Genomic DNA, 72089 nt, shown 5'->3' with positions numbered 1-72089 from the left:
ATCCTGTTAGTATTTGGAGTGCACGTTTTGTTCGCGACTGATAAAAAAGCTTGCTCCATCTGACACACATATGCAACACGTAGAGTGGTCAGAGCAAAGTCAGCTTGGGAGTTTGCAATTTTTTTTCAGTTCCATTAACCGTGCAACGTGTAAAGTATGGTTAAACAGAGGCCGTAACCGCTTTAAAGTATGAACGTTCTAGTTCAGCATTTGGTCGTACAATTGTAAAAGTTACAGAGGTTAATCTGTAAAAGAAATGACATCGTAAACTTAAGAAGTTGTATGTTAGCTATTGCTGGCAAAATGTTATTTACACTGTTTAATTTTATTTATATTTATTTTGACTAATTCAACATTTAGAAATATTTTAAAACTATTGCATTTATTTATTGATATTTATAACGTAGACCATAAGAGTATTGTCTTTATTTTTGAAGTATCAGAACCTTTGATTTGGATATATTTAATAAACTATAAATATGAAGAGATTTCAAGTTAAGTTTCATTCTGGCTGTTATTATTTTGAAAGATATGTACAGACAGCAAATGTTTCCAGAGATACAGTGAATTTGCTAGAATTTGCAAAAGTAACGCGGAGTGCTTTCTGTGAATCAGGAAGTGATCCCCACAGGACTTCTGTACCACGGAGAGCGTTCTAACTGGCATCGCCAACCGGTAATGCGGGGGATGGGGGATTGGTGCTGCAGAGAGTTGTAAACTTAGTCAGTTTCATCCTGGGCACCAGCCTCCGATGTATCCAGGACATCTTCAAGGAGCAATGCCTGAAAAAGATGGCCCCATCGCCCCAGGACATGCCCTGCTGTCATCGCTACCATCGGAGAGGAGATACAGGAGCCCGTACGCGCACACTCAATGATTCAGGAATAGCTCTTCCCCTCTGCCATCTGACTTCTGACTGGAAATTGAACCCATGAACACTATCTCACCACTGTTTTTAATTTTATTTCTGCACTGCTTATTTAATTTAACAATTTAATATATTTACTCCCTGTAATTCACAATTTTCTTTCTCTATTATTATGCATTTCATTGTACTGCTGATGCAAGGACAATAAATTTCACAGGATATGTTGCTGATATTAAATCTGATTCTGAAATGTTATGTTCACAAGCCACTAGATGGGGTGTGATCAGAGATCATATATACACCCAGAGGCCACTTTATTAGGTGCCTCCTGTAACGACAACATGCAGTGAGTGGCTGTTCTGTGGGTGAAAACGCCTTGTTAATGAGAGAAGTCAGAGGGGAATGGTCAGACTTGTTCAAACTGACAGGAAGGTGTCAGTAACTCCAGTGACCATGCATCACAACAGTGGTGTACAGAACAGCAGCCCTGAATGTACAACACATCAAGCCTAGAAATGGACGGGCTACAGCAGCAGAAGACAATGAACGTACCTTATTAGTGGTCACTTTATTAGGCACAGGAGGCAGCTAACAAAATAGGCACTGAGTGTAACTGAGTATTCCTTTCCTAGCCTCTCTAATGCCCCTGTCTATCCTGATTACTAGACCTGGTCTTACTGACTCCTGCTTTCTCCCATAACTGCTCAGACAAAACTCCCCCCCCCCAGAAATCTTGGTCAGACCTCCACCCTTCTAGCACTAGTGAATTTTGCTACAGGTTGGTAACCAGAGACCCAGAACAGATAGTGGGGAGACTGTGGAGACGGGATTTGTTAAGACATCAGACAAAGTCTGGAATCAAAAGATTGAGCATTGTGGAACAAATGTCCTGAGCTTTGTATAATTTCAGTGCAAGTATTGTAGGAAAGGCAGATGAGCTCACAACATGGATCAACACTTGGAATTATGATCTTGTAGCCAATAGTGAGACTGGTGCAGGAGGGGCAAGTTTGGCAGCTCAGTGTTCTGGGGTTCCGTTGTTATTGAGGTGACAGGTCCAGAGGGATTAAAGGAGGATGGGTGGTGTTCCTAGCCAACGGAAATATCACAGCTGTGCTCTGCCAGGACAGACTGGGGAACTTGTCCAGTGAGGCTGAGAAATAAGAGAATATGCAGACACTGGAAATCCAAGCAACAGACACAAACTGTGGGCAGAACTCAGCAGACAAGGCAGCATCTGTGGGAAAGAATAAACAGTGACGTTTCAGGCCAAGACTCTTCATCAGAACTGAAAAAAAAAATGGGAAGTCCATCTCATCCAATAAGTCCAATAAGAAAGGTATGACCACGTTAATGGGGCTATATCGTAGACCACAAAACAGCCCACGGGATTTAGAACAACATATTTGCAGAGAAAACTTTTCACATATTGACTGAGTGTTGGGGTCCGGTCCGGAGCCCGCCTTCCGGGTCTTGCTCCGGTCCGCGGAAGCCGGACTCCGGGCCTTGCAGCCAGCCCTCCTGCCACCCGGAGCCATTGGATCATCTTGGCTTAAGGAGGTACATCTGTCGCCTATTAGGGGGCAGGTGTTTATAAGGTGCTCGGGGACTGAGCCTAGTTTGGGGGTCGTCCAGCTCTGAAGCTGGTTTAACCCGCTCTGTATCCTGCTTCGCCTTGTTTTCCTGCTTCTCGTGTGCGCTGGTCCCGCTGTTCCGCCGTATTCGCCTTGCCCGCGCTGTCGCGCTATCTGCTTGATTCTCCCTATTTACCGGTGTAACCCTGCTACTCACCCTGGACCTAACTCCCTTTTGTTCCTTTGCTTCCGTTGTGTAAACCAGGCCGTCGCCGTTACCCCTCGGGTGGCTCTGTCCCTTCCTGTCCCTTTCCTCCATCGGGGAAGCCCGTATATGGTTTCAATTTCGGAAATTTTTTGGGTTGAATCAATTTGTTTTAACCATTCCTATTGTATCCAATTTCTTTTTTCATCCTTCTATTATAGACCAAACTTATTCAGCTTGGAAGACTAAAGGATTACTACGATTTTCCGATTTATTTTTGGATAATTGTTCAAAAGACATAAAACAATTATCTAATAAATATAATTTGCCTAGATTTCATTTTTTTAAAGATATTTACAGATTAGGAATTTCTTAAACACTGTACTTCCTACCTTTCCAAATCTTGAGTCTTTGGGTATTTTGGAGAATTTGTTAGAACTAAATCCTTCTCAGAAAGGTGTAATATCAAATCTCTACAATATACATATGAAAATACGTTCAGAGCCCTTCAATAAGATTAAAAATGATTGGGAAAGAGAACTTAACCTTACTATCCCTATTGAGAATTGGGATAAAATTCTTCAATTAGTCAATTTATCATCTATATGTGCTAAACATTTATTAATACCGTTTAAAGTTGTGCACAGGGCTCATATGTCCAAGGGATATTAAATCCAATCAAATGTAAGAGAATTTTATCCAAAATGAAAAAAGAACAAGCCCATGTAGTATATTTACAGAAAACTCATTTAAGTGATAATGAGCATAAAAAACGAAAGAGAATGGGCTTCACTAATCTGTTTTTCTCCTCATATAAATCAGGGCATAGGAGAGGAGCTGCTATTCTTATCTCAAGTAAGCTAAATTTTGAAACAATATTCGAAATGAGAGATGAAAAAGGCAGATATATTCTGGTTAGGGGGAATATAGACGGACATTCAGTTACTCTATTGAATATATATGCACCCCCGGGAAGTGATATTGGTTTCTTTCAGAAAATTACTGATATTATGGTAATGGGAACAGAAGGTCTCCTGATATGTGGGGGAGACTTAAATTTACAATTACAACCAAACTTAGACTCTTCCAATAGAAAAACCTATGAAACAAAATCTTTACACAAGAAAGTTAATACACTTTTTGAGGATGTTGGTTTAATTGATATATGGAGGGACCTTTTCCCTGACAGAAGGGAATACACTCATTATTCTGCTCCACATTCTGTATATACAAGAATAGACTATTTCATAACATTTGGAAAAGACAAAGACAGAATAAACACCTGTGGAACTAGGACAATAGATGTAAGTGACCATGCACCTATATATTTATCTGTTGATTTTGACCTACAACCAAAGAATACTATTTGGAAACTAAATTCAAATCTACTCAATGATCCATACTTTAAGGAACAAATTAAAAAAGAAATTGGTCTCTACTTCGAATTTAATGATAATGGAGAGGTTTCACCTCCCATTTTATGGGATACTCTGAAGGCGATCTTTAGAGGGAAAACTATAGCGATATCTTCATATAAGAAAAAAATAAGGAATAAAACATTAGAGGAATTACAAAATAGTCTGAAGGAATTAGAGAAAAAACATAAATTGAATTTGGCACAGGATACATTAGAGGAAATTAAAAGAATTAGGAATGAAATAAATAATTTGGCTATGCAAGAAATCAGGAAAAACTTAATGTTTCTGACACAGAGACATTATGAAAGTGGATCGAAATCTATGAAAATACTGGCATGGAAACTGAAAAAAAAAGATAGCAGAAAATACAATTCATAGAATTAGGGATGCAAGAACAAAAATGATAAAAAATGAGCTAAGTGAAATTCAAGAAGCTTTTGAAGTGTTTTACAAAACGCTACATTCCAAAGTTCCAGGGGGAAGCATAACCCAAATTGACACCACCTTGAATTCTCTCGAGTTACCCACTTTAAGCGAAGAACAAAATAGAAGGATGACTGCTGACATAACTGACGTTGAATTAAAAGCTGCGATTATTAGGCTTAAATTAAGCAAGTCACCAGGATCAGATGGGCATATGGCAGGGTGGTACAAAGAATTTAAAAATGAGTTAATTCCTGTTTTACTCCCCACACTGAATTGGGCTCTAAAAAAGGCACAAATGCCACCCAGTTGGAAGGAAGCGATAATCTCAGCTATACCGAAAGAAGGCCAGGATAAAATGGAATGCGGGTCATTTAGACCAATATCCGTTCTTAATGTAGATTATAGGTTATTTACCTCCATCATGGCCAAACAATTAGAGGAGTTTCTACCCGTACTGATATGTAATGATCAGACAGGTTTTATACGACAACGCTAGACTCAAGACAATATACGAAGGACACTTCACATTATGGATCATATACAAAAAAATAAAATCAAAGCAATAGTGATAAGCTTGGTGCTGAAAAAGCATTTGATTCAGTTAATTGGAATTTTCTTTGCAGAGTTTTACATAGATTTGGCTTCCTAGACACAATTATTAAAACTATGCAGACACTATATGACAATCCTACTGCTAGGATTAAAATCAATGGATATTTATCAAATAGTCTTACCCTAGAAACGGGCACGAGACAGGGCTGTGCATGGTCACCACTACTCCACGCGTTATATCTGGAACCATTAGCTCAATGCATCAGACAAAATGAAGATATCAGGGGAATTACTATTAAAGGGACAGAGCATAAATTGGCTTGTTATGCGGATGACATTTTGATCTATCTAGGGCAACCAACGTACTCTTTACCTAAATTGATGCAATCCTTTGAACAATATGGTCAATTATCAGGATACAAGATCAACATAGATAAAACCGAATTACTTTCATATTACTATAGCCCACCAAGAGAAATTGAAAGTCAATAGCCCCAGGCATGGCACACAGAGTCTTTCAAATATTTGGGCATCATTACACCAAAAGATTTAGCAAAATTATCAGAATGTAATTATCAGCCTTTATATAAATAAATTAAGGAAGATGTGGCCAGATGGAGCCAGATTCCTTTTTTCAGTCTCAGTTCAAGGATTGAGTCTATTAAAATGAATATACTGCCCAGACTGTTATATCTCTTTCAGACCCTACCAATAGAGATTAATCAAAATCAATTCAATGAATGGAACAAGATGCTATCAAGGTATATTTGGCAGGATAAAAGGCCTAGAGTTCGTCTCAAAACTTTGCAATTAGCAAAGGAAAAGGGGAGATGGTGCTTGCCTTCTCTTAGAGATTATTATTTTTCAGCACAGTTGAGAGCTGTGATATGTTGGTGCAACCCATCATATGATGCTCAATGGAAAAACATTGAGGAGCGGGTACTTCCCACCCCCATACAAGCAATTTTGGCTGATAACAACCTGCAAAGGTACATAAATACAATTGATAGCCCATGGGTGAAATTGACTCTTAAAATATGGAAAACTACTATAAAAGAATATAAACTAGAGGGAGATATTGCAATTCTTAAATGGTGTGCATATGGCTCTGATTTTACACCAAATAAATTGGATGCTAGATTTAAGGACTGGACAGCTAAAGGAATAACAGTTCTTTGCAACATAATGAAAGAAGGAACACTGTTCAATTTTGAAATGCTTAAAGAGAAACACTTATTAGAAAAACAAGATTTTTATCGGTATTTACAGATGCGACAATATGTTAATAAGATGCTTAAAAATGTAACCAAGGCAAATACATGCTTGATAGAGCTCTTTAGAAAAGCATATAATTCAGATAATGGTAGTAGAATCATTTCAAGCATGTATAAGATGTTGTCAAATCTTAAAACACATTCGACTTCATACATTAGAACAAAATTGGAGAAGGAAGGAGGGATAATTATATCAGAGGAAGAATGGACAACAATATGGAGATATCAATGGAAGTGTACCAATTCGCAGAAATGGAGGGAGTTTGGATGGAAAAACTTGATAAGATATTTTATTACACCCTCTCAGAAATCCCATTAAGATAGTAACCTCCCTTTTTGCTGGAGAAATTGTGGAAATTAAAATGCAAATCATTATCATATTTTTTGGGACTGCCCTGTTATCAAAAACTATTGGAGGGGGATACACAATGCCCTATGAGACATCTTTAAATGTGAAATATTCTTGGAGAGCAAGACAATATATTTTGGATATATACCTCAAGAATGGTTGAAAAGAGATAAATATTTAATGAATATACTGTTGGTGGCTGGTGAAAAGACTCTTACTAGGAAATGGTTATCACAGGAGAGCCCAACTTTAAATACATGGATGGAAATTACAATGGACATTTACAAAATGGAGAAGATAACAGCATCTGTTAATCATAAGCTGGAACAATTTGATTCATACTGGGGAAATGGTTTAACTACATAATGCCTCATAGGCCTGATTTTATTCTCACAAATCAATGAATATATTGTACAAAAAAAATCACTCCCTACTTGTACATAGTTCTTTCCTTTTGCTTGTTTTTTCTTTCCACTCTTTTCTATAAGTGTATACCCCAGATAAATAGTTTGTGGAGATTTGTGATATATATGATTATATGATGCATATGTACAATGTCTGAAATACATCTTATGGAAATGTTTGTTTGATGAACTTCAATAAAAAAATTTTTTTTAAAAAAGGAATGAGACAGGGCAGGTTACAGAAGTGTCATCACGAGAGTCGGAATATCTGCTATATGCGTGGAGGCCTAGGAGCTTTGTGATCTTTAGGCACAGAAATAAAAAAAACCAATGTAACGGACATAATCTAACATAATAAACCAATGAGTTGTTTGTTATGCATCTCCGCCACTGGGAAAATGGAGACAGACTGTGGAATGTCGAATACCAGCTGAAACACGAAGTCTTTGGCGTAACTGCAAGTATGTGTGTCAGGTCATTTGTTTTAATACATTTTTTTAAAACAGCAAGCACAGTAGAGTAGGAAATGACTAAAACTGAATAATAAATAATGGTTTGGGGTGAGGACTAGGTAAATGCGTAAGCGTGAGAGGTTGCGAAGAGCTGAGTCACAACACTTCCTTCCGTGCAATGGTGGAAATGTCAACACAGCTTTCAAAAGCTGAGTGCTCCACTTTAAATTGAATTAACGTATGTTTAACACAAATAGAAGAAGAGTTAACCAATTGAAAAATTTTCTCCCATTTCTCTATAGGTAAAGAAATTTGAAGTTCCTTCTCCCATTCATTTTTAATTTTATCAGATATACCTGACTGTAAATTTTAGGCTTAAACAGTTATCAAAAGGGCTTAATGGCAAACATTTATGAAATAATTATGAAAATACAGTGAGATATATCTGAGCGCTCCAAACGCTGAGTATCGGTCTCTATGGAGAGCGGGCTGGGAAAATCAGGACTATGAAAGATGAAGGAGTGGTTAGAAATATTGTGTTGCGGTGCAGACAAGCAGTCAGGGCACCAGATGGGCTTGGGGGAGGATGAGTTTGGTAAATCGAGGGAGTGGGAAAAGAAGCTTTCAGTTATTTAATATCACCAATGGTGTTTGACAGAATTGACGAGAAGCACACAACCGTTTCGGTAATGTCAGAAACTGGTGATCTCAATAGGTTTCAGTAGGTACATTTAATGTCAGAGAAATGTATACAATATACATCCTGAAATTTTTTTCTTCACAAACATCCACGAAAACAGAGGGGTGCCCCAAAGAATGAATGATAGTTCAACGTTAGAATCCCAAACCTTCCCCCGCCCCCAGCTTCCCCTCCCATGCACAAGCATATCTCCTGGAATTTTCAAAGAAAACAACCTAGATTTTACAGAGAATGGTGTTTAAAACAAAAAAATGTATTCAGTGAGCGGCAGTTCTGTGGGTGAAAACACCTTGTTAATGAGAGATCAGAGGAAAATAGCCAGGCTGGTTCAAACTGTCAGGAAGGTGACAGTAATTTAAATGGTGGCATCCGTTAGCCTCGCGAGACCATGAATCTGCACCTGAAATGGATTCCAGGGTACAGGTAAGGTTTATGGAAGACTAGGGCAACGTTGTATGGAAGACCGGCAGTTGCCCATGCAGCAAGTCTCCCCTCTCCACGCCACTGATGTTGTCCAAGGGAAGGGCAAGGGCAGATACAGCTTGGCACCAGTCACGTCCCAGGAGCTGCCAGAGCGAGGTTGAAGGTCACGTCGAACTGCCTTAGGGACTCCAGCTCCCGATTTGTCCTCAGGGTTTACTCCCGAAGCATTTCTCATGAGTGGGTATGGCCGCAAGGCAGCAGAGTTTGAAATCAAAGTTTTCCCTTTCTTAGATGGACTGCCTTCCCAGGCTGACAAGCTTCATGTACCCAAATTCAAATAACCACGTGTTAAAACAGTGGTTTGCAGAAGAACATGTCAAACCTGGAACCTGGAAGTGGGTGGGTGACAGCAGTGGAAGACTACAAACATACATGGAGTGGCCACTTTATTAGGTACCTCCTGTACATCTGCATATCATGTCACTCCTCAGCCTCCAATGCTTTGGAGAAAACAAGCCAAATTTGTGCAACTTCTACTTATAGGGAATGCCCTCTAACCCAGCCAAGTTACTTTTGAATCCAAGCTGGCGAGTATCCACAGATCCCATCTGCCATAATCTTCTGAACCAAATTACTATGAGGTACTTTGTTCAACACTTTACTGAAGTCTGTCTAAAGTTTAGTTTCACTGACCTGTCTGCATCAATCATCTTTGTTAACTCCTTAAAAAAAAATAAGTTTAAGACCTGACCTCCCCCGTACAATGCCATGCTGGGCATTTCTAAAAAGTCTATGCTCTTCCAGATACATAATTCTTGTCCTTAATAATCTTTGGTGATAATTTCCCTATCAATAGAGGGTTCAGAAGTGGAAAGAATGAACAATTTCAAGTTCTTGGTTATCAATATCTCTGAGGATATCTGGCACGCAACAGATTGATGCAGCTATAAAAACGGCAAAACAGTGACTATATTTCATTAGGACTTTGAGGAGATTAGGTTTGTCAAACAAAACACTCAGCAATTTCTGTAAATGTACCATGGAGAGCATTCTGATTGGCTGATTGAAATAAGTTACAGAAACTTGTAAAAGTAGTCAGCACTACCATGGGTATCAGCCTCTGTCGTATCCAAGACATCTTTAAGGAACGATGCCTTAGGAAGCCAGCATCCATCATTAAGGACCCCCAACACCCAGGACATACCCTCTTCACATTGTTACCATCAGGAAGGATGTACAGAAGCCTGTTAGCACACACTCAGTGATTCAGGAACAGCTTCGTCCTCTCTGCCACCCGATTGCTAAATGGACATTAAACCCACGAACAATGCCTCACTATTTTTTATTTCTGATTATTTGCACTACTAACTATTTTATATATAAAGGTATATATATATTTAATGCAACTCAGTTTTTTCTCTATATTTATCATGTATTTCATTGTACTGCTGTTGTAAAGTTAACAATTTTTACAACAAATGCTAGTGATATTAAATCTGATTCCAATTCAATGTTGTAAGGTGTCCCAATCAGTAATTTCACAGTTTATCGATATTGCCCTTCATAAACAAAGAAACAGTAATCTCTAGTCCTCTGGGACCTCCTGTGCGGCTAATGAGAATGCAAATGTTTCTGCCAAGGCCCTAGTTATCTCCTCTCTTCCACCTCTCTACAACCTAGGATAAATCCCTTCAGGCACTGCAGACTTCATCCAACTTGATGTTTTGGGATAACTCTACACCTCATCCTCAATCTCCAAATATATCAGACCACTTCTTGACCTTGCTACCTCTACGTCATTAGAGAATACTGATGTGAAGTGTTCATTTAGTACCTTGCCCACTTTCTCTGGTTCTGGATATAAATTTCCTGTTTTGTGCTTGAGTAGACGTAACCTCTCTAATTGCTCTTTGCTTTTTAATGAATGTTATAAAATGGCTGGGAATTCTCTTTAATCCTATAGACCAGAAATATTTCAAGGCCCCTTTTATCCCTCTGCTACCCTATTGATCATTTCTCCGGCTTCCTTGACATTTGTCGAAGGCCCGACTGATGTTACGATTCTAAACATTACATACACTTTTTTCGCTTTTGGACTAAGTTTTCAACATCTCTCGTCATCCAGGTTTTCTGAGAATTGCCATCTTTGTCTTTCTATGATATATAATAAATACATAAAAATATTAAAATAAATAAAATAAGAAGTAATTATTAATGATTACACTGGGTATATTTGCTCATGGCTCAGGTAATAATCCAGAGATTGTTAACTTCATGATTCTACTTTTTTAATGTTACTCTGGCCCTTTCTAGTTCCTCTGAAGCTCAAAGTAGATACCCCTTACTCTGGCACCAAGTAGGCAAGATGGCTCATGCTTCAGAACAGTGTCTATCCCTCTAACCCCACTGTCTCCTACTACAATTATCTTCCTTTTTATTCTCCCAACCAGCATGTCTTCCATTACCCCCGTCAGTCTGCTTGGTGTCTCTGCAGTTATACCCAAGGACTGCAACATCAATTGGACAATTGCAGGATCGATGCCTTTGGATCCCTGTAATTCCCTCATTCCGTGTCTCATCATCTTGCTTCCATGTGTCAATTCCAAAGTGTTTAATAGTTTATGGAGTGGCTGCTTCCTGGGGCTAATGGCCAGGTAACCTTTACTCTCCCTTCTGTCACACAGCGTCTGCAGCTCAGACTGAGCTGAAGCTTCTTGAGTTGCAGACATTTGCTACAAATGGAGTCACTTGGAGAATAATGTCCATAATCTCCCACGTGCCACAGCACCAACACATCTCTTGTTCTACTACAGATAAATATAGACTTATGTAATTGGATTAGGTGATCAAATTATTTGCCTCATTTGATTTACTGCATTATTTAAATTAAAACCATGAAACTTGGAACAGAATTAGGCCATTCAGTCCATCGAGTCTGCTCTGTTATTTGATCATGGCTGATCCATTTCTCCATCAACTCCATTCTCTGGCCTTCTCTCCATAACCTTTAATGCCCTGACTTATCAAGAATTGTCAACCTCTGTCTTAAATACACTGAATGACCTGGCCTCCACAGCTGCCTGTGGCAACAAATTTCACAGATTCATCATTCCCTTGCTAAAGAATTTCCTCTTTTATCTCCATTGTAAATGAACATTCATCTATTTTGAAGTTCTGCCCTCTGGTCCCAGATCCCACACCCTCATCACTGTAAACAACTCCACATTTACTCTATTTATCCCTTTCAACACTCAATAGGTTTCTCTGAGATACCTCCTCATTCTTCTAATTTACAGCGAGTACAGACCCAGAGTCATCACATTGTCCTCATATGATAAGCTTTTCAATCCCAGAATCATTATTGTGAACCTCCTTTGAACTCTTTCCAATGTCAGCACAACCTCTTTTAGAAAAGGGGCCCAAATCTGCTCACAATAGTCCCAGTGAGAACTCATCAGTATCTTATAAAGCCTCAGCATTGCTTCCTTGTTTTGTATTCTAGTCCTCCCAAAATGAATGCTAACATTACTTTTGCCTTCCTCATCACTGAATCAACTAATGAGTTAACCTTTAGGGAATTTTGCACATGGACTCCCAAGTCCCTTTGCACCTCAGATTTTTGAATTTTCTCCCCATTTAGAGAATAGTCTGTGCTTTTATTCCTTTCACCAAAGTGCATGACCACAAACTTCCCGACACTGTATTCTATCTTCTTTGTCCATTCTCCTAATCTGTCTGACCTTCTGCAGCCTTCCTGCTTTCTCAAAATACCTGCCCTTCCACCTATCTTCATATCATCTGCAAACATGGCCACAGAGCCATCAATTCCATCATCCAAATCAACAATGTAACAATGTAAAAAGAAGTGTCCGAACACCGACCCCTGCTAAACACCAATAGTCACTGGCAGCAAAACAGAAAAGGCTTCCTCTATTTCCACTCTTTGCCTTCTCCCAATGCTTTATCCATGCTGGTATCTCAAAGTCAAAAAACATTTATTATCAAAGAATGTATAAATTATTCCTGCAATACATTGGGCTCCTATCTTGTTATGCAGCGTCATGTGTGGTACCTTGTCAAAGGCCTTTTGAAAATCCAAGTACACAACAGCACCGATGCTCCTTTCTCTATGCTCCTTGTTATTTCTTCAAAGAACTCCCACACATTTGTCAGACAAGACTTTCCTTCAAGGGAACCATGCTTTCTTTGACCTACTTTATCACGTGCCTCCAAGTATCCTAAAACCTCATCATTATCTATCAACTCCACCATCTTCCCAATGACTGAGGTCAGGCTAACTGGCCTATAATTTCCTAGCTTCTCCCTCCCTTCTTGGAGAGTGAAGAGACATTTGCAATTTTCCAATCCTCTGGAACCATCCTAGAATCTAGTGTTTCTGTAAAGATAATTACCAATGTCTGGACAATCTCTTCAGCAACATCTTTCAGAACTCTTGGTTGTAGTCCATCTGGTCCAGATGTATTCTCTACCTTCAGAGCTTTGAGCCATGTCATCTGAGTAACCCTTGAAAACCATGATTTAACCCTAACTTATTTACAGGACAATTTATATTGACTAATTATTCTACACGGTGTATTTTAAATTGTGAGAGGGAACTGGAGCACCTAGGCAAAACTCACACATTACAGAGGATGAACGTGCAGAGACTCCTTAAAGAGAATACCGAATTGAACTCTGAACTCTGATGCCCGAGCTGTAATAATGGCACGCTGACTGCTATCCTGCCATGGTGCCAGTGGTAGGTTAGTAATTGGCACACACTATTACAGCTCAGTGTGCCGCCCAGAATTTCACTCTATATAATGATAGCAAATAAACACAAAGAACATCATTTATTATTTTATCATCATTAAAACGTAGAGAAAGTCATTCAGATTACAGACTGAGTTTTTCTATAAATAAGAACAAAAAGGAAAACTTTATACCTCATTTGCCTTTGTTAGGGAGTATTCTGGACTTAACGTGAATATAGCAGATATTAATTCAAACAAGAACCAGTCTTCAGTTATTGACGTAAAATGTAAATTGCAAGCAGTAAATTGATGTTAAAAGCACAGGCTAGACTCCAGACTAAGAGGTGTGGATATCAAAATGGTGACCATGTGATCCTCACATGTGCCTCCGCCAGTCATTAAGACTACGATGTTGTGTTTGTCGGCCGACATCAAACCAGACTACATGGCTCCTTTCTGTAATTCGGTGACCAAAACTGCTCACAATACTCCAAATTCGGCCTCACCAATCCCTTATACAACCTCACCATAACATTCCAACTCTTATACTCAATATTTTGATTTATAAAGGCCAATGCACCAAAAGCATTCTTTACTACCCTATCTACCTGAGATGCCACGTTTTGGGGATTTTGTATCTGTATTCCCAGATCCCTCTGTTCTACTGCACTCCTCAGTGCCCTACCATTTACCTTGTACATTCTACTTTGGTCTTCCTTCCAAATTGTAATACCTCACACTTGTCTGTATTAAACTCCATCTGCCATTTTTCAGCCCATTTTTCCAGCTGGTGCAGGTCCCTCTGCAAGCTTTGAAAACCTTCCTCACTGTCCACCACACCTCCAATCTTTGTATCATCAGCAAATTTGCTGATCCAATTTACCAGATTATCATCCAGATCATTTATGTAGATGACAAATAACAATGGACCCAGCACTGATCCCTGTGACACACCACTAGTCAGAGGCCTCCACTCACAGGAGCAATCCTCCACTACCACTCTTTGGCTTCTCTGAATGTCTAATCCAATTTACTACCTCACCATGTATACCTAGCGACTGAATCTGCCTAACTAACTTCCCATGCAGGACCTTGTCAAAGGCCTTACTGAAGTCCATGTAGACAACATCCACTGCCTTCCCTTCATTCCCTTTCCTTGTAACCTCCTCGAAAAACTCTAATAGATTAGTTAAACATGACTTACCATGCACAAAGCCGTGTTGACTCTCCCTAATAAGTCCCTGTCTATTTAAATACTTGTAGATCCTATATCTTAGTACTTCTTCCAATAATTTACCTACAACCGACTTCAAACTTAACGGCCTATAATTTCCCGGAATACTTTTAGAACCTTTTTTAAACAGGGGAACAACATGAGCTACAACATGAGCCGTTGAAACCCAAGCCAAACAGAGGATACAAGAAGGGATCTGGAGAGGGTGCAGCAAGATGATAATAAGTAGAAGATAAGCTTTGATCTTAAAGAGAACATTTGATTATGTGCAGAAACAGGTCCTTCACTGAGTTTAGTTACTTCAATAGCAGAACAGCAGCAAGAGGTAAATGGTCCACATCCGTTATTTCATATATTTTGAGCATAAAATCAATGAGATATTGATGGAAGAAATGGGGAAAACAGACTCCTTAATAAGTCAAAATGAAGGGACTTAAAATTAAAATAAATCGTACAGAATCTAGAGGGAGATCTTTAACCGGAGAACGTGAAGACATGGAAATCATTAACTTATAATCGGTGTGCACATACAAAGCCTGTAAGGCTATAAATATGTTAGATGCCGCAATTTGACTGTTTTGCTCTTTTTCATCCTTTAAAGATAATTCACTCAATAGATTCTTTCTGTGATTCTTAGTAAAAGTATACAAACATGTTAGAAACATAGGAAATGTTATGACAATAATGTAATCATATTAGACAAAATTCCAGCATAGTAATGAAACTACTGTATGTTTTAATATATTTAATAAATGAAGATATTATAATTTACATCATTGATCAAGTCTTAATAAACATATACAGTGCCTCGAAAAAGCATTCAGTGCCTAATCCTTTGTTCACATAAATGAGGATTACAACCAGGGATTTCGATCAATTTAACTGAGATTTTGTATTTGTGAATCTCATGCTCCTTTTTTCACAGTAGAATCCAAAAAGCAGGGAAATTTGTAAAACATGAAAAACTAAAAATTCAAAACTAAAATGTCAGCAGTTCAAAAGTATTCATCCCCATTTGCTCAGTGCTTAGCTGAACCACCTCTCACACATATTACAGCCAGTAGTCTTTTTGGATAGGTCTTTGAGTTTTACACAATGGGATGGAGTAAGATTTCCCCATTCCTCCTTGCAAAATTGCTCAGGCTGTGCCAGGTTAGTTGGGGAGCGGCAGTGGACAGCAATCCTAGAGTCTTGCCAGAGACGCTCTATCAAATACAGGTTAGCAGTCTGACTGGACCACTCAAGGACATCAATTTTCTTCACTTGAAGCCATTCCATGATTGCTCTAGCTTTGTGCTATGGGTCATTGAAAACTGAAAGACAAACTTTCTCCCCAGATTAAGCTTTCTGGCAGAAGCTAGCAGGATTTTATCCAGGATCTCTCTGGTCATTGATCCTGACCAGATCTCCAGTTCCTGCTGCTGAAAAGCATTCCCATAGTATGATGCTAGCAACACACTTTATGCTAGAGATGGTGTTACCCGGCTCCTGTGCAGTATTAGATTTACACTACACATACCACTTTCCCTTGAGGTTAAAAAGTTTCATTTTAGTCTCATACAATTATAAGACCTTCTTCCACATCTTTGCTGTATATTGCAAAGTCTTTATGGGCAAGGATAAGCCTTTTTTAGTGGTGTGTGTTTCATAAATCTAATACTGTGCATCAGCCAGGTAACACCACCCCTATTGTAAAGTATGGTGAAGATAACATCGTGCTATGGGAATGCTTTTCAGCAATAACACCTGGAAATCTGGTCAGGATTGATGGGAACATGAAAGCTGCTAAATACTGAGAGATCCTGCATAAAACCCGCCTCTGCCAGAAAACGAAAACTGGGGAGAATGTTTGTCTTTCAGCAGGACAATGATCGGAAGCACACTGTCAGAGCAACCATGGAGTGGCTTCAAATGAGGAAAATGGATGTTCCTGAGTGGCCCAGTTCAGTATTGATCTTGATCCAATTGAATATCTCTGGTAAGGCCTCAAGATTGCTGATCACAGCCACTCCCCAATTAAACTGGCAAAGTTTGAGCAAACCTGTAAGGAGGAATAGGTAAATCTTCTGCAAAGATAATAAAAACTTATCCAAACAGACTATTGGCTGTAATAGCTGTGACAGGTGGTTCAACTAAGTGCTCAGCAAAGGGGATGAATACTTTCAAACTACTGACATTTCAGTTTTTGAAATTTTAGTTTTTTATGCTTTGCAACTAACCCTTATTTTTTAAATTTACTGTGAAAAATGAGTATGTGATTCTCAAATAAGAATTGTCAATTAATCAAAATCCCTGATTGTAATATTGATTAATGTGAACGAAGAGTTGGCGGCTGAATACTTTTTCATTGAACTGTACAGCACGAGCAGAAAGTTTGAACCGAGACACAATGGTAGTTTTAAATTCAAACCATAAACATGCAATCGATAATAATCAATTAGATTCCGATTCCTGGTCCTTCATATTAGAACATTATTTTTGTTGGGTGTAGTGATTTTGCAGTGACTCTTTTCTGTCTATAAGAGTGATCAGTTCTCAAAATTTAATTAAAGGGTCTCGTAATATTGCGGGCTCCATTCGCGGTTATGGAAGGTGAACGATTGGTATCGTCACTTGGCATTTCCACGTTTGACCAACACGCCGATCAACCACGATTATCCCGATCGCTCACGTCAGAAGGAAGAGAACTGCAGTGGAAGTCATCTTCAACGTAGAGGAAGGACAGCCACATGGGAAGGAAGAATCCAACAGTGACTAATAGGTGCTGTAACACAAACATTGCGAAAAAAACATTAGTAACAGGATTTTCCCCAAAGGGGGCGATTAATAAATAGTGGGGAGAATGGAGCTTGGGGAGTTAAAGATCGAACACCTTTGTACGAGGAGGACAACATGGGACTTGCTGAAAGTCAGTGAATAAAACTTCCAGTTATCAGTTCAACACATTTCGGAGTGGTTGCAGGAAGCGGGAATTCTTATTCCGTTCTGTCTCTTTCCCTGCAGGTTTTTACCTTCTACTCCTGGTGCTCTGTGGAAGAGTCGCCACTTTCCCGCTGACGGAGTGGACCGCTGCAGCCGCCCCGGGCTGCGCAACCTGCGACTCCCTGGCGCTGCAGATCCAGAGCTCAGCGGCCGAGCTCCGGGATGCTCAGGTGAGTGAGTACGAGGAGGTGAGGGGGTGGCGCCCCGCAGACTTTGTCCTGGTCTTCACTTTGCAGCTGACTTATTCGCTGTCTGATCTCTCTCCACCCCTCCCGTCCCTCTCCCGCAGCTGTGTGAGTATTTCTCCTTCTGTGACGGGGACCAGGGATCGCTGCTCACCCACGACTTCAACCTGCCGCAGATCCGATCTCAGGACCGATGTACAAAGATCAGTTTCCATAAGGTGAGTGAAGCCCGAAGGAGCAGCCGTTTCCTTGTAAAGTAGGGTATTTCAGTCTATAGAAAACTGTACCTCTAGGGAAAACAAAAAGGAGTAGGCATTTCGCTCGTAGTTTACGATAGTCAGGTTCCAACAAAGCAGCGTTTAAACCAATTTGCACAACCCGGCAAAATTGTCAGTTTTACAAACGAGAATTCTAGAATTCATTTAAATTCAGCTACAAGTCGTCAAAACTGAAGAGCCCGAGCCAAGATTATTTCTTACTTGTAGTATTTTTCCTGTTTAGGAAACGTGCCTGAAAGCGATTGCAAAAGGCCTCCATAAATACAACCCTTTCTTATTGCTGGTGGAAACATCCATCGTGCGTTCAAGTGAACAAATAATATGGATGCGGTCCAGTACCCAACGCCTCACGGAACTGATAATGCACCAGGTAAGAGTAAACGAAGCGGCGCGATTACGGCTGCGGCAAACCCATCTGAAACTATGGAGACTCAAGTCACAAGCCCTGCTGTCCTCTTTATATTTCAGTTGAATGTCGAGTTTGGCATCAGTACCGTGAGCGAGAGCGAGATGGAATCATCTGCCTTAGGCTTAGTGTCAACAACAGAGTGGAACAGACAAGTGAATGCGCATGTCATCCTGCGAGACTTTGTCCGGTTCATGGAGAAATCAGCCCGAGCTCTTCGCTTTATGAATCTGTGAAAGTGGGCTCACCGCTGGAATTGGCAGAAACACTTTTTATATATACCACGATCTATTTATTTATTTATCTATTTATTTCCCAGTGATTATTAACTAGGTGGAGTGACAGAAACAAAAGAGAGATAACATTACGGAATTGGTTGGCCATGCAAGCCCAACTTCTCTCCGTGATTTCTGCTCCACACCAGGATTTTTTAAATTATCCTGTTAGTATTTGGAGTGCACGTTTTGTTCGCGACTGATAAAAAAGCTTGCTCCTACTGACACACATATGCCACACGTAGAGTGGTCAGAGCAAAGTCAGCTTGGGAGTTTGCAATTTTTTTCAGTTCCATTAACCGTGCAACGTGTAAAATATGGTTAAACAGAGGCAGTAACCGCCTTAAAGTATGAACGTTCTAGTTCAGCATTTGGTCGTACAATTGTAAAAGTTACAGAGGTTAATCTGTAAAAGAAATGACATTGTAAACTTAAGAAGTTGTATGTTAGCTATTGCTGGCAAAATGTTATTTACACTGTTTAATTTTACTTATATTTATTTTGAGTAATTCAACATTTAGAAATATTTTAAAACGATTGCATTTATTTATTGATATTTATAACGCAGACCATAAGAGTATTGTCTTTATTTTTGAAGTATCAGAACCTTTGATTTGGATATATTTAATAAATTATAAATATGAAGAGATTTCAAGTTAAGTTTCATTCTGGCTGTTATTATTTTGAAAGATATGTACAGACAGCAAATGTTTCCAGCGATACAGTGAATTTGGTAGAATTTGCAAAAGTAACGCGGAGTGCTTTCTGTGAATCTGGAAGTGATCCCCACAGTACTTCTGTACCACGGAGAGCGTTCTAACTGGCATCGCCAACCGGTAATGCGGGGGATGGGGGATTGGTGCTGCAGAGAGTTGTAAACTTAGTCAGCTTCATCCTGGGCACCAGCCTCCGATGTATCCAGGACATCTTCAAGGAGCAATGCCTGAAAAAGATGGCCCCATCACCCCAGGACATGCCCTCTGCCATCTGACTTCTGACTGGAAATTGAACCCATGAACACTATCTCACCACTGTTTTTAATTTTATTTCTGCACTGCTTATTTAATTTAACAATTTAATATATTTACTCCCTGTAATTCAGTTTTTTGTTCTCTATTATGCATTTCATTGTAAAGCTGATGCAAGGACAATAAATTTCACAGGATATGTTGCTGATATTAAATCTGATTCTGAAATGTTATGTTCACAAGCCACTAGATGGGGTGTGATCAGAGATCATATATACACCCAGAGGCCACTTTATTAGGTGCCTCCTGTAACGACAACATGCAGTGAGTGGCTGTTCTGTGGGTGAAAACGCCTTGTTAATGAGAGAGGTCAGAGGGGAATGGTCAGACTTGTTCAAACTCACAGGAAGGTGTCAGTAACTCCAGTGACCATGCATCACAACAGTGGTGTACAGAACAGCAGCACTGAATGTACAACACATCAAGCCTAGAAATGGACGGGCTACAGCAGCAGAAGACAATGAACGTACCTTATTAGTGGTCACTTTATTAGGCACAGGAGGCAGCTAACAAAATAGGCACTGAGTGTAACTGATTATTACTTTCCTAGCCTCTCTAATGTCCCTGGCTATCCTGATTACTAGATCTGGTCTTACTGACTCCTGCTTTCTCCCATAACTACTCAGACAAAACTCACCCCCCCCCCCAGAAATCTTGGTCAGACCTCTACCCTTCTAGCACTAGTGAATTTGAATTCACTTGGAATTATGATCTTGTAGCCAATAGTGAGACTGGTGCAGGAGGGGCAAGTTTGGAAGCTCAGTGTTCTGGGGTTCCGTTGTTATTGAGGTGACAGGTCCAGAGGGATTAAAGGAGGAGGGGTGGTGTTCCTAGCCAACAGAAATATCACAGCTGTGCTCTGCCAGGACAGACTGGGGAACTTGTCTAGTGAGGCTGAGAAATAAGAGAATTTGCAGTTACTGGAAATCCAAGCAACAGACACAAAATGCGGGCAGAACTCAGCAGACAAGGCAGCATCTGTGGGAAAGAATAAACAGTGACGTTTCAGGCCAAGACTCTTCATCAGAACTGAAAAAAAAACCATGGTAAGTCCATCTCATCCAATAAGTCCGATAAGAAAGGTATGACCACGTTAATGGGGCTATATCATAGACCACAGAACAGCCCACGCGATTTAGAACAACATATTTGTAGAGAAAACATATTGAATGGGATTCCCATACTGTAAAATGACTAGATGGGAGAAAATGTGTCAAATGTGTTCAGAAAATTTTTCTCAATCAGTACATTGAAGTCCCAACGAGAGAATGTATGATACTTGACCTGTTATTAGGAATGAGACAGGGCAGGTTACAGATGTGTCGGCACGGGAGTCAGAATATCTGCTGTGTGCCTGGATGCCTAGGATCTTTGTGATCTTTAGTCACAGAACTGGAAAAAAGCGACGTAACGGACTTTGAACATAATAAACCAGAGAGCTGTTTGTTATGCATCTCCACTCACTGGGAAAATGGAGACACCTCTTTCTCCCTTATTAGGGAGACAGAGAGAGAGCCTGTGGTATGTCAAATACCGGGTGAAAATGACGTATTTGCGGTAACTGCAAGTCTGTGTGTCAGGTCATTTGGTTTAATAATTTTTTTAAAGAGCAAGCGCAGTCGAGTAGGAAATGACTAAAACTGAATAACAAACAATGGTTTTGGGTGAGGACTAGGTAAATGTGTAAGCGTGAGGGGTTGCGGAGAGCTGAGTCACAACACTTCCTTCCGTGCAATGGCGGAAATGTCATCATAGCGTTCAGAAGCTGAGCGCTCCAAATGTTGAGTATCGGTCTCTATGGAGGGCGGGCTGGGAAAATCAGGACTTTGAAAGATGAAGGAGTGATTAGAAATATTGAGTTGCGATGGAGACAAGCAGTCAGGGCACCAGATGGGCTTGGGGGAGGATGAGTTTGGTAAATCGAGGGAGTGGGAAAAATAGCTTTCAGTTATTTAATATCATCAACGGTGTTTGACAGAACTGACGGGAAGCACACTACTGTTACAGTAAATTTAGGGTAATGTCAGAAACTGGTGATCTCAATAGGTTTCAATAGGTACATTTAATGTCAGAGAAATGTATACAATATACATCCTGAAATTCTCTTTCTTCACAAACATCCACGAAAACAGAGGGGTGCCCCAAAGAATGAATGATAGTTGAACGTTAGAATCCCAAACCTTCCCCTGCTCCAGCTTCCCCTCCCATGCACAAGCAAATCTCCTGGAATTTTCAAAGAAAACAATCTAGATTTTACAGAGAATGGTGTGAAAAACAAAAGAAATCATTCATTGAGCGGCAGTTCTGTGGGTGAAAATGCCTTGTTAATGAGAGATCAGAGGAAAATAGCCAGGCTGGTTCAAACTGTCAGGAAGGTGACAGTAATTCAAATGGTGGCGTTCGTTAGCCTCGCGAGACCATGAATCTGCACGTGAAATGGTTTCCAGGGTGCAGGAAGGTTTATGGAAGACCACAGCAATGTTATATGCATGTCCAGCAGTTGCCCGTGCAGCAAGTCTCCCCTCTCCATGTCACTGATGTTGTCCAAGGGAAGGGCAAGGGCCGATGCAGCTTAGCACCAGTGATATTGCAGGAGTCGCCAGAGCGAGGTTGAAGGCAACGTAGGACTGCCTTAGGGACTCCAGCTCCGGATGTATCCTCAGTCTTTACTCCCGAAGCCTTTCCCATGAGTGGGTATGGCCACAAGGCAGCAGAGTTTTCCCTTTCTTTGGTAGACTGCCTTCCCAGGCTGACGAGCTCCATCTACCCAAATTCAAATAAACACGTGTTAAAACAATGGTTTGCAGAAGAGCATCTCTGAATGTACAACATGTCAAACCTGGAATTGGATGGATGACAGCAGGACTTTGAGGAGATTAGGTTTGTCAAACTAAACACTCAGCAACTTCTGTAAATGTACCGTGGAGAGCATTCTGACTGGCTGATTGAAATAAGTTACAGAAACTTGTAAAAGTAGTCAGCACTACCATGGGTATCAGCCTCTGTAGTATCCAAGACATCTTTAAGGAACGATGCTTTAGGAAGCCAGCATCCATCATTAAGGACCCCCAACACCCAGGACATACCCTCTTCACATTGTTACCATCAGGAAGGATGTACAGAAGCCTGTTAGCACACACTCAGTGATTCAGGAACAGCTTCGTCCTCTCTGCCACCTGATTGCTAAATGGACATTAAACCCACGAACAATGCCTCACTACTTTTTATTTCTGATTATTTGCACTACTTACTTTAACTTAACTATTTTATAAATAAAGGTACATATATATTTAATGTAACTCAGTTTTTTCTTTATATTTATCATGTATTTCATTGTACTGCTGTTGTAAAGTTAACAATTTTTACCACAAATGCTAGTGATATTAAATCTGATTCCAATGCAATGTAATAATGTGTCCCAATCTGTAATCTCACAGTTTATCTATATTGCCCTTCGTAAACAAAGAAACAGTCATCTCTAGTCCTCTGGGACCTCCTGTGTGGCTAATGAGGATGCAAATGTTTCTGCAAAGGCCCTAGTTATCTCCTCTCTTCCACCTCTCTTTAACCTAAGATAAATCCCTTCAGGCACTGCAGACTTCATCCAAAGATGTTTTGGGATAGCTCTACACCTCATCCTCAATCTCCAAATATATCAGACCACTTCTTGACCTTGCTATCTCTACGTCATTAGAGAATACTGATGTGAAGTGTTCATTTAGTACCTTGCCCACTTTCTCTGGTTCTAGGCATAAATTCCCTCCTTTGTGCTTGAGTAGACCTAACCTCTCTAATTACTCTTTGCTTTTTAATGAATGATATAAAATGGCTGGGAATTCTCTTTAATCCTATTGACCAGAAATATTTCACAGCCTCTTTTCTCCGTTGCTACCCTATTGATAATTTCTCCTGCTTCCTTGACATCTGTTGAAGGCCCGACTGATGTTACAGATCTAAACATTACATACACTTTTTTCGCTTTTAGATTAAATTTTCAACATCCCTTGTCATCCAGGTTTTCTGAGATTTGCCATCTTTGTCTTTCTATAAAATATAATAAATACATAAAAAAATTAAAATAAATAAATAAGAAGTAATTATTAATGATTACCCTGCGTATATTTGCTCATAGCTCAGGTAATAATCTAGAGATTGTTAACTTTATGGTTCTACTTTTAAACTTTACTCTGGCTCATTCTAGTTCCTCTGAAGCTCAAAGTAGATACCCCTTACTCTGGCACCAAGTAGGCAAGATGTCTCATGCTTCAGAACAGTGTCTATCCCTCTAACCCACTGTCTCCTACTACAATTATCTTCCTTTTTATTCTCCCAACCAGCATGTCTTCCATTACCCCCGTCAGTCTGCTTGGTGTCTCTGCAGTTATACCCAAGGACTGCAACATCAATTGGACAATTGCAGGATCGATGCCTTTGGATCCATGTAATTCCCTCATTCCGTGTCTCATCATCTTGCTTCCATGTGTCAATTCCAGTGTGTTTAATAGTTTATGGAGTGGCTCCTTCCTGGGGCTAATGGCCAGGTAACCTTTACTCTCCCTTCTGTCACACAGCGTCTGCAGCTCAAACTGAGCTGAAGCTTCTTGAGTTGCAGACATTTGCTACAAATGGAGTCACTTGGAGAATGATCTCAATAATCTCCCACATGCAACAGCACCAACACATCTCTTGTTCTACTATAGATAAATATATACTTATGTAATTGGATTAGCTTGATCAAATTACTTGCCTCATTTTATTTACTGCATTATTTAAATTAAAACCATGAGACTCGGAGCAGAATTAGGCCATTCAGTCCATCGAGTGTGCTCTGTTATTTGATCATGGCTGATCCATTTCTCCCCCAACTCCATTCTCCTACCTTCTCTCCATAACCTTTAATGCCCTGACTTATCAAGAATTGTCAACCTATGTTTTAAATACACTGAATGACCTGGCCTCCACATCTGCCTGTGGCAACAAATTTCATAGATTCATAATTCCCTTGCTAAAGAAATTCCTCCTTTATCTCCATTGTAAATGGATATTCGTCTATTCTGAAGTTGTGCCCTCTGGTCCCAGATCCCACCCTCCTTACTATTGTAAACAACTCCACATCTACTCTATCCCTTTCAACACTCAATAGGTTTCTCTGAGATACCTCCTCATTCTTCTAATTTCCAGCGAGTACAGACCCAGAGTCATCACATTGTCCTCATATGATAAACTTTTCAATCCCAGAATCATTATTGTGAACCTCCTTTGAACTCTTTCCAATGTCAGCACAACCTCTTTTAGAAAAGGGGCCCAAATCTGCTCACAATAGTCCCAGTGTGAACTCATCAGTATCTTATAAAGCCACAGCATTACTTCCTTGTTTTTGTATTCTAGTCCTCCCAAAATGAATGCTAACATTACTTTTGCCTTCCTCATCACCGAATCAACTAATAAGTTAACCTTTAGGGAATTTTGCACATGGACTCCCAAGTCGCTTTGCACCTCAGGGTTTTGAATTTTCTCCCCATTTAGAGAATAGTCTGTGCTTTTATTCCTTTCACCAAAGTGCATGACCATAAACTTCCCGACACTGTATTCTATCTTCTTTGTCCATTCTCCTAATCTGTCTGACCATCTGCAGCCTTCCTGCTTTCTCAAAACACCTGCCCTTCCACCTAACTTCATATCATCTGCAAACATGGCCACTGAGCCATCAACTCCATCATCCAAATCAACAACATAACAATGTAAAAAGAAGTGTTTGAACTCCGACCCCTGCTGAACACCAATAGTCACTGGCAGAGAAACAGAAAAGGCTTCCTCTATTCCCAGTCTTTGCCTTCTCCCAATGCTTTATCCATGCTGGTATCTCAAAGTCAAAGTACATTTATTATCAAAGAATGTATAAATTCTTTCTGCAATACACTGGGTTCCTATCTTTTTAAGCAGCGTCATGTGTGGTACCTTGTCAAAGGCCTTTTGAAAATCCAAGTACACAACAGCACAGATTCTTCTTTCTCTATGCTCCTTGTTATTTCTTCAAAGAACTCCCACACATTTGTCAGGCAAGACTTTCCTTTAAGGGAACCATGCTGAATTTGACCTACTTTATCACGTGCCTCCAAGTATCTTAAAACCTCATCATTAACTACCGACTCCACCATCTTCCCAACGACTGAGGTCAGGCTAACTGGCCTATAATTTCCTGGCTTTTGCATCCCTTCTTGAATAGTGGAGAGACATTTGTAATTTTCCAATCCTCTGGAACCATCCCAGAATCTCGTTTTTCTGTAAAGATAATTACCAATGCTTCAACAATCTCTTCAGCAAACTATTTCAGAACTCTTGGTTGTAGTCCATCTGGTCCAGATGTATTCTCTACCTTCAGAGCTTTGAGCCATGTCATCTGAGTAACCTTGAAAACCGCAATTTAACCCTAACTTATTTACAGGACAATTTATACTGACTAATTAATCTACATGGTGCATTTTAAATTGTTGGAGGGAACTGGAGCTCCTAGGGAAAATTCACACATTACAGAGGATCAATCCAGACTGCATGGCTCAATGATTAGCGGCATTGTGACTTGATTAGCAGCCGGTGAACTCAGCTGATGGCATCACTTAACATATCGAACATGGTCATAGGTACAGATGCAATCAATAGTTAATGTATTGTGTACTCAGAGAATCAGCTCACACAAACACTATCCTTGGGCATCTGGCTCCCTGTCTTTAGAAGGTTTTGGAATATATATGTTAATTAGTTTGTGCCAGCATTCAGACGTGTCTCCCTCTGTAGAGATGAAATTCAATGGAAGCATTGTCAACCCAAAATACTGAAGTAAGCAATGTCAATGTAACTCTTGAAATTGTATTGTACGATCTACTGATTTTAAAGGAACTTTTGAGTTTAAGAGACTCTATTGCGAGTGTGTCCAGAAGAATGCCTGCTTGTTGTGATGGATAAAGACTTCTACATGTATCACCAGCTTCAGTATCTCTCTGGTCACTTCAATCACAGTCACAACAGCTTCAACTGCATAGAGCACTTAGTTTGTGCCCTGATGTGGAAGAACAGATTTGTTCTCCAGTTTTGTTTTCCAAATGAGATTGTCACTTTGTTGCCTCTGAGTTATTGCAGGTGGTTATGAACAATATGAGGATATTGCAATTTGGGATGCAGATTGACGCCAAAATCATTTCATGCTAGCACTTTAAAATGGAGAGAAGTGGAAGGTGAGCCCATTAATCTCGGCCCTGAAGTAAAGAAAATTTTGAATATCTGTAGTGCATAACTGGAATATTTCAAAATTTCAAAAATCTGTCCAAAGTTCAAATGCCTTCATCTATACTAATTGTACAATTTTGAGGGCAATTTTTTCATTGTAATCAACAGACCCAGATGCAATGTACCCTGACTTCTAAGAGAATAAAAGGAAGAAAAAGCAAAGAATGGCAATTTAAACCCTTAGGTCCTTCTGTAACGTTCAATTTGATCATAGCTGGCCATCCACTTCAGTTCTTGATCTCTGAAGCATCAGAAAGTCTACCTCCTTCGTGATATTTTTAATGATTTAGCTTCCCTTGTTTTCTGCGCTAGAGAATGCCATAGGTTCACTAGCCTCTGGTTGAAGTATCTTCTGATTTCAGTTCTAAATGGCACACCTTACATTCATTTTATCATGTTTGAATTTACATGGTTTACATGAGAGCCACTCTCATTCTTCCAGACTCTGGTGAATATAAGCCTAACTGATCCATTCTATACTATCAGTCATGCCATCCTGGGAATCAGTGTGGTAACCATTGTGGGACTTTCCATTGCCAAAAACATCCTTCCTCTGATACAAGGCCAAAACTCCAATGGAGTCTTATCTAGGTCCTGTGCAATTGCAGTAAACTGTCCTCATTCCTGCCGTTGAGTCTTGTCACCATGAAGAGCTACAAATCACCTCCATTGCTAAATTCTTGCTGCAATTGGTGAACAGGGACAACCAAGCCTCTGTGCATTTTGACCTTTCCTATCTATCACCATGCAGATAATCTCCGTTTTTGTTTTTGAAACAGAAGTGGATAATGTGAGACTTGTAGGCATAGACTAAGTAATAAATATAGCGCATAGAACAGTGCACAGTACATGCCTTTCAGCCCAGGATTTTGTGCTGACCCTTTAACCAACTTCAGGATCAATCAAACCCTTCCTTCCCACATACCCTCCATTTTTCTTTCATCCATTGCCTATCTAATAACCACTAATGGCCCAAATATATTTACCATCACCATCACCCCTGGAAATCTGCCCTCTGTGTATAATAAACTACCCCTAACATCCTTCCAACACTTCTTCCAATCACCTTAAAATTATGCCCTTCCACATTAGCAATTGCCTCCCTGGGAAAAAGATGCTGACTGTCATCTCTATCTAAGCGTATAATCATCTTATCAAATCACCTTTGATCCTCCTCTGCTCCAATGGGAAAATCCCATGTTGCTCAACCTTTTTACATAAGACATGCTTTCTCATCCAGAAAGCACCCTGGGAGATCTTCTCTCCGCTTTCTCTAAACTTTCACATCCTTTTTATAATGAGGCAACCGCAACTAAGCACAATACACCATGTGGTCTAATCAGAGTTTTATAGAGCTGCATCACTACTTTGTGGCTCTTGAACACAATCCCTTGTCTTGCAACTAACACACTATACATCTCCTTAACCACCCTATCATATTACAAGACAACTGTGAGGCATCTACGGACTTGGCCCCCTGGAGCCCACTGTTCCTCCACACTTTTAAGAAACTTACCAATAGCCTTGTACTCTGCCTTCAAGTTTGATGTTCCTACGTGCATCATTTTACACTTTTCTGGATTGAACTCGATTTGCCACTTTTCAGTCCAGCTCTGCATCCTGTCAACATCCCATTATAATTTATGACAAACTTCTACACTATCCACAACTTCATGTCATCTACAAACTTAGGAACCCACCCATTCAGTGCCATATGCAAGTTGTTTATAAAAATCACAAAGAGCAAGGTTCCGCAACAAAACCCTGTGGACCAGCACTAGTCCTGGACCTCTAGGCAGAATGCACTCCATCCACCACAACCCTCTGCCCTCAGTGAGCAAGAAATATCTGAATTCATGCAGCCATGTTTCCCTGGATCCCATGTCTACTGAATTTCTGAATGAAGCTACAATGGGGAACCTTGTCTAATCTCTGTAGTGTATTGGGAAAACTACTGGAAATAATTATGAATTTAACAATAATTATGAAGTATTAAAGTTAATATAGAGGGGCACAGATCAGTTCAAGTCTGTATACATTTGCTAATGATTGATTCACCTAATTTGATGTTTACAAGAAGTTACATGGAGAATTTGAGGGAGACAATCACATGAATTTTGCTCACTTTTAATAAGAATCCGGAGAATCGGTGGTCCATGATGTTAAAGCCATAGAACCGTAGAACATTACAGCACAGAAACAGGCCTTTTGGCCCTTATTGGCTGTGCTGAACTGTTTTTCTGTCTAGTCCCACTGACCTGCACCTGGCCCATATCCCTCCAAACCCCTCTCATCCATGTACCTGTCCAACTTTTTCATAAATGTTAAAAGTGAGCCCACATTTACAACTTCATCTGGCAGCTATTTCCACATTCCCACCACTCTCTGTGTGATGAAGTCCCAACCTAATGTTCCGTTTAAAGTTTTCCCCATTCACCCTTAACCCATGTGCTCTGGTTTTTTTCTCCCCTAGCCTCAGAGGAAAAAGCTTCCTTGCATTCACTCTATCTATACTCATCATAATTTTATATACCTCTATCAAGTCTCCCCACATTCTTCTATGCCCCAGGGAATAAAGTCCTGACCTATTCAACCTTTCTCTGTAACTCAGTTTCTCAAGTCCAAGCAACATCCTTGTAAACCTTCTCTGCACTCTTTCAACCTCATTTTTACCTTCCTGTAATTCGGTGACCAATACTGCACACAACACTCCAAATTCAGCCTCATCAATGCCTTATACAACCTCACCATAACATTCCAACTCTTATATTCAATACTTTATTTATAAAGGCTAATGTTCCGAACGCTTTCTTTACTACCCTATCTACCTTTGACGCCACTTTTAGGGAATTTTATATATGTATTTCTAGATCCTTCTGTTCTACAGCACTCCTCAGTGCCCTACCATTTACCTTGTATGTTCTACCTTGGTTTGTCCTTCCAAAGTGCAATACCTCACACTTGTCTGTATTAATCTCCATCTGCCATTTTTCAGCCCATTTTTCCAGCTGGTCCAGATCTCTCTGCAAGCTTTGAAAACCTTCCTCACTGTCCACTACAACTCCAATCTTTGTATCATCAGCAAATTTGCTGATCCAGTTTTCCAGATTATCATCCAGATCATTGATATAGATGACAGGTAACAATGGACCCAGCACTGATCCCTGTGGCACATCACTAGTCACAGGCTTCCACTCAGAGAAGCAATCCTCCACTACCACTCTCTGACTTCTCCCATTGAGCCAATGTCTAATCCAATTTACTACCTCACCATGTACACATAGCGACGGAATCTTCCTAACTAACCTCCCATGTGGGACCTTGTCAAAGGCTTTACTGAAGTCCATGTAGACAACATCCACTGCCTTCCTTTCATCCAGTTTCCTTGTAACTTCCTCAAAAAACTCTAATAGATTAATTAAACATGACCTACCATGCACAATGCCATGTTGACTCTCCCTAATAAGTCCCTATCTATCTAAATACTTGTAGATCCTATTTCTTAGCACTCCTTTCAATAATTTACCTGCAACCGACATCAAACTTACCAGCCTATAATTTCCCAGATTACTATTAGAACCTTTTTTAAACAATGGAACAACATGAGCTACAACATGAGCCATGAAATCCAAGCCAAATAGATACAAGAAGGGAACTGGAGAGGGTGCAGGAAGATAATAATAAGTCGAAGATAAGCCTTGAGCTTAAAGATAACATTTGATTATGCATAGAAACAGGCCCTTCATTGAGTCTAGTTACTTCAATAGCAGAACAGCAGCAAGAGGCAAATGGTCCACATCCATTATTTCTTATATTTTGAGGATAAAATCAATGAGGTATTGATGGAAGAAATGGGGAAAACAGCCTTTTTAATAAGTCAGAATGAAGGGACTTAATATTAAAATAAATGGTAGAAAATCTAGAGGGAGATCTTTATCCCGAGAAAGTGACAACATGGAAATTATTAGCTTATAATGGGTGTGCACGTATAAAGCCTGTAAGGCTATAAATATGTTAGATGCCACAATTTGTCTGATTTGTTCTTTTTCATCCTTTACGGATAATTCACTCAATAGATTCCTTCTGTGACTCTTAGTAAAAGTATACAAACATGTTAGAAACATAGGAAATGTTATGACAATAATGTAATCATATTAGACAAAATTCCAGCATAGTAATGAAACTACTGTATGTTTTAATATATTTAATAAATGAAGATATTATAATTTACACCATTGATCAAGTCTTAGTAAACATATACTGTGCCTGGAAAAAGTATTCAGCGCCTATTCCTTTGTTCACATAAATGAGGATTACAACCAGGGATTTCGGTCAATTTAACTGAGCATTTGTATTTGTGAATCTCATGCTCCTTTTTTCACAGTAGAATCCAAAAAGCAGGGACATTTGTAAATCATGAAAAATTAAAAATTCAAAACTCAAATGTCAGCAGTTCAAAAGTATTCATCCCCATTTGCTCAGTGCTTAGCTGAACCACCTCTCACAGGTATTACAGCTGGTAGTCTTTTTGGATAGGTCTCTGAGTTTTACACAATGGAATGGAGTAAGATTTCCCCATTCCTCCTTGCAAAATTGCTCAGGATGTGCCAGGTTAGTTGGGGAGCGGCAGTGGACAGCAATCCTAGAGTCTTACCAGAGACGCTCTATCAAGTAGAGGTTAGCACTCTGACTGGACCACTCAAGGACATCAATTTTCTTCACTTGAAGCCATTCCATGATTGCTCTAGCTTTGTGCTTTGGGTCATTGAAAGCTGAAAGACAAACTTTCTCCCCAGATTAAGCTTTCTGGCAGAAGCTAGCAGGATTTTTATCCAGGATCTCTCTATATTAATCCAGGATCTCTCTGGTCATCGATCCTGACCAGATCTCAAGTTCCTGCTGCTGAAAAGCATTCCCATAGTATGATGCTAGCAACACACTTTATGCTAGAGATGGTGTTACCTGGCTCCTGTGCAGTATTAGATTTACACTACACATACCACTTTCCTTTGAGGTTAAAAAGTTCCATTTTACTCTCATACAATTATAAGACCTTCTTCCACATTTTGGCTGTATACTGCAAAGTCTGTATGGGCATGTATATGCCTTTTATTCAGTGGTGTGTGTTACATAAATCTAATACTGTGCATCAGCCAGGTAACACCATCCCTATTGTAAAGTATGGGGAAGATAACATTGTGCTATGGGAATGCTTTTCAGCAATAACACCTGGAAATCTGGTCAGGATTGATGGGAACATGAAAGCTGCTAAATATTGAGAGATCCTGCATAAAATTTGGTTGGCGTCGGCCAGAAAACGAAAACTGGAGAGAATGTTTGTCTTTCAGCAGGACAATGATCGGAAGCACACTGCCAGAGCAACCATGGAGTGGCTTCAAATGAGGCAAATGGATGTTCCTGAGTGGCCCAGTTCAGTATTGATCTTCATCCAATTGAATATCTCTGGCAAAGCCTCAAGATTGCTGATCACAGCCACTCCCCAATTAACCTGGCACAGTTTGAGCAAACCTGTCAGGAGAAATAGGTAAATCTTGTGCAAAGATAATAAAGACTTATCCAAACAGACTATTGGCTGCAATAGCTGTGACAGGTGGTTCAACTAAGTGCGCAGCAAAGGGGATGAATACTTTCAAACTACTGACTTTTCAGTTTTTGAAATTTTAGTTTTTTATGCTTTACAATTTACCCCGTTTTTGGACTTTATTGTGAAAAAGGACTATGTGATTCTCAAATAAGAATGGTCAATTAATCAAAATCCCTGCTTGTAATATTGATTAATGTGAACGAAGAGTTGGGGGCTGAATACTTTTTCATTGACCTGTACAGCACGAGCAGGAAGTTTGAACCGAGCCTCATTGGTAGTTTTAAATTCAAACCATAAACATGTAATCGATAATAATCAATTAGATTCCGATTCCTGGTCCTTCGTACTAGAACATTATTTTTGTTGGGTGTAGTGATTTTGCAGTGATTCTTTTCTGTCTGTAAGAGTGATCAGTTCTCAAAATTTAATTAAAGGGTTTCGTAATATTGCGGTCTCCATTCGCAGTTATGGAAGGTGAACGATTGGTATCGTCACTTGGCATTTCCACGTTTGACCAACACGCCGATCAACCACGATTATCCCGATCGATCACGTCAGAAGGAAGAGAACTGGAGTGGAAATCATCTGCAACGTAGAGGAAGGACAGCCACATGGGAAGGAAGAATCCAACAGTGACTAATAGGTGCTGTAACACAAACATTGTGAAAAAAACATTAGTAACTGGATTTTCCCCAAAGGGGGCGATTAATAAATAGTGGGGAGAATGGAGCTTGGGGAGTTAAAGATCGAACATCTTTGTACGGGGAGGACAACATGGGACTTGCTGAAAGTCAGTGAATAAAGCTTCCGGTTATCAGTTCAAATCATTTCGGAGCGGTTGCAGGAAGCGGGAATTCTTATTCCGTTCTGTCTCTTTCCCTGCAGGTTTTTACCTTCTACTCCTGGTGCTCTGTGGAAGAGTCGCCACTTTCCCGCTGACGGAGCGGACCGCTGCAGCCGCCCCGGGCTGCGCAACCTGCGACTCCCTGGCGCTGCAGATCCAGAGCTCAGCGGCCGAGCTCCGGGATGCTCAGGTGAGTGAGTACGAGGAGGCGCCCCGCAGACTTTGTCCTGGTCTTCACTTTGCAGCTGACTTATTCGCTGTCTGATCTCTCTCCACCCCTCCCGTCCCCCCTCTCCCGCAGCTGTGTGAGTATTTCTCCTTCTGTGACGGGGACCAGGGATCGCTGCTCACCCACGACTTCAACCTGCCGCAGATCCGATCTCAGGACCGATGTACAAAGATCAGTTTCCATAAGGTGAGTGAAGCCCGAAGGAGCAGCCGTTTCCTTGTAAAATAGGGCATTTCAGTCTATAGAAAAGTGTACCTCTAGGGAAAACAAAAAGGAGTAGGCATTTCGCTCGTAGTTTACGATAGTCAGGTTCCAACAAAGCAGCGTTTAAACCAATTTGCTCAACCCGGCAAAATTGTCAATTTTACAAACGAGAATTCTGGAATTCATATAAATTCAGCTGCAAGTCGTCAAAACTGAAGAGCCCGAGCCAAGATTATTTCTTACTTGTAGTATTTTTCCTGTTTAGGAAACGTGTCTCAAAGCGATTGCAAAAGGCCTCCATAAATACAACCCTTTCTTATTGCTGGTGGAAACATCCATCGTGCGTTCAAGTGAACAAATAATATGGATGCGGTCCAGTACCCAATGCCTCACGGAACTGATAATGCACCAGGTAAGTGTAAACGAAGCGGCGCGATTATGGCTGCGGCAAACCCATCTGAAACTATGGAGACTCAAGTCACAAGCCCTGCTGTTCTCTTTATATTTCAGTTGAATGTCGAGTTTGGCATCAGTACCGTGAGCGAGAGCGAGATGGAATCATCTGCCTTAGGCTTAGTGTCAACAACAGAGTGGAACAGACAAGTGAATGCGCATATTATCCTGCGAGACTTTGTCCGGTTCATGGAGAAATCAGCCCGAGCTCTTCGCTTTATGAGTCTGTGAAAGTGGGCTCACCGCTAGAATTGGCAGAATTACATTTTAAATATACCACGATATATTTATTTATTTATTTATCTATTTATTTCCCAGTGATTATTAACTAGGTGGAGTGACAGAAACAAAAGAACGATAACATTACGGAATTGGTTGGACATGCAAGCCCAACCTCTCTCCGTGATTTCTGCTCCACACCCGGATTTTTAAAAATTATCCTGTTAGTATTTGGAGTGCACGTTTTGTTCGCGACTGATAAAAAAGCTTGCTCCTACTGACACACATATGCCACACGTAGAGTGGTCAGAGCAAAGTCAGCTTGGGAGTTTGCAATTTTTTTCAGTTCCATTAACCGTGCAACGTGTAAAATATGGTTAAACAGAGGCAGTAACCGCCTTAAAGTATGAACGTTCTAGTTCAGCATTTGGTCGTACAATTGTAAAAGTTACAGAGGTTAATCTGTAAAAGAAATGACATCGTAAACTTAAGAAGTTGTATGTTAGCTATTGCTGGCAAAATGTTATTTACACTGTTTAATTTTATTTATATTTATTTTGACTAATTCAACATTTAGAAATATTTTAAAACTATTGCATTTATTTATTGATATTTATAACGTAGACCATAAGAGTATTGTCTTTATTTTTGAAGTATCAGAACCTTTGATTTGGATATATTTAATAAACTATAAATATGAAGAGATTTCAAGTTAAGTTTCATTCTGGCTGTTATTATTTTGAAAGATATGTACAGAGAGCAAATGTTTCCAGAGATACAGTGAATTTGCTTGAATTTGCAAAAGTAACGCGGAGTGCTTTCTGTGAATCAGGAAGTGATCCCCACAGTACTTCTGTACTACGGAGAGCGTTCTAACTGGCATCGCCAACCGGTAATGCGGGGGATGGGGGATTGGTGCTGCAGAGAGTTGTAAACTTAGTCAGCTTCATCCTGGGCACCAGCCTCCGATGTATCCAGGACATCTTCAAGGAGCAATGCCTGAAAAAGTTGGCCCCATCACCCCAGGACATGCCCTGCTGTCGTTGCTACCATCGGAGAGGAGATACAAGAGCCCGAACGCGCACACTCAATGATTCAGGAATAGCTCTTCACCTCTGCCATCTGACTTCTGACTGGAAATTGAACCCATGAACACTATCTCACCACTGTTTTTAATTTTATTTCTGCACTGCTTATTTAATTTAACAATTTAATATATTTACTCCCTGTAATTCACAATTTTTTCTCTATTATTATGCATTTCATTGTACTGCTGATGCAAGGACAATAAATTTCACAGGATATGTTGCTGATATTAAATCTGATTCTGAAATGTTATGTTCACAAGCCACTAGATGGGGTGTGATCAGAGATCATATATACACCCAGAGGCCACTTTATTAGGTGCCTCCTGTAACGACAACATGCAGTGAGTGGCTGTTCTGTGGGTGAAAACGCCTTGTTAATGAGAGAGGTCAGAGGGGAATGGTCAGACTTGTTCAAACTGACAGGAAGGTGTCAGTAACTCCAGTGACCATGCATCACAACAGTGGTGTACAGAACAGCAGCCCTGAATGTACAACATATCAAGCCTAGAAATGGACGGGCTACAGCAGCAGAAGACAATGAACGTACCTTATTAGTGGTCACTTTATTAGGCACAGGAGGCAGCTAACAAAATAGGCACTGAGTGTAACTGATTATTACTTTCCTAGCCTCTCTAATGTCCCTGGCTATCCTGATTACTAGATCTGGTCTTACTGACTCCTGCTTTCTCCCATAACTGCTCAGACAAAACTCCCCCCAGCAATCTTGGTCAGACCTCCACCCTTCTAGCACTAGTGAATTTTGCTACAGGATGGGAACCAGAGAACCAGAACAGATAGTGGGGAGACTGTGGAGACCGGCGTTGTTAAGACATCAGACAAAGTCTGGAATCAAAAGATTGAGCATTGTGGAACAAATGTCCTGAGCTTTGTATAATTTCAGTGCAAGTATTGTAGGAAAGGCAGATGAGCTCACAACATGGATCAACACCTGGAATTATGATCTTGTAGCCAATAGTGAGACTGGTGCAGGAGGGGCAAGTTTGGCAGCTCAGTGTTCAGGGGTTCCGTTGTTATTGAGGTGACAGGTCCAGAGGGATTAAAGGAGGAGGGGTGGTGTTCCTAGCCAACGGAAATATCACAGCTGTGCTCTGCCAGGACAGCCTGGGGAACTTGTCCAGTGAGGCTGAGAAATAAGAGAGTATGCAGACACTGGAAATCCGAGCAACAGACACAAAATGCGGTCAGAACTCAGCAGACAAGGCAGCATCTGTGGGAAAGAATAAACAGTGACGTTTCAGGCCAAGACCCTTCATCAGAACTGAAAAAAAACATGGGAAGTCCATCTCATCCAATAAGTCCAATAAGAAAGGTATGACCACGTTAATGGGGCTATATCGTAGACCACAAAACAGCCCAAGGGATTTAGAACAACATATTTGCAGAGGAAACTTTTCACATATTGACTGAGTGTTGGGGTCCGGTCTGGAGCCCGCCTTTCGGGTCTTGCTCCGGTCCGCGGAAGCCGGACTCCGGGCCTTGCAGCCGGCCCTCCTACCACCCGGAGCCATTGGATCATCTTGGCTTAAGGAGATACATCTGTTGCCCATTAGGGGGCAGGTGTTTATAAGGGGCTCGGGGACTGAGCCTAGTTTGGGGGTCGTCCAGCTCTGAAGCTGGTTTAACCTGCTCTGTATCCTGCTTCGCCTTGTTTTCCTGCTTCTCGTGTGCGCTGGTCCCGCTGTTCCGCCGTCTTCGCCTTGCCCGCGCTGTCGCGCTATCTGCTTGATTCTCCCTATTTACCGGTGTAACCCTGCTACTCACCCTGGACCTAACTCCCTTTTGTTCCTTTGCTTCCGTTGTGTAAGCCAGGCCGTCGCCGTTACCCCTCGGGTGGTTCTGTCCCTTCCTGTCCCTTTCCTCCATCGGGGAAGCCCGTATATGGTTTCAATTTCGGAAATTTTTTGGGTTGAATCAATTTGTTTTAACTATTCCTATTGTATCCAATTTCTTTTTTCATCCTTCTATTATAGACCAAACTTATTCAGCTTGGAAGACTAAAGGATTACTACGATTTTCCGATTTATTTTTGGATAATTGTTCAAAAGACATAAAACAATTATCTAATAAATATAATTTGCCTAGATTTCATTTTTTTTAGATATTTACAGATTAGGAATTTCTTAAACACTGTACTTCCTATCTTTCCAACTCTTGAGTCTTTGGGTATTTTGGAGAATTTGTTAGAACTAAATCCTTCTCAGAAAGGTGTAATATCAAATCTCTACAATATAAATATGAAAATACGTTCAGAGCCCTTCTATAAGATTAAAAATGATTGGGAAAGAGAACTTAACCTTACTATCCCTATTGAGAATTGGGATAAAATTCTTCAATTAGTCAATTTATCATCTATATGTGCTAAACATTCATTAATACCGTTTAAAGTTGTGCACAGGGCTCATATGTCCAAGGGATATTAAATCCAATCAAATGTAAGAGAATTTTATCCAAAATGAAAGAAAGAACAAGCCCATGTAGTATATTTACAGAAAACTCATTAAAGTGATAATGAGCATAAAAAACTAAAGAGAATGGGCTTCACTAATCTGTTTTTCTCCTCATATAAATCAGGGCATAGGAGAGGAGCTGCTATTCTTATCTCAAGTAAGCTAAATTTTGAAACAATATTCGAAATGAGAGATGAAAAAGGCAGATATAGTCTGGTTAGGGGGAATATAGACAGACATTCAGTTACTCTATTGAATATATATGCACCCCCGGGAAGTGATATTGGTTTCTTTCAGAAAATTACTGATATTATGGTAATGGGAACAGAAGGTCTCCTGATATGTGGGGGAACTTAAATTTACAATTACAACCAAACTTAGACTCTTCCAATAGAAAAACCTATGAAACAAAATCTTTACACAAGAAAGTTATTACACTTTTTGAGGATGTTGGTTTAATTGATATATGGAGGGACCTTTTCACTGACAGAAGGGAATACACTCATTATTCTGCTCCACATTCTGTATATACAAGAATAGACTATTTCATAACATTTGGAAAAGACAAAGACAAAATAAACACCTGTGGAACTAGGACAATAGATGTAAGTGACCATGCACCTTATATATTTATCTGTTGATTTTGACCTACAACCAAAGAATACTATTTGGAAACTAAATTCAAATCTACTCAATGATCCATACTTTAAGGAACAAATTAAAAAAGAAATTGGTCTCTACTTCGAATTTAATGATAATGGAGAGGTTTCAATTCCCATTTTATGGGATACTCTGAAGGCGATCTTTAGAGGGAAAACTATAGCGATATCTTCATATAAGAAAAAAATAAGGAATAAAACATTAGAGGAATTACAAAATAGTCTGAAGGAATTAGAGAAAAAACATAAATTGAATTTGGCACAGGATACATTAGAGGAAATTAAAAGAATTAGAATGAAATAAATAATTTGGCTATGCAAGAAATCAGGAAAAACTTAATGTTTCTGACACAGAGACATTATGAAAGTGGATCGAAATCTATGAAAATACTGGCATGGAAACTGAAAAAAAAAGATAGCAGAAAATACAATTCATAGAATTAGGGATGCAAGAACAAAAATGATAAAAAATGAGCTAAGTGAAATTCAAGAAGCTTTTGAAGTGTTTTACAAAACGCTACATTCCAAAGTTCCAGGGGGAAGCATAACCCAAATTGACACCACCTTGAATTCTCTAGAGTTACCCACTTTAAGCGAAGAACAAAATAGAAGGATGACTGCTGACATAACTGAAGTTGAATTAAAAGCTGCAATTAGTAGGCTTAAATTAAGCAAGTCACCAGGATCAGATGGGCATATGGCAGGGTGGTACAAAGAATTTAAAAATGAGTTAATTCCTGTTTTACTCCCCACACTGAATTGGGCTCTAAAAAAGGCACAAATGCCACCCAGTTGGAAGGAAGTGATAATCTCAGCTATACCGAAAGAAGGCCAGGATAAAATGGAATGCGGGTCATTTAGACCAATATCCATTCTTAATGTAGATTATAGGTTATTTACCTCCATCATGGCCAAACAATTAGAGGAGTTTCTACCCGTACTGATATGTAATGATCAGACAGGTTTTATACGACAACGCCAGACTCAAGACAATATACGAAGGACACTTCACATTATGGATCATATTCAAAAAAATAAAATCAAAGCAATAGTGATAAGCTTGGTGCTGAAAAAGCATTTGATTCAGTTAATTGGAATTTTCTTTGCAGAGTTTTACATAGATTTGGCTTCCTAGACACAATTATTAAAACTATGCAGACACTATATGACAATCCTACTGCTAGGATTAAAATCAATGGATATTTATCAAATAGTCTTACCCTAGAAAGGGGCACGAGACAGGGCTGTGCATGGTCACCACTACTCCACGCGTTATATCTGGAACCATTAGCTCAATGCATCAGACAAAATGAAGATATCAGGGGAATTACTATTAAAGGGACAGAGCATAAATTGGCTTGTTATGCGGATGACATTTTGATCTATCTAGGGCAACCAACGTACTCTTTACCTAAATTGATGCAATCCTTTGAACAATATGGTCAATTATCAGGATACAAGATCAACATAGATAAAACCGAATTACTTTCATATTACTATAGCCCACCAAGAGAAATTGAAAGTCAATAGCCCCAGGCATGGCACACAGAGTCTTTCAAATATTTGGGCATCATTACGCCAAAAGATTTAGCAAAATTATCAGAATGTAATTATCAGCCTTTATATAAATAAATTAAGGAAGATGTGGCCAGATGGAGCCAGATTCCTTTTTTCAGTCTCAGTTCAAGGATTGAGTCTATTAAAATGAATATACTGCCCAGACTGTTATATCTCTTTCAGACCCTACCAATAGAGATTAATCAAAATCAATTCAATGAATGGAACAAGATGCTATCAAGGTATGTTTGGCAGGATAAAAGGCCTAGAGTTCATCTCAAAACTTTGCAATTAGCAAAGGAAAAGGGGAGATGGTGCTTGCCTTCTCTTAGAGATTATTATTTTGCAGCACAGTTGAGAGCTGTGATATGTTGGTGCAACCCATCATATGATGCTGAATGGAAAAACATTGAGGAGCGGGTACTTCCCACCCCCATACATGCAATTTTGGCTGATAACAACCTGCAAAGGTACATAAATACAATTGATAGCCCATGGGTGAAATTGACTCTTAAAATATGGAAAACTACTATAAAAGAATATAAACTAGAGGGAGATATTGCAATTCTTAAATGGTGTGCATATGGCTCTGATTTTACACCAAATAAATTGGATGCTAGATTTAAGGACTGGACAGCTAAAGGAATAACAGTTCTTTGCAACATAATGAAAGAAGGAACACTGTTCAATTTTGAAATGCTTAACGAGAAACACTTATTAGAAAAACAAGATTTTTATCGGTATTTACAGATGCGACAATATGTTAATAAGATGCTTAAAAATGTAACCAAGGCAAATACATGCTTGATAGAGCTCTTTAGAAAAGCATATAATTCAGATAATGGTAGTAGAATCATTTCAAGCATGTATAAGAGGTTGTCAAATCTTAAAACACATTCGACTTCATACATTAAAACAAAATGGGAGAAGGAAGGAGGGATAATTATATCTGAGGAAGAATGGACAACAATATGGAGATATCAATGGAAGTGTACCAATTCGCAGAAAAGGAGGGAGTTTGGATGGAAAAACTTGATAAGATATTTTATTACACCCTCTCAGAAATCCCATTAAGATAGTAACCTCCCTTTTTGCTGGAGAAATTGTGGAAATCAAAATGCAAATTATTATCATATTTTTTGGGACTACCCTGTTATCAAAAACTATTGGCATAACTGCAAGTATGTGTGTCAGGTCATTTTGTTTAATACATTTTTTTAAAACAGCAAGCACAGTAGAGTAGGAAATGACTAAAACTGAATAATAAATAATGGTTTGGGGTGAGGACTAGGTAAATGCGTAAGCGTGAGGGGTTGCGAAGAGCTGAGTCACAACACTTCCTTCCTTGCAATGGTGGAAATGTCAACACAGCTTTCAAAAGCTGAGTGCTCCACTTTAAATTGAATTAACGTATGTTTAACACAAATAGAAGAGGAGTTAACCAATTGAAAAATTTTCTCCCATTTCTCTATAGGTAAAGAAATTTGAAGTTCCTTCTCCCATTCACTTTTAATTTTATCAGATATACCTGACTGTAAATTTTAGGCTTAAACAGTTATCAAAAGGGCTTAATGGCAAACATTTATGAAATGATTATGAAAATACAGTGAGATATATCTGAGCGCTCCAAATGTTGAGTATTGGTCTCTATGGAGAGCGGGCTGGGAAAATCAGGACTATGAAAGATGAAGGAGTGATTAGAAATATTGTGTTGCAATGGAGACAAGGAGTCAGGACACCAGATGGGATTGGGGGAGGATGAGTTTGGTAAATCGAGGGAGTGGGAAAAGAAGCTTTCAGTTATTTAATATCACCAATGGTGTTTGACAGAATTGACGAGAAGCACACAACCGTTTCGGTAATGTCAGAAACTGGTGATCTCAATAGGTTTCAATAGGTACATTTAATGTCAGAGAAATGTATACAATATACATCCTGAAATTTTTTTCTTCACAAACATCCACGAAAACAGAGGGGTGCCCCAAAGAATGAATGATAGTTCAACGTTAGAATCCCAAACCTTCCCCCGCCCCCAGCTTCCCCTCCCATGCACAAGCATATCTCCTGGAATTTTCAAAGAAAACAACCTAGATTTTACAGAGAATGGTGTTTAAAACAAAAAAAATTATTTAGTTTATGCAGTTCTGTGGGTGAAAACACCTTGTTAATGAGAGATCAGAGGAAAATAGCCAGGCTGGTTCAAACTGACAGGAAGGTGACAGTAATTTAAATGGTGGCATCCGTTAGCCTCGCGAGACCATGAATCTGCACCTGAAATGGATTCCAGGGTACAGGCAAGGTTTATGGAAGACTAGGGCAACGTTGTATGGAAGACCGGCAGTTGCCCATGCAGCAAGTCTCCCCTCTCCACGTCACTGATGTTGTCCAAGGGAAGAGCAAGGGCAGATACAGCTTGGCACCAGTCACATCCCAGGAGCTGCCAGAGCGAGGTTGAAGGTCACGTCGATCTGCCTTAGGGACTCCAGCTCCCGATTTGTCCTCAGGGTTTACTCCCGAAGCATTTCTCATGAGTGGGTATGGCCGCAAGGCAGCAGAGTTTGAAATCAAAGTTTTCCCTTTCTTAGATGGACTGCCTTCCCAGGCTGACAAGCTTCATGTACCCAAATTCAAATAACCACGTGTTAAAACAGTGGTTTGCAGAAGAGCATCTCTGAATGTACAACATGTCAAACCTGGAACCTGGAAGTGGGTGGGTGACAGCAGTGGAAGACTACAAACATACATGGAGTGGCCACTTTATTAGGTACCTCCTGTACATCTGCATATCATGTCACTCCTCAGCCTCCAATGCTTTGGAGAAAACAAGCCAAATTTGTGCAACTTCTACTTATAGGGAATGCCCTCTAACCCAGCCAAGTTACTTTTGAATCCAAGCTGGCGAGTATCCACAGATCCCATGTGCCATAATCTTCTGAACCAAATTACTATGAGGTACTTTGTTCAACACTTTACTGAAGTCTGTCTAAAGTTTAGTTTCACTGACCTGTCTGCATCAATCATCTTTGTTAACTCTTTAAAAAAAATTAAGTTTAAGACCTGACCTCCCCCGTACAATGCCATGCTGGGCATTTCTAAAAAGTCTATGCTCTTCCAGATACATAATTCTTGTCCTTAATAATCTTTGGTGATAATTTCCCTATCAATAGAGGGTTCAGAAGTGGAAAGAATGAACAATTTCAAGTTCTTGGTTATCAATATCTCTGAGGATATCTGGCACGCAACGGATTGATGCAGCTATAAAAATGGCAAAACAGTGACTATATTTCATCAGGACTTTGAGGAGATTAGGTTTGTCAAACAAAACACTCAGCAATTTCTGTAAATGTACCATGGAGAGCATTCTGATTGGCTGATTGAAATAAGTTACAGAAACTTGTAAAAGTAGTCAGCACTACCATGGGTATCAGCCTCTGTCGTATCCAAGACATCTTTAAGGAATGATGCCTTAGGAAGCCAGCATCCATCATTAAGGACCCCCAACACCCAGGACATACCCTCTTCACATTGTTACCATCAGGAAGGATGTACAGAAGCCTGTTAGCACACACTCAGTGATTCAGGAACAGCTTCGTCCTTTCTGCCACCCGATTGCTAAATGGACATTAAACCCACGAACAATGCCTCACTATTTTTTATTTCTGATTATTTGCACTACTAACTATTTTATATATAAAGGTATATATATATTTAATGCAACTCAGTTTTTTCTCTATATTTATCATGTATTTCATTGTACTGCTGTTGTAAAGTTAACAATTTTTACAACAAATGCTAGTGATATTAAAACTGATTCCAATGCAATGTAATAATGTGTCCCAACCTGTAATCTCACAGTTTATCGATATTGCCCTTTGTAAACAAAGAAACAGTAATCTCTAGTCCTCTGGGACCTCCTGTGTGGCTAATGAGGATACAAATGTTTCTGCAAAGGAAGAGTTATCTCCTCTCTTCCACCTCTCTACAACCTAGGATAAATCCCTTCAAACACTGCAGACTTCATCCAACTTGATGTTTTGGGATAGCTCTACACCTCATCCTCAATCTCCAAATATATCAGACCACTTCTTGACCTTGCTACCTCTACGTCATTAGAGAATACTGATGTGAAGTGTTCATTTAGTACCTTGCCAACTTTCTCTGGTTCTGGGTATAAATTCCCTGTTTTGTGCTTGAGTAGATGTAACCTCTCTAATTGCTCTTTGCTTTTTAATGAATGTTATAAAATGGCTGGGAATTCTCTTTAATCCTATCGACCAGAAATATTTCAAGGCCCCTTTTATCCCTCTGCTACCCTATTGATCATTTCTCTGGCTTCCTTGACATTTGTCGAAGGCCCGACTGATGTTACAATTCTAAACATTACATACACTTTTTTCGCTTTTGGACTAAATTTTCAACATCTCTCATCATCCAGGTTTTCTGAGATTTGCCATCTTTGTCTTTCTATGATATATAATAAATACATAAAATATTAAAATAAATAAAATATGAAGTAATTATTAATGATTACACTGGGTATATTTGCTCATGGCTCAGGTAATAATCCAGAGATTGTTAACTTCATGATTCTACATTTTTAATGTTACTCTGGCCCATTCTTGTTCCTCTGAAGCTCAAAGTAGATACCCCTTACTCTGGCACCAAGTAGGCAAGATGGCCCATGCTTCAGAACAGTGTCTATCCCTCTAACCCCACTGTCTCCTACTACAATTATCTTCCTTTTTATTCTCCCAACCAACATGTCTTCCATTACCCCCGTCAGTCTGCTTGGTGTCTCTGCAGTTATACCCAAGGACTGCAACATCAATTGGACAATTGCAGGATCGATGCCTTTGGATGCATGTAATTCCATCATTCCGTGTCTCATCATCTTGCTTCCATGTGTCAATTCCAAAGTGTTTAATAGTTTATGGAGTGGCTGCTTCCTGGGGCTAATGGCCAGGTAACCTTTACTCTCCCTTCTGTCACACAGCGTCTGCAGCTCAGACTGAGCTGAAGCTTCTTGAGTTGCAGACATTTGCTACAAATGTTGTCACTTGGAGAATAATGTCCATAATCTCCCACGTGCCACAGCACCAACACATCTCTTGTTCTACTATAGATAAGTATAGACTTATGTAATTGGATTAGGTGATCAAATTATTTGCCTCATTTGATTTACTGCATTATTTAAATTAAAACCATGAAACTTGGAACAGAATTAGGCCATTCGGTCCATCGAGTCTGCTCTGTTATTTGATCATGGCTGATTCATTTCTCCCTCAACTCCATTCTCTGGCCTTTTCTCCATAACCTTTAATGCCCTGACTTATCAAGAATTGTCAACCTCTGTCTTAAATATACTGAATGACCTGGCCTCCACAGCTGCCTGTGGCAACAAATTGCACAGATTCATCATTCCCTTGCTAAAGAAATTCCTCTTTTATCTCCATTGTAAATGAACATTCATCTATTTTGAAGTTCTGCCCTCTGGTCCCAGATCCCACCCTCCGTACTATTGTAAACAACTCCACATTTACTCTATTTATCCCTTTCAACACTCAATAGGTTTCTCTGAGATACCTCCTCATTCTTCTAATTTACAGCGAGTACAGACCCAGAGTCATCACATTGTCCTCATATGATAAGCTTTCCAATCCCAGAATCATTATTGTGAACCTCCTTTGAACTCTTCCCAATGTCAGCACAACCTCTTTTAGAAAAGGGGCCCAAATCTGCTCACAATAGTCCCAGTGAGAACTCATCAGTATTTTATAAAGCCACAGCATTACTTCCTTGTTTTTGTATTCCAGTCCTCTCAAAATGAATGCTAACATTACTTTTGCCTTCCTCATCACTGAATCAACTAATAAGTTAACCTTTAGGGAATTTTGCACATGGCCTCCCAAGTCCCTTTGCGCCTCAGATTTTTGAATTTTCTCCCCATTTAGAGAATAGTCTGTGCTTTTATTCCTTTCACCAAAGTGCATGACCACAAACTTCCCAACACTGTATTCTATCTTCTTTGTCCATTCTCCTAATCTGTCTGACCTTCTGCAGCCTTCCTGCTTTCTCAAAACACCTGCCCTTCCACCTAACTTCATATCATCTGCAAACATGGCCACTGAGCCATCAACTCCATCATCCAAATCAACAACATAACCATGTAAAAAGAAGTGTTTGAACACCGACCCCTGTTGAACACCAATAGTCACTGGCAGCAAAACAGAAAAGGCTTCCTCTATTTCCACTCTTTGCCTTCTCCCAATGCTTTATCCATGCTGGTATCACAAAGTCAAAAAACATTTATTATCAAAGAATGTATAAATTATTCCTGCAATACACTGGGCTCCTATCTTGTTATGCAGCCTCATGTGTGGTACCTTGTCAAAGGCATTTTTCAGAATCCAAGTACACAACATCACCGATTCTTCTTTCTCTATGCTCCTTGTGATTTCTTCAAAGAACTCCCACACATCTGTCAGACAAGACTTTCCTTTAAGGGAACCATGCTGAATTTGACCTACTTTATCACGTGCCTCCAAATATCCTAAAACCTCATCATTAACTACCGACTCCACCATCTTCCCAATGACTGAGGTCAGGCTAACTGGCCTATAATTTCCTAGCTTCTCCCTCCCTTCTTGAAGAGTGGAGAGACATTTGCAATTTTCCAATCCTCTGGAACCATCCTAGAATCTAGTGTTTCTGTAAAGATAATTACCAATGTCTGGACAATCTCTTCAGCAACATCTTTCAGAACTCTTGGCTGTAGTCCATCTGGACCAGATGAATTCTCTACCTTCAGAGCTTTAAGCCACGTCATCTGAGTAACCCTTGAAAACCGCAATTTAACCCTAACTTATTTACAGGATAATTTATATTGACTAATTATTCTACACGGTGTATTTTAAATTGTGAGAGAGAACTGGAGCACCTTGGCAAAACTCACACATTACAGAGGATGAACGTGCAGAGACTCCTTAAAGAGAATACCGAATTGAACTCTGAACTCTGATGCCCGAGCTGTAATAATGGCACGCTGACTGCTATCCTGCCATGGTGCCGGTGGTAGGTTAGTAATTGGCACACACTATTACAGCTCAGTGTGCCGCCCAGAATTTCACTCTATATAATGATAGCAAATAAACACAAAGAACATCATTTATTATTTTACCATCATTAAAATGTAGAGAAAGTCATTCAGATTACAGACTGAGTTTTTCTATAAATAAGAACAAAAAGGAAAACTTTATACCTCATTTGCCTTTGTTAGGGAGTATTCTGGACTTAACGTGAATATAGCAGATATTAATTCAAACAAGAACCAGTCTTCAGTTATTGACGTAAAATGTAAATTGCAAGCAGTAAATTGATGTTAAAAGCACAGGCTAGATTCCAGACTAAGAGGTGTGGATATCAAAATGGTGACCATGTGATTCTCACATGTGCATCAGCCAGTTATTAAGACTACAAAGTTGTGTTCGTCGGCCGACATCAAACCAGACTACATGGCTCAATGATTAGCAGCTTTGTGACTTGATTAGCAGCCGGTGAACTCAGCTGATGCCATCACCTAATATATCGAACATGGTCATAGGTACAGATGCAATCAATAGTTAATGTATTGTGTACTCAGAGAATCAGCTCACACAAACACTATCCTTGGGCACCTGGCTCCCTGTCTTTACAAGATTTTGGAATATATATGTCAATTAGTTTGTCCCAGCATTCAGACGTGTCTCCCTCTGTAGAGATGAAATTGAATGGAAGCATTGTCAACCCAAAAGGTGTACAAGATATTAAGAGGAATAGACAGTGTGGACAGCCAGCGCCTCTTCCCCAGGGCACCACTGCTCAGTACAAGAGGACACAGCTTTAAGGTAAGAGGAGGGAAGTTCAAGGGGGGGATATTAGAGGAAGGTTTTTCATTCAGAGAGTGGTTGGTGCGTGGAATGCACTGCCTGAGTCAGTGGTGGAGGCAGATACACTAGTGAAGTTTAAGAGAACTACTAGACAGACATATGGAGGAATTTAAGGTCGGTGTTTATATGGGAGGCAAGGTTTGAGGGTCGGCACAACATTATGGGCCTAAGGGCCTGTAATCTGCTGTACTACTCTATGTTCTATTTTCAAAATAGTGAAGTAAACAATGTCATCATAACTCTTGAAATTGTATTGTATGATCTACTGATTTTAAAGGAACTTTTGAGTTTAAGAGACTCTATTGCGAGTGTGTCTAGAAGAATGCCTGCTTGTTGTGATGGATAAAGACTTCTACATGTATGACCAGCTTCAGTATCTCTCTGGTCACTTAGATCACAGTCACAACAGCTTCAACTGCATAGAGCACTTAGTTTGTGCCCTGATGTGGAAGAACAGATTTGTTCTCCAGTTTTGTTTTCCGAATGAGATTGTCACTTTGTTGCCTCTGAGTTATTGCAGGTGGTTATGAAAAATATGAGGATATTGCAATTTGGGATGCAGATTGACGACAAAATCATTTTATGCTAGCACTGTAAAATGAAGGTAAGTGGAAGGTGAGCCCATTAATCTTAGTCCTGAAATAAAGAAAATTTTGAAAATCTGTAGTGTATAACCGGAATATTTCAAAATTTCAAAATTCTGTCCAAAGTTCAATTGCCTTCTTCTATACTAATTGTACCATTTTGACGGCTATTTTTTCACAGTAATCAACAGACCCAGATGCAATGTATCCAGAATTCTAAGAGAATAAAAGGAGGAAAAAGCAAAGAATGGCAATTTAAACCCTTAGGTCTTTCAGTAATGTTCAATTTGATCACAGCTGGCCATCCACTTCAGTTCTTGATCTCTGAAGCATCAGAAAGTCTACCTCCTTCCTGGTATTTTTAGTGATTTAGCTTCCCTTGCTTTCTGCACAAGAGAATGCCTTAGGTTCACTAGCCTCTGGCTGAAGTATCTTATGATTTCAGTTCTAAATGGCACACCTAACATTCATTTCATCATGTTTGTATTTAAATGGTTTACATGAGAGCCACTCTCATTCTTCCCAACTCTGGTGAATATAAGCCTAACTGATCCATTCTATACTGTCAGTCATGCCATCCTGGGAATCAGTGTGGTAACCATCGTGGGACTTTCCATTGCCAAAAACATCCTTCCTGACACAAGGCCAAAACTCCAATGGAGTCTTATCTAGGTCCTGTGCAGTTGCAGTAAACCGTCCTCATTCCTGTCCTTGAGTCTTGTGACTGTTACAAACCCGTAACTGGGTCACTTACCAGCAAAGATAGAGAGGTCCGTTGAAGTCTGATGATACTATTTTTAACAGTATTTATTGATAAAAATACACAAAACTAATATCAATGCAAACACACAGATAATATACGTAGTCAATACTAAATTTAAACACGGGTATCATAATAACCAATAAGAAATAGCTCTGTTGTTGTCTAGGGGATAATGTATTGTCCGATGGAAATATAATAGTCACTGTTAGATCGTTCAAGCTGCAGCATTTTGGTTGTTAGAGGGAGAGACGTATAACTTGCCTGGGTCTTTTATGATGCCGATCCTTTTAGTCGGGGATTGGGTTTCCCCGTAACTGATAAAAGCCATTCTCCGTGTTGCAAGCCACCAGTTCCCCTTTCTTCAATGGAACTGAACGCCCGTGGCCTCCTTCAAATGGCTTCCCGATATCACGGGAGCGATAGTGTTTCTTCTGGTGCATCTGAGGGGCTGTTCCTACAGCCCCTCTTTTATCCTGACTTGCAGGGTGGTAGATGTCAATCAGGTTGGGGGTTATGCAATCTCTCTCTCAACCAGCCCACTTTGCCCGAGGGCTTGCACGTAGCATAGTCCCCAATCCACAAACATTGTCTCCAGGAGACAATGGCCATGTCTCGTAGCTTTTCATCACCGGGGAACGAGGCATTCCGCACGTCCCTCCCTCATTTCCTGGGCCCCTTTGACCAACCCAACAGTGATCTTGTGATTCTCACAAAGGAGGGGGCTGCAGGCGTAACATCACCATGAAGGGGAACAAATCACCTCCATTGCTAAATCCTTGCCGCAATTGGTGTATAAGGACAACCAGGTGTCCGTGTACTCCAACCTTTCTCACTCTATCACCATGCAGATAATCTCCCTTTTTGTTTTTGAAACAGAAGTGGTTAACATGACACTTGTAGGCATAGACTAAGTAATAAATATAACACATAGAGTAGTGCACAGTACAGGCCTTTCAGCCCATAAATTTGTGCTGACCCTTTAACCAAGTTCAGGATCAATCAAACGTTTCCTTCCCACACACCCTCCATTTTTGTTTCATCCATTGCCTATCTAATAACCACTAATGGCCTGAATATATTTACCTTCACCACCACCCCTGGCAATCTGCCCTCTGTGTATAAAAAAAAATACCCCTAACATCCTTCCTACACTTTCTTCCAATTACCTTAAAATTATGCCCTTCCACATTAGCAATTGCCTCCCTGGGAAAAGATGCTGACTGTCCTCTCTATCTAAGCCTATAATCATCTTATCAAATCACCTTTGATCCTCCTCTGCTCCAATGCGAAAATCCCAATTTGCTCAACCTTTTTACATAAGACATGCTTTCTCATCCAGAAAGCACCCTGGGAGATCTTCTCTCCGCATTCTCTAAACTTTCACATCCTTTTTATAATGAAGCAACCGGAACTGAGCACAATACACCATGTGGTCTAATCAGAGTTTTATAGAGCTGCATCACTACTTTGTGGCTCTTGAGCACAATCCCTTGACTTGTAACTAGCACACTCTACATCTCCTTAACCACCCTATCATATTGCCAGACAACTATGAGGCATCTATGGACTTGGACCCCAGGAGCCCACTGTTCCTCCACACTTTTAAGAAACTTACCATTAGCCTTGTACTCTGCCTTCAAGTTTGACGTTCCTACGTGTATCATTTTACACTTTTCTGGATTGAACTCCATCTGCCACTTCTCAGCCCAGCTCTGCATCCTGTCAACATCCCACAATAATTTTTGACAAATGTCTACACTATCCACAGCTTCATGTCATCTGCAAACTTAAGAACCCATGCTTTCATTTCCTTATGTGAGTTGTTTATATAAATCACAAAGAGCAAGGGTTCGGAACAGATCCCTGGGGAGCAACACTAGTCCTGGACCTCTCGGCATAATGCCCTCACCGGCCTATAATTTCCCGGAATACTTTTAGAACCTTTTTTAAACAAGGGAACAACATGAGCTACAACATGAGCCGTTGAAGTCCAAGCCAAACAGAGGATACAAGAAGGGATCTGGAGAGGGTGCAGCAAGATGATAATAAGTAGAAGATAAGCTTTGATCTTAAAGAGAACATTTGATTATGTGCAGAAACAGGTCCTTCACTGAGTTTAGTTACTTCAATAGCAGAACAGCAGCAAGAGGTAAATGGTCCACATCTGTTATTTCATATATTTTGAGCATAAAATCAGTGAGAGATATTGATGGAAGAAATGGGGAAAACAGACTTCTTAATAAGTCAAAATGAAGGGACTTAAAATTAAAATAAATCGTACAGAATCTAGAGGGAGATCTTTATCCCGAGAACGTGAAGACATGGAAATCATTAACTTATAATCGGTGTGCACATACAAAGTCTGTAAGGCTATAAATATGTTAGATGCCACAATTTGACTGTTTTACTCTTTTTCATCCTTTACGGATAATTCACTCAATAGATTCTTTCTGTGATTCTTAGTAAAGGTATACAAACATGTTAGAAACATAGGAAATGTTATGACAATAATGTAATCATATTAGACAAAATTCCAGCATAGTAATGAAACTACTGTATGTTTTAATATATTTAATAAATGAAGATATTATAATTTACATCATTGATCAAGTCTTAATAAACATATACAGTGCCTTGAAAAAGTATTCAGCGCCTAATCCTTTGTTCACATAAATGAGGATTACAACCAGGGATTTCGATCAATTTAACTGAGCATTTGTATTTGTGAATCTCATGCTCCTTTTTTCACAGTAGAATCCAAAATGCAGGGAAATTTGTAATTCATGAAAAACTAAAAATTCAAAACTCAAATGTAAGCAGTTCAAAAGTATTCATCCCCATTTGCTCAGTGCTTAGCTGAACCACCTCTCACAGGTATTACAGCTAGTAGTCCTTTTGGATAGGTCTCTGAGTTTTACACAATGGGATGGAGTAAGATTTCCTCATTCTTCCTTGCAAAATTGCTCAGGCTGTGCCAGGTTAGTTGGGGAGCGGCAGTGGACAGCAATCCTAGAGTCTTGCCGGAGACGCTCTATCAAGTAGAGGTTAGCACTCTGACTGGACCACTCAAGGACATCAATTTTCTTCACTTGAAGCCATTCCATGATTGCTCTAGCATTGTGCTTTGGGTCATTGAAAGCTGAAACACAAACTTTCTCCCCAGATTAAGCTTTCTGGCAGAAGCTAGCAGGATTTTTATCCAGGATCTCTCTATATTAATCCAGGATCTCTCTGGTCATCGATCTTGACCAGATCTCAAGTTCCTGCTGCTGAAAAGCATTCCCATAGTATGATGCTAGCAACACACTTTATGCTAGAGATGGTGTTACCTGGCTCCTGTGCAGTATTAAGTTTACACAACACATACCACTTTCCTTTGAGGTTAAAAAGTTCCATTTTACTCTCATACAATTATAAGACCTTCTTCCACATTTTGGCTGTATATTGCAAAGTCTTTATAGGCAAGGATAAGCCTTATTTTAGTGGTGTGTGTTGTATAAATCTAATACTGTGCATCAGCCAGTTAACACCATCCCTATTGTAAAGTATGGTGAAGATAACATCGTGCTATGGGAATGCTTTTCAGCAATAACACCTGGAAATCTGGTCAGGATTGATGAGAACATGAAAGCTGCTAAATTCTGAGAGATCCTGCATAAAACCCGCCTCTGCCAGAAAACGAAAACTGTGGAGAATGTTTGTCTTTCAGCAGGACAATGACCGGAAGCACACTGTCAGAGCAACCATGGAGTGGCTTCAAATGAGGAAAATGGATGTTCCTGAGTGGCCCAGTTCAGTATTGATCTTGATCCAATTGAATATCTCTGGCAAGGCCTCAATATTGCTGATCACAGCCACTCCCCAACTAACCTGGCACAGTTTGAGCAAACCTGTTTGGAGGAATAGGTAAATCTTCTGCAAAGCTGATAGAGACTTATCCAAAAAGACTATTGGCTGTAATAGCTGTGACAGGTGGTTCAATTAAGTGCTCAGCAAAGGGGATGAATACTTTCTAACTACTGACATTTCAGTTTTTGAAATTTTAGTTTTTTATGCTTTGCAACTAACCCCGTTTTTTGAAATTTATTGTGCAAAAGGACTATGTGATTCTCAAATAAAAATTGAAAATTATATTAATCAAAATCCCTGCTTGTAATATTGATTAATGTGAACGAAGAGTTGGGGGCTGAATACTTTTTCATTGACCTGTACAGCATGAGCAGGAAGTTTGAACCGAGAGACATTGGAAGTTTTAAATTCAAACCATAATCATGTAATCGATAATATTTATTAGATTCCGATTCCGATTCCGATTCCTGGTATTTCATGCTAGAACATTATTTTTGTTGGGTGTAGTGATTTTGCAGTGACTCTTTTCTGTCTATAAGAGTGATCAATTCTCAAAATTTAATTAAAAGGTCTCGTAATATTGCGGGCTCCATTCGCGGTTATCGGAAGTGAACGATTGGTATCGTCACTTGGCATTTCCACGTTTGACCATCAGGCCGATCAACCACGATTATCCCGATCGCTCACGTCAGAAGGAAGAGAACAGGAGTGGAAGTCATCTTCAACGTAGAGGAAGGACAGCCACACGGGAAGGAAGAATCCAACAGTGACTAATAGGTGCTGTAACACAAACATTGCGAAAAAAAACATTAGTAACTGGATTTTCCCCAAAGGGGGCGATTAATAAATAGTGGGGAGAATGGAGCTTGGGGAGTTAAAGATCGAACACTTTTGTACGGGGAGGACAACATGGGACTTGCTGAAAGTCAGTGAATAAAGCTTCCGGTTATCAGTTCAACACATTTCGGAGCGGTTGCAGGAAGCGGGAATTCTTATTCCGTTCTGTCTCTTTCCCTGCAGGTTTTTACCTTCTACTCCTGGTGCTCTGTGGAAGAGTCGCCACTTTCCCGCTGACGGAGCGGACCGCTGCAGCCGCCCCGGGCTGCGCAACCTGCGACTCCCTGGCGCTGCAGATCCAGAGCTCAGCGGCCGAGCTCCGGGATGCTCAGGTGAGTGAGTACGAGGAGGTGAGGGGGTGGCGCCCCGCAGACTTTGTCCTGGTCTTCACTTTGCAGTTCACTTATTCGCTGTCTGATCTCTCTCCACCCCTCCCGTCCCCCCTCTCCCGCAGCTGTGTGAGTATTTCTCCTTCTGTGACGGGGACCAGGGATCGCTGCTCACCCACGACTTCAACCTGCCGCAGATCCGATCTCAGGACCGATGTACAAAGATCAGTTTCCATAAGGTGAGTGAAGCCCGAAGGAGCAGCCGTTTCCTTGTAAAGTAGGGCATTTCAGTCTATAGAAAAGTGTACCTCTAGGGAAAACAAAAAGGAGTAGGCATTTCGCCCGTAGTTTACGATAGTCAGGTTCCAACAAAGCAGCGTTTAAACCAATTTGCACAACCCGGCAAAATTGTCAGTTTTACAAACGAGAATTCTCGAATTCATATAAATTCAGCTACAAGTCGTCAAAACTGAAGAGCCCGAGCCAAGATTATTTCTTACTTGTAGTATTTTTCCTGTTTAGGAAACGTGCCTGAAAGCGATTGCAAAAGGCCTCCATAAATACAACCCTTTCTTATTGCTGGTGGAAACATCCACCGTGCGTTCAAGTGAACAAATAATATGGATGCGGTCCAGTACCCAACGCCTCACGGAACTGATAATGCACCAGGTAAGTGTAAACGAAGCGGCGCAATTATGGCTGCGGCAAACCCATCTGAAACTATGGAGACTCAAGTCACAAGCCCTGCTGTCCTCTTTATATTTCAGTTGAATGTCGAGTTTGGCATCAGTACCGTGAGCGAGAGCGAGATGGAATCATCTGCCTTAGGCTTAGTGTCAACAACAGAGTGGAACAGACAAGTGAACGCGCATGTTATCCTGCGAGACTTTGTCCGGTTCATGGAGAAATCAGCCCGAGCTCTTCGCTTTATGAATCTGTGAAAGTGGGCTCACCGCTAGAATTGGCAGAACTACTTTTTATATATACCACGATCTATTTATTTATTTATCTATTTATTTCCCAGTGATTATTAACTAGGTGGAGTGACAGAAACAAAAGAGCGATAACATTACGGAATTGGTTGGACATGCAAGCCCAACCTCTCTCCGTGATTTCTGCTCCACACCCGGATTTTTAAATTATCCTGTTAGTATTTGGAGAGCACGTTTTGTTCGCGACTGATAAAAAAGCTTGCTCCTACTGGCACACATATGCCACACGTAGAGTGGTCAGAGCAAAGTCAGCTTGGGAGTTTGGAATTTTTTCAAGTTCCATTAACCGTGCAACGTGTAAAATATGGTTAAACAGAGGCAGTAACCGCCTTGAAGTATGAGCGTTCTAGTTCAGCATTTGGTCGTACAATTGTAAAAGTTACAGAGGTTAATCTGTGAAAGAAATGACATCGTAAACTTAAGAAGTTGTATGTTAGCAATTGATTGCAAAATGTTATTTACAGTGTTTAATTTTATTTATATTTATTTTGACTAATTCAACTTTTAGAAATATTTAAAAACTATTGCATTTATTTATTGATATTTATAACGTAGACCATGAGATTATTGTCTTTATTTTTGAAGTATCAGAACCTTTGATTTGGATATATTTAATAAACTATAAATATGATTAGAATAGAAGTTAAGTTTCATTCTGGCTGTTATTATTTTGAAAGATATATACAGACAGCAACTGTTTCTAGCGATACAGTAAATTTGCTAGAATTTGCAAAAGTAACGCGGAGTGCTTTCTGTGAATCAGGAAGTGATCCCCACAGTACTTCTGTACCACGGAGAGCGTTCTAACTGGCATCGCCAACCGGTAATGCGGGGGATGGGGGATTGGTGCTGCAGAGAGTTATAAACTTAGTCAGCTTCATCCTGGGCACCAGCCTCCGATGTATCCAGGACATCTTCAAGGAGCAATGCCTGAAAAAGATGGCCCCATCGCCCCAGGACATGCCCTGCTGTCATCGCTACCATCGGAGAGGAGATACAGGAGCCCGTACGCGCACACTCAATGATTCAGGAATAGCTCTTCCCCTCTGCCATCTGACTTCTGACTGGAGATTGAACCCATGAACACTATCTCACCACTGTTTTTAATTTTATTTCTGCACTGCTTATTTAATTTAACAATTTAATATATTTACTCCCTGTAATTCAGTTTTTTGTTCTCTATTATGCATTTCATTGTCATGCTGATCCAAGGACAATAAATTCCACAGGATATGTTGCTGATATTAAATCTGTTTCTGAAATGTTATGTTCACAAGCCACTAGATGGTGTGTGATCAGAGATCATATATACACCCAGAGGCCACTTTATTAGGTGCCTCCTGTAATGACAACATGCAGTGAGTGGCTGTTCTGTGGGTGAAAACGCCTTGCTAATGAGAGAGGTCAGAGGGGAATGGTCAGACTTGTTCAAACTGACAGGAAGGTGTCAGTAACTCCAGTGACCATGCATCACAACAGTGGTGTACAGAACAGCAGCCCTGAATGTACAACACATCAAACCTAGAAATGGACGGGCTACAGCAGCAGAAGACAATGAACATAGCTTATTAGTGGTCACTTTATTAGGCACAGGAGGCAGCTAACAAAATAGGCACTGACTGTAACTGAGTATTCCTTTCCTAGCCTCTCTAATGTCCCTGTCTATTCTGATTACCAGACCTGTTCTTACTGACTCCTGCTTTCTCCCATAACTGCTCAGACAAAACTCCCCCCAGCAATCTTGGTCAGACCTCCACCCTTCTAGCACTAGTGAATTTTGCTACAGGTTGGTAACCAGAGAACCAGAACAGATAGTGGGGAGACTGTGGAGACGGGCGTTGTTAAGACATCAGACAAAGTCTGGAATCAAAAGGTTGAGCATTGTGGAACAAATGTCCTGAGCTTTGTATAATTTCAGTGCAAGCATTGTTGGAAAGGCAGATGAGCTCACAACATGGATCAACACTTGGAATTATGATCTTGTAGCCAATAGTGAGACTGGTGCAGGAGGGGCAAGTTTGGCAGCTCAGTGTTCTGGGGTTCCGTTGTTATTGAGGTGACAGGTCCAGAGGGATTAAAGGAGGATGGGTGGTGTTCCTAGCCAACAGAAATATCACAGCTGTGCTCTGCCAGGACAGACTGGGGAACTTGTCCAGTGAGGCTGAGAAATAAGAGAATATGCAGTTACTGGAAATCCAAGCAACAGACACAAAATGCGGGCTGAACTCAGCAGACAAGGCAGCATCTGTGGGAAAGAATAAACAGTGACGTTTCAGGCCAAGACCCTTCATCAGAACTGAAAAAAAAACATGGTAAGTCCATCTCATCCAATAAGTCCAATAAGAAAGGTATGACCACGTTAATGGGGCTATATCATAGACCACAGAACAGCCCACGGGATTTAGAACATCATATTTGTAGAGAAAACATATTGAATGGGATTCCCATACTGTAAAATGACCAGATGGGAGAAAATGTGTCAAATGTGTTCAGAAAATTTTTCTCAATCTGTACATTGAAGTCCCAACGAGAGAATGTATGATACTTGACCTGTTATTAGGAATGAGACAGGGCAGGTTACAGATGTGCCGTCACGGGAGTCAGAATATCCGCTGTGTGCCTGGAGGCCTAGGATCTCTGTGATCTTTAGTCACAGAACTGGAAAAAAGCGACGTAACGGACTTTGAACATAATAAACCAGAGAGCTGTTTGTTATGCATCTCCGCTCACTGGGAAAATGGAGACACCTCTTTCTCCCTTATTAGCGAGACAGAAATAGAGCCTGTGGTATGTCGAATACCGGGTGAAAATGACGTATTTGCGGTAACTGCAAGTCTGTGTGTCAGGTCATTTTGTTTAATAATTTTTTTAAAGAGCAAGCGCAGTCGAGTAGGAAATGACTAAAACTGAATAACAAACAATGGTTTTGGGTGAGGACTAGGTAAATGTGTAAGCGTGAGGGGTTGCGGAGAGCTGAGTCACGACACTTCCTTCCGAGCAATGGCGGAAATGTCATCATAGCGTTCAGAAGCTGAGCGCTCCAAACATTGAGTATCGGTCTGTATGGAGGGCGGGCTGGGAAAATCAGGACTATGAAAGATGAAGGAGTGATTAGAAATATTGAGTTGCGATGGAGACAAGCAGTCAGCGCACCAGATGGGCTTGGGGGAGGATGAGTTTGGTAAATCGAGGGAGTGGGAAAAGAAGCTTTCAGTTATTTAATATCATCAATGGTGTTTGACAGAACAGACGGGAAGCACACTACTATTACGGTAAATTTAGGGTAATGTCAGAAACTGGTGATCTCAATAGGTTTCAATAGGTATATTTAATGTCAGAGAAATGTATACAATATACATCCTGAAATTCTCTTTCTTCACAAACATCCACAAAAACAGAGGGGTGCCCCAAAGAATGAATGATAGTTCAACGTTAGAATCCCAAACCTTCCCCCGCCCCCAGCTTCCCTTCCCATGCACAAGCAACTCTCCTGGAATTTTCAAAGAAAACAACCTAGATTTTACAGAGAATGGTGTGAAAAACAAAAGAAATCATTCAGTGAGCGGCAGTTCTGTGGGTGAAAACACCTTGTTAATGAGAGATCAGAGGAAAATAGCCAGGCTGGTTCAAACTGACAGGAAGGTGACAGTAATTCAAATGGTGGCATCCGTTAGCCTTGCGAGACCATGAACCTGCACCTGAAATGGTTTCCAGGGTGCAGGAAGGTTTATGGAAGACCAGGGCAATGTTGTATGGAAGTCCAGCAGTTACCCGTGCAGCAAGTCTCCCCTCTCCACGTCACCGATGTTGTCCAAGGGAAGGGCAAGGGCCGATACAGCTTATCACCGGTGACATTGCAGGAGTTGCCAGAGCAAGGTTGAAGGCAACGTCGGACTGCCTTAGGGACTCCAGCTCCAGACTTATCCTCAGGGTTTACTCCCAAAGACTTTCCCATGAGTGGGTATGGCCACAAGGCAGCATAGTTTTCCCTTTCTTAGGTAGACTGCCTTCCCAGGCTGACGAGCTCCATATACCCAAATTCAAATAACAATGTGTTAAAACAATGGTCTGTGGAAGAGCATCTCTGAATGTACAACATGTCAAACCTGGAAGTGGATGGGTGACAGCAGTGGAAGATCACAGACATACATGGAGTGGCCACTTTATTGGTTAACTGCATATCACGTCATTCCTAAGCCTCCAATGCTCTGGAGAAAACAAGCCAAACTTGTGCAACTTCTTCTTATAGTGAATGCCCTCTAACCCAGCCAAGTTACTTTTGAATCAACTCTGGCGTGAATCCACAGATCCCATGTGCAATAATCTTCTGAACCAAATTACCATGAGGTACTTTGTTCAATACTTTACTGAAGACTGTCTAAAGTTTATTTTCAGTGGCATGTCTGCATCAATCATCTTTGTTAACTCCTAAAACAAATCAAGTTTAAGACCTGACCTTCCCCACACAATGCCATGCTGGTCATTTCAAAAAAGTCTATGCTCTTCCAGGTACATAATTCTTGTCCTTAAAAATCTTTGGTGATAATTTCCTTATCAATAGAGGGTTCAGAAGTGGAAAGAATGAACAATTTCAAGTTCTTGGCTGTCAATATCTCTGAGGACATCTGGCACGCAACAGATTGATGCAGCTATAAAGACTGCAAAACAGTGACTTTATTTCATTAGGATTTTGAGGAGATTAGGTTTGTCAAACAAAACACTCAGCAGTTTCTGTATATGTACCATGGAGAGCATTCTGACTGGCTGATTGAAATAAGTTACAGAAACTTGTAAAAGTAGTCAGTACTACCACGGGTATCAGCCTCTGTCGTATCCAAGACATCTTTAAGGACCGATGCCCTAGGAAGCCAGCATCCATCATTAAGGACCCCCAACACCCAGGACATACCCTCTTCACATTGTTACCATCAGGAAGGATGTACGGAAGCCTGTTAGCACACACTCAGTCATTCAGGAACAGCTTCGTCCTCTCTGCCACCCAATTGCTAAATGGACATTAAACCCGCGAATAATGCCTCATTACTTTTTATTTCTGATCATTTGCACTACATACTTTAACTTAACTATTTTATATATAAAGGTACATATATATTTAATGCAACTCAGTTTTTTCTTAATATTTATCATGTATTTCATTGTAATGCTGTTGTAAAGTTAACAAATTTTACCACAAATGCAAGTGATATTAAATATGATTCAAATGCAATGTAATAATCTGTCCCAATCTGTAATCTCACAGTTTATCTATGTTGCCCTTTGTAAACAATGAAACAGTAATCTCTAGTCCTCTGGAACCACCTCTGTGGCTAATGAGGATACAAATGTTTCTGCCAAGGCCCTAGTTATCTCCTCTCTTCCACCTCTCTACAACCTAGGATAAATCACTTCAGGCACTGCAGACTTCATCCAACTTGATGTTTTGGGATAGCTCTACACCTCATCCTCAATCTCCAAATATATCAGACCACTTCTTGACCTTGCTACCTCTACGTCATTAGTGAATACTGATGTGAATTATTCATTTAGTACCTTGCCCACTTTCTCTGGTTCTAGGCATAAATTCCCTCCTTTGTGCTTGAGTAGACCTAACCTCTCTAATTACTCTTTGCTTTTTAATGACTGATATAAAATGGCTCGGAATTCTCTTTAATCCTATTGACCAGAAATATTTCACGGCCTCTTTTCTCCCTCTGCTACCCTATTGATCATTTCTCCTGCTTCCTTGACATTTGTCGAAGGCCCGACTGATGTTACAATTCTAAACATTACATACATTTTTTTCGCTTTTGGATTAAATTTTCAACATCTCTTGTCATCCAGGTTTTCTGAGATTTGCCAACTTTGTCTTTCTATGAAATATAATAAAAACATAAAATATTAAAATAAATAAAATAAGAAGTAATTATAATGATTACACTGGGTATATTTGCTCATAGCTCAGGTAATAATCAAGAGATTGTTAACTTTATGGTTCTACTTTTAAACTTTACTCTGGCCCATTCTAGTTACTCTGAAGCTCAAAGTAGATACCCCTTACTCTGGCACCAAGTAGGCAAGATGGCTCATGCTTCAGAACAGTGTCTATCCCTCTAACCCCACTGTCTCCTACTACAATTATCTTCCTTTTTATTCGCCCAACCAGCATGTCTTCCATTACCCCCTTCAGTCTGCTTGGTGTTATACCCAAGGACTGCAACATCAATTGGACAATTGCAGGATCGATGCCTTTGGATCCATGTAATTCCCTCATTCAGTGTCTCATCATTTTGCTTCCATGTGTCAATTCCAAAGTGTTTAATAGTTTATGGAGTGGCTGCTTCCTGGGGCTAATGGCCAGGTAACCTTTACTCTCCCTTCTGTCACACAGCGTCTGCAGCTCAGACTGAGCTGAAGCTTCTTGAGTTGCAGACATTTGCTACAAATGTTGTCACTTGGAGAATAATGTCCATAATCTCCCACGTGCCACAGCACCAACACATCTCTTGTTCTACTACAGATAAATATAGACTTAAGTAATTGGATTAGGTGATCAAATTATTTGCCTTATTTTATTTACTGCATTATTTAAATTAAAACCATGAGACTCAGAGCAGAATTAGGCCATTCAGTCCATTGAGTGTGCTCTGTTATTTGATCATGGCTGATCCATTTCTCCCCCAACTCCATTCTCCTGCCTTCTCTGCATAACCTTTAATGCCCTGACTTATGAAGAATTGTCAACCTCTGTCTTAAATACACTGGATGACCTGGCCTCCACAGCTGCCTGTGGCAACAAATTTCACAGATTCATCATTCCCTTGCTAAAGAAATTCCTCCTTTATCTCCATTGTAAATGGATATTCGTCTATTCTGAAGTTGTGCCCTCTGGTCCCAGATCCCACCCTCCGTACTGTTGTAAACAACTCCACATCTACTCTATCCCTTTCAACACTCAATAGGTTTCTCTGAGATACCTCCTCATTCTTCTAATTTACAGTGAGTACAGACCCAGAGTCATCACATTGCCCTCATATGATAAGCTTTTCAATCTCAGAATCATTATTGTGAACCTCCTTTGAACTCTTTCCAATGTCAGCACAACCTCTTTTAGAAAAGGGGCCCAAATCTGCTCACAATAGTCCCAGTGAGAACTCATCAGTATTTTATAAAGCCACAGCATTACTTCCTTGTTTTTGTATTCTAGTCGTCTCAAAATGAATGCTAACATTACTTTTGCCTTCCTCATCACCGAATCAACTAATAAGTTAACCTTTAGGGAATTTTGCACATGACCTCCCAAGTCCCTTTGCACCTCAGGTTTTTGAATTTTCTCCCCATTTAGAGAATAGTCTGTGCTTTTATTCCTTTCATCAAAGTGCATGACCACAAACTTCCTGACACTGTATTCTATCTTCTTTGTCCATTCTCCTAATCTGTCTGACCTTCTGCAGCCTTCCTGCTTTCTCAAAACACCTGCCCTTCCACCTATCTTCATATCATCTGCAAACATGGCCACTGAGCCATCAACTCCATCATCCAAATCAACAACATAACCATGTAAAAAGAAGTGTCCGAACACCGACCCCTGCTGAACACCAATAGTCACTGGCAGAGAAACAGGAAAGGTTTCCTCTATTCCCAGTCTTTGCCTTCTCCCAATGCTTTATCCATGCTGGTATCTCAAAGTCAAAGTACATTTATTATCAAAGAATGTATAAATTATTCCTGCAATACACTGGGCTCCTACCTTTTAAGCAGCGTCATGTGTGGTACCTTGTCAAAGGCCTTTTGAAAATCCAAGTACACAACAGCACCGATTCTCCTTTCTCTATGCTCCTTGTTATTTCTTCAAAGAACTCCCACACATTTGTCAGGCAAGACTTTCCTTTAAGGGAACCATGCTGAATTTGACCTACTTTATCACGTGCCTCCAAGTATCTTAAAACCTCATCATTAACTACCGACTCCACCATCTTCCCAACGACTGAGGTCAGGCTAACTGGCCTATAATTTCCTAGATTCTGCATCCCTTCTTGAATAGTGGAGAGACACTTGTAATTTTCCAATCCTCTGGAACCATCCCAGAATCTCGTTTTTCTGTAAAGATAATTACCAGTGCTTCGACAATCTCTTCAGCAAACTCTTTCAGAACTCTTGGTTGTAGTCCATCTGGTCCAGATGTATTCTCTACCTTCAGAGCTTTGAGCCATGTCATCTGAGTAACCCTTGAAAACCTCAATTTAACCCTAACTTATTTACAGGACAATTTATACTGACTAATTAATCTACATGGTGCATTTTAAATTGTTGGAGGGAACTGGAGCTCCTAGTGAAAACTCACGCATTACAGAGGATCAATCCAGACTACATGGCTCAATGATTAGTAGCATTGTGACTTGATTAACAGCCGGTGAACTCAGCTGATGGCATCAATTAGCATATCGAACATGGTCATAGGTACAGATACAATCAATAGTTAATGTATTGTGTACCCAGAGAATCAGCTCACAGAAACACTATCCTTGAGCATCTGGCTCCCTGTCTTTAGAAGGTTTTGGAATATATATGTTAACTAGTTTGTGCCAGCATTCAGACGTGTCTCCCTCTGTAGAGATGAAATTCAATGGAAGCATTGTCAACCCAAAATACTGAAGTAAGCAATGTCAATGTAACTCTTGAAATTGTATTGTACGATCTACTGATTTTAAAGGAACTTTTGAGTTTAAGAGTGTGTCCAGAAGAATGCCTGCTTGTTGTGATGGATAAAGTCTTCTACATGTATCACCAGCTTCAGTATCTCTCTGGTCACTTCAATCACAGTCACAACAGCTTCAACTGCATAGAGCACTTAGTTTGTGCCCTGATGTGGAAGAACAGATTTGTTCAACAGTTTAGTTTTCCGAATGAGATTGTCACTTTGTTGCTTCTGAGTTATTGCAGGTGGTTATGAACAATATGAGGATATTGCAATTTGGGATGCAGATTGACACCAAAATCATTTTATGCTAGCACTTTAAAATGAAGAGAAGTGGAAGGTGAGCCCATTAATCTCGGCCCTGAAGTAAAGAAAATTTTGAAAATCTGCAGTGTATAACTGGACTATTTCAAAATTTAAAAAATCTGTCCAAAGTTAAATTGCCTTCATCTATACTAATTGTACGATTTTGACGGCTATCTTTTCACAGCGATCAACAGACCCAGATGCAATGTACCCAGACTTCTAAGAGAATAAAAGGAGGAAAAAGCAAAGATTGGTGATTTAAAGCCTTAGGTCCTTCAGTAATGTTCAATTTGATCACAGCTGGCCATCCACTTCAGTTCTTGATCTCTGAAGCATCAGAAAATCTACCTCCTTCATGATATTTTTAATGATTTAGCTTCCCTTGGTTTCTGCACTAGAGAATGCCGTCGGTTCACTAGCCTCTGTTTGAAGTCTCTTCTGATTTCAGTTCTAAATGGTACACCTTACATTCATTTCATCATGTTTGAATTTAAATGGTTTACATGAGAGCCACTCTCATTCTTCCAGACTCTGGTGAATATAAGCCTAACTGATCCATTTTATACTGTCAGTCATGCCATCCTGGGAATCAGTGTGGTAACCATTGTGGGACTTCCCATTGCCAAAAACATCCTTCCTCTGAAACAAGGCCAAAACTCCAATGGAGTCTTATCTAGCTCCTGTGCAATTGTAGTAAACTGTCCTCATTCCTGTCCTTGAGTCTTTTCACCATGAAGAGCTACAAATCACCTCCATTGCTAAATTCTTGCTGCAATTGGTGAACAGGGACAACCAAGCCTCGGAGCATTTTGACCTTTCCTATCTATCACCATGCAGATAATCTCCGTTTTTGTTTTTGAAACAGAAGTGGATAATGTGAGACTTGTAGGCATAGACTAAGTAATAAATATAGCACATAGAACAGTGCACAATACAGGCCTTTCAGCCCAGGATTTTGTGCTGACCCTTTAACCAACTTCGGGATCAATCAAACACTTCCTTCCCACATACCCTCCATTTTTCTTTCATCCATTGCCTATCTAATAACCACTAATGGCCCGAATATATTTAACTTCACCATCACCCCTGGCAATCTGCCCTCTGTGTATAATAAACTACCCCTAACATCCTTCCAACACTTCTTCCAATCACCTTAAAATTATGCCCTCCCACATTAGCAATTGCCTCCCTGGGAAAAGATGCTGACTGTCCTCTCTATCTGAGCCTATAATCATCTTATCAAATCATCTTTGATCCTCCTCTGCTCCAATGGGGAAATCCCAAGTTGCTCAACCTTTTTACATAAGACATGCTTTCTCATCCAGAAAGCACCCTGGGAGATCTTCTCTCCGCTTTCTCTAAACTTTCACATCCTTTTTATAATGAAGCAACCGGAACTGAGCACAATACACCATGTGGTCTAATCAGAGTTTTATAGAGCTGCAACACTACTTTGTGGCTCTTGAACACAATCCCTTGACTTGTAACTAGCACACTCTACATCTCCTTAACCACCCTATCATATTACAAGACAACTGTGAGGCATCTACGGACTTGGACCCCAGAAGCCCACTGTTCCTCCACACTTTTAAGAAACTTACCATTAGCCTTGTACTCTGCCTTCAAGTTTGATGTTCCTACGTGCATCATTTTACACTTTTCTGGACTGAACTCCATTTGCCACTTTTCAGTCCAGCTCTGCATCCTGTCAACATCCCATTATAATTTATGACAAACTTCTACACTATCCACAACTTCATGTCATCTACAAACTTAGGAACCCACCCTTTCAGTGCCTTATGCGAGTTGTTTATAAAAATCACAAAGAGCAAGGTTCCGTAACAAAACCCTGTGGACCAGCACTAGTCCTGGACCTCTAGGCAGAATACACTCCATCCACCACAACCTTCTGTCCTCAGTGAGCAAGAAATATCCGAATTCATGCAGCCATGTTTCCCTGGATCCCATGCCTACTGAATTTCTGAATGAATCCATAATGGGGTACCTTGTCTAATCTCTGTAGTGTATTGGGAAAACTACTGGAAATAATTGTGAATTTAACAATAAATATGAAGTATTAATGTTAATATAGAGGGGCACGGAACAGTTCAACTCTGCATAAATTTGCTAATAAGATTGATTCACCTAATTTAATGTTTACAAGAAGTTACATGGAGAATTCGAGGGAGACAATCACACAAATTTTTCTCACTTTTAATAAGAATCCGGAGAGTCGGTGGTCCATGACGTTAAAGCCATAGAACCATAGAACATTACAGCAAAGAAACAGGCCTTTTGGCCCTTCTTGGCTGTGCCTAACTTTTTTTCTGACTAGTCCCACTGACCTGCACCTGGACCATATCCCCCCATACACCTCTCATCCATGTACCTGTCCAAGTTTTTCATAAATATTAAAAGTGAGCCCACATTTACAACTTCATCTGGCAGCTATTTCCACATTCCCACCACTCTCTGTGTGAAGAAGTCCCACCCTAATATTCCGTTTAAAGTTTTCCCCGTTCACCCTTAACCCATTTGCTCTGGTTTTTTTCTCCCCTAGCCTCAGAGGAAAACGCCTGCTTGCATTCACTCTATCTATACTCATCATAATTTTATATACCTCTATCAAGTCTCCCCACATTCTTCTATGCCCCAGGGAATAAAGTCCCGACCTATTCAACCTTTCCCTGTAACTCAGTTTCTCAAGTCCAAGCAACATCCTTGTAAACCTTCTCTGCGCTCTTTCAACCTCATTAATATACTTCCTGTAATTCAGTGACCAAAACAGCACACAACACTCCAAATTCAGCCTCACCAATGCCTTATACAACCTCAGCATAACATTCCAACTCTTATATTCAATACTTTATTTATAAAGTCTAATGTACCAAAAGCTTTCTTTACTACCCTATCTACCTGTAATGCCACCTTTAGGGATTTTTATATATGTATTTCTAGATCCTTCTGTTCTACAGCACTCCTCAGTGCCCTACCTTGTATGTTCTACCTTGGTTTGTCCTTCCAAAGTGCAATACCTCACACTTGTCTGTATTAAACTCCATCTGCCATTTTCAGCCCAGTTTTCCAGCTGATCCAGATCTCTCTGCAAGCTTTGAAAACCTTCCTCACTGTCCACTACAACTCCAATCTTTGTATCCTCAGCAAATTTGCTGATCCAATTTTCCAGATTATCATCCAGATCATTCATGTAGATGACAAGTAACAATGGATCCAGCACTGATCCCTGTGGCGCACCACTAGTCACAGGCCTCCAATCTGAGAAGCAATCCTCCACTACCACTCTCTGACTTCTCCCATTGAGCCAATGTCCAATCCAAGTTACTACCTCACCATGTATACCTAGCAACTGAATCTGCTTAACTAACCTCCCATGTGGGATCTTGTCAAAGACCTTACTGAAGTCCATGTAGACAACATCCACTGCCTTCCTTTCATCCAGTTTCCTTGTAACCTCCTCAAAAAACTCTAATAGATTAGTTAAACATGACCTACCATGCACAAAGCCATGTTGACTCTCCCTAATAAGTCCCTGTCTATCTAAATACTTGTAGATCCTATCTCTTAGCATTCCTTCCAATAATTTACCTACAACTGACATCAAACTTACCAGCCTATAATTTCCCAAATTACGATTAGAACCTTTTTTAAACAATGGAACAACATGAGCTACAACATGAGCCATGAAATCCAAGCCAAATAGAGGATACAAGAAGGGATCTGGAGAGGGTGCAGGAAGATAATAAGAAGTGAAAGATAAGCCTTGATCTTAAAGATAACATTTGACTATGCACAGAAACAGGCCCTTCATTGAGTCTAGTTACTTCATTAGCAGAACAGCAGCAAGGGGCAAATGGTCCACATCCATTATTTCATATATTTTGAGTATAAAATCAATGAGGTATTGATGGAGGAAATGGGGAAAACAGACTTCCTGATAAATCAAAATGAAGGAACTTAATATTAAAATAAATGGTAGAAAATCTAGAGGGAAATCTTTATCCTGAGAATGTGGAGACATGGAAATTATTAGCTTATAATGGGTCTGCACATGTAAAGCATGAAAGGCTATAACTATGTTAGATGCCATAATTTGACTGATTTGCTCTTTTTCATCCTTTACGGAGAATCCACTCAATGGATTCCTTCTGTGATTCTTAGTAAAAGTATACAAACATGTTAGAAACATAGAAAATGCTATGACAATAATGTAATCATATTAGACAAAATTCCAGCATAGTAATGAAACTACTGTTTGTTGTAATATATTTAATACATTAAAATATTATAATTTACATCATTGAACAAGTCTTTATAACCATATACAGTGCCTCAAAAATATATTCAGTGCCCAATCCTTTGTTCACATAAATCAGGATTACAACCAGGGATTTCTATCAATTTAACTGAGAATTTGTATTTGTGAATCTCATGCTCCTTTTTTCACAGTAGAACCCAAAAAGCAGGGAAATTTATAAAGCATGAAAAATTAAAAATGCAAAACTCAAATGTCAGCAGTTCAAGAGTATTCAGCCCCGTTTGCTCAGTACTTAGCTGAACCACCTCTCACAGGTATTACAGCCAGTAGTCTTTTTGGATAGGTCTCTGAGTTTTACACAATGGGATGGAGTAAGATTTCCCCATTCCTCCTTGCAAAATTGCTGAGACTGTTCCAGGTTAGTTGGGGAGCGGCAGTGGACAGCAATCTTGTAGTCTTGCCAGAGACGCTCTATCAAGTAGAGGTTAGCACTCTGACTGGACCACTCAAGGACATCAATTTTCTTCACTTGAAGCCATTCCATGATTGCTCTAGCTTTGTGCTTTGGGTCATTGAAAGCTGAAAGACAAACTTTCTCCCCAGATTAAGCTTTCTGGCAGAAGCTAGCAGGATTTTTATCCAGGATCTCTCTATATTAATCCAGGATCTCTCTGGTCATCGATCCTGACCAGATCTCCAGTTCCTGCTGCTGAAAAGCATTCCCATAGTATGATGCTAGCAACACATTCCACTTTCCTTTGAGGTTAAAAAGTTCCATTTTAGTCTCATACAATTATAAGACCTTCTTCCACATTTTGGCTGTATATTGCAAAGTCTTTATGGGCAAGGATAAGACTTTTATTCAGTGGTGTGTGTTACATAAATCTAATACTGTGCATCAGCCAGGTAACACCATCCCTATTGTAAAGAATGGTGAAGATAACATCGTGGTATGGGAATGCTTTTCAGCAATAACACCTGGAAATCTGGTCAGGATTGATGGGAACATGAAAGCTGCTAAATATTGAGAGATCCTGCATAAAATCGGCTGGCATCTGCCAGAAAACGAAAACTGTGGAGAATGTTTGTCTTTCAGCAGGACAATGACCGGAAGCACACTGCCAGAGCAACCATGGAATGGCTTCAAATGAAGAAAATTCATGTTCTTGAGTGGCCCAGTTCAGTATTGATCTTGATCCAATTGAATATCTCTGGAAAAGCCTCAAGATTGCTGATCACAGCTACTCCCCAACTAACCTGGCACTTTTTCAGCAAACCTGTAAGGAGGAATAGGTAAATCTTCTGCAAAGCTGATAGAGACTTATCCAAAAAGACGATTGGCTGTAAAAGCTGTGACAGGTGGTTCAACTAAGTGCTCAGCAAAGGGGATGAATACTTTCAAACTACTGACATTTCAGTTTTTGAAATTTTAGTTTTCTATGCTTTACAACTTAACATGTTTTTGGACTTTGTTCTGAAAAAGGAGAATGTGATTCTCAAATAAGAATTGTCAATTAGTCAAAATCCCTGCTTGTAATATTATTAACGTGAACGAAGAGTTGGGGGCTGAATACTTTTTCATTGAACTGTACAGCACAAGTAGGAAGTTTGAACTGAGACTCATTGGTAGTTTTAAATACAAACCATAAACATGTAATCGATAATAATCAAATAGATTCCGATTCCTGGTCCTTCATACTAGAACATTATTTTTGTTGGGTGTAGTGATTTTGCAGTGACTCTTTTCTGTCTATAAGAGTGATCAGTTCTCAAAATTTAATTAAAGGGTTTCGTAATATTGCGGGCTCCATTCGCGGTTATGGAAGGTGAACGACTGGTATCGTCACTTGGCATTTCCACGTTTGACCAACACGCCGATCAACCACGATTATCCCGATCGTTCACGTCAGAAGGAAGAGAACTGGAGTGGAAATCATCTTCACCGTAGAGGAAGGACAGCCACACGGGAAGGAAGAATCCAACAGTGACTAATAGGTGCTGTAACACAATCATTGCGAAAAAAACATTAGTAACTGGATTTTCCCCAAAGGGGGCGATTAATAAATAGTGGGGAGAATGGAGCTTGGGGAGCTAAAGATCGAACACCTTTGTACGGTGAGGACAACATGGGACTTGCTGAAAGTCAGTGAATAAAGCTTCCAGTTATCAGTTCAACACATTTCGGAGTGGTTGCAGGAAGCGGGAATTCTTATTCCGTTCTGTCTCTTTCCCTGCAGGTTTTTACCTTCTACTCCTGGTGCTCTGTGGAAGAGTCGCCACTTTCCCGCTGACGGAGCGGACCGCTGCAGCCGCCCCGGGCTGCGCAACCTGCGACTCCCTGGCGCTGCAGATCCAGAGCTCAGCGGCCGAGCTCCGGGATGCTCAGGTGAGTGAGTACGAGGAGGTGAGTGGGTGGCGCCCCGCGGACTTTGCGCTGGTCTTCACTTTGCAGCTGACTTATTCGCTGTCTGATCTCTCTCCACCCCTCCCGTCCCTCTCCCGCAGCTGTGTGAGTATTTCTCCTTCTGTGACGGGGACCAGGGATCGCTGCTCACCCACGACTTCAACCTGCCGCAGATCCGATCTCAGGACCGATGTACAAAGATCAGTTTCCATAAGGTGAGTGAAGCCCGAAGGAGCAGCCGTTTCCTTGTAAAGTAGGGCATTTCAGTCTATAGAAAAGTGTACCTCTAGGGAAAACAAAAAGGAGTAGGCATTTCGCCCGTAGTTTACGATAGTCAGGTTCCAACAAAGCAGCGTTTAAACCAATTTGCTCAGCCTGGCAAAATTGTCAGTTTTACAGATGAGAATTCTCGAATTCATATAAATTCAGCTGCAAGACGTCAAAACTGAAGAGCCCAAGCCAAGATTATTTCTTACTTGTAGTATTTTTCCTGTTTAGGAAACGTGCCTGAAAGCGATTGCAAAAGGCCTCCATAAATACAACCCTTTCTTATTGCTGGTGGAAACATCCATCGTGCGTTCAAGTGAACAAATAATATGGATGCGGTCCAGTACCCAACGCCTCACGGAACTGATAATGCACCAGGTAAGAGTAAACGAAGCGGCGCGATTACGGCTGCGGCAAACCCATCTGAAACTATGGAGACTCAAGTCACAAGCCCTGCTGTCCTCT

The 72089-nt window shown here is 40.3% G+C and overlaps 4 protein-coding genes across 4 annotated transcripts in view; all 4 read left to right on the top strand.

Annotated features, from left to right (window-relative positions):
* The first annotated feature begins 17218 nt into the window (after positions 1 to 17218).
* On the top strand, positions 17219 to 18720 carry LOC140732517 (interleukin-6-like). Its single transcript, XM_073055287.1, has 6 exons — positions 17219 to 17343; positions 17450 to 17541; positions 17637 to 17785; positions 17905 to 18018; positions 18302 to 18448; positions 18547 to 18720. The coding sequence occupies exons 1-6, from the start codon at positions 17219 to 17221 to the stop codon at positions 18718 to 18720; spliced, it is 801 nt and encodes a 266-aa protein (XP_072911388.1).
* A 14423-nt stretch (positions 18721 to 33143) lies between these two features.
* LOC140732516 (interleukin-6-like) lies at positions 33144 to 34637 on the top strand. The gene is made up of 6 exons (XM_073055285.1): positions 33144 to 33268; positions 33375 to 33466; positions 33562 to 33710; positions 33822 to 33935; positions 34219 to 34365; positions 34464 to 34637. Exons 1-6 carry the CDS (start codon positions 33144 to 33146, stop codon positions 34635 to 34637), a joined length of 801 nt encoding a protein of 266 aa, XP_072911386.1.
* Positions 34638 to 45157: 10520 nt separating this feature from the next.
* On the top strand, positions 45158 to 55625 carry LOC140732515 (interleukin-6-like). The gene is made up of 5 exons (XM_073055284.1): positions 45158 to 45260; positions 54539 to 54687; positions 54810 to 54923; positions 55207 to 55353; positions 55452 to 55625. Exons 1-5 carry the CDS (start codon positions 45158 to 45160, stop codon positions 55623 to 55625), a joined length of 687 nt encoding a protein of 228 aa, XP_072911385.1.
* Positions 55626 to 70772: 15147 nt separating this feature from the next.
* LOC140732514 (interleukin-6-like) overlaps positions 70773 to 72089 on the top strand; it is a 1502-nt gene continuing 185 nt past the window's right edge. Inside the window, exons 1-5 of the mRNA XM_073055283.1 lie at positions 70773 to 70897; positions 71004 to 71095; positions 71191 to 71339; positions 71459 to 71572; positions 71856 to 72002. Coding sequence (XP_072911384.1) covers positions 70773 to 70897; positions 71004 to 71095; positions 71191 to 71339; positions 71459 to 71572; positions 71856 to 72002 — 627 coding nt within the window. The remainder of the gene's footprint in view (positions 70898 to 71003; positions 71096 to 71190; positions 71340 to 71458; positions 71573 to 71855; positions 72003 to 72089) is intronic.

The sequence above is a fragment of the Hemitrygon akajei genome, chromosome 8, assembly GCF_048418815.1.
Source record: "Hemitrygon akajei chromosome 8, sHemAka1.3, whole genome shotgun sequence".
Taxonomy (NCBI): Eukaryota; Metazoa; Chordata; class Chondrichthyes; order Myliobatiformes; family Dasyatidae; genus Hemitrygon; species Hemitrygon akajei.
Note: the sequence above shows the minus strand (reverse complement) of the source record. Positions and strands in the feature narration are given on the sequence as shown.

What these genes read in the sequence shown, in the direction of transcription:
- LOC140732515 (XM_073055284.1), top strand. Translation starts at nt 45,158, where the DNA reads ATGTCTTCCATTACCCCCGTCAGTCTGCTTGGTGTCTCTGCAGTTATA. An exon ending in ATCGATGCCTTTGGATGCAT is followed by an intron (nt 45,261 to 54,538) that starts GTAATTCCATCA and finishes CTTTCCCTGCAG; the next exon opens with GTTTTTACCTTCTACTCCTG. An exon ending in CAAAGATCAGTTTCCATAAG is followed by an intron (nt 54,924 to 55,206) that starts GTGAGTGAAGCC and finishes TTTCCTGTTTAG; the next exon opens with GAAACGTGCCTGAAAGCGAT.
- LOC140732516 (XM_073055285.1), top strand. Translation starts at nt 33,144, where the DNA reads ATGGAAGGTGAACGATTGGTATCGTCACTTGGCATTTCCACGTTTGAC. An exon ending in CAACATGGGACTTGCTGAAA is followed by an intron (nt 33,467 to 33,561) that starts GTCAGTGAATAA and finishes CTTTCCCTGCAG; the next exon opens with GTTTTTACCTTCTACTCCTG. An exon ending in CGGAACTGATAATGCACCAG is followed by an intron (nt 34,366 to 34,463) that starts GTAAGTGTAAAC and finishes TTTATATTTCAG; the next exon opens with TTGAATGTCGAGTTTGGCAT.
- LOC140732517 (XM_073055287.1), top strand. Translation starts at nt 17,219, where the DNA reads ATGGAAGGTGAACGATTGGTATCGTCACTTGGCATTTCCACGTTTGAC. An exon ending in CAAAGATCAGTTTCCATAAG is followed by an intron (nt 18,019 to 18,301) that starts GTGAGTGAAGCC and finishes TTTCCTGTTTAG; the next exon opens with GAAACGTGCCTGAAAGCGAT. An exon ending in CGGAACTGATAATGCACCAG is followed by an intron (nt 18,449 to 18,546) that starts GTAAGAGTAAAC and finishes TTTATATTTCAG; the next exon opens with TTGAATGTCGAGTTTGGCAT.